General features: G+C 46.9%; 1 protein-coding gene across 1 annotated transcript; it reads left to right on the forward strand.

Moving 5' to 3' along the window:
• The first annotated feature begins 19,496 nt into the window (after positions 1 to 19,496).
• ARF1 (ARF GTPase 1) lies at positions 19,497 to 41,934 on the forward strand. Its single transcript, XM_032803348.2, has 5 exons — positions 19,497 to 19,594; positions 35,652 to 35,836; positions 36,928 to 37,038; positions 37,861 to 37,985; positions 40,438 to 41,934. The coding sequence occupies exons 2-5, from the start codon at positions 35,689 to 35,691 to the stop codon at positions 40,597 to 40,599; spliced, it is 546 nt and encodes a 181-aa protein (XP_032659239.1). The 5' UTR covers positions 19,497 to 19,594; positions 35,652 to 35,688; the 3' UTR covers positions 40,600 to 41,934.
• Positions 41,935 to 70,345: the final 28,411 nt, after the last annotated feature.

Consider the following 70,345-nt stretch of genomic DNA (forward strand, 5'->3'; position numbering starts at 1 on the left):
CTTCCAACCCTGATATTCTAAGATCAAAGGTACTCTGTGCTAGGTGATGTATAGAGAAACATTCAGAGGCGAAATGTCCTGAAGAATTCTCAATCTAAAAAGAATCAAACAAATGAATCCACAAGCTGATTCATCAGGCACCTGATTAAAACATTTACACATACCCCATGATCCAGCAGATCAACAGTTGCCTACAAAGAGGAAACTGAAGCACAGACAGATTAAGAGACTTTCTCAACATCACAGATAGAGGCACTGAACCTGGATACCCTGACTCACACAGCTGTGCATTAACCCCAATGCTCTCCTTCCTCCCAAGGTGTAAAATGTTTAGCAAAGCTGGCACTGCAGAGAAGGAAATCCAAAACGATTATAACTCGGTGATATTCAACCCTGAGGCTTGTCAGTCATTTCTACTTTTCAGAGTCCAGCACGCGGCTCTCTCCTGGGCTTCAATCCAGGCATCCCACATTGTCCCGACCTAGACCCACCTGCTGCCTTAGGAACTGTGGGCCCAATCTGCAGTTGGTGTAAATTAGCCTTACTCCATTGAAGTTAATGGAGCAACATCACCTTCCCCCAGTCGAGGATCTAAACAACCCTTTGCTCAGGCATACTCCATGTTTGTGCTGGTAGCAGACTAACGGAAGTGACACACGTCAAGAGGGCTTCAGGCAGCAGCAAGATAGATAGAGCCAGATCTGCAGAAATGCCAGACATTTCACTGCACCTCAGAGTCAAACCTTGTGTAGCTCTTATTTGCTCCAGGCAGGGTTGCATTCAAAATCTGCTTAATATTGGGGGCCAAAGCCCTCCCATGCTGATGCGATAGCCCACTGATTCTTCAATAGGAGGCTCAGTGTCTATAAAAAAACATGCTCCAGCCCTGCCCTATCTGATGTTTGCAGTGTAGTGGATGCTGCATGGGATTGGTTCAAATTTAACTAGGGATCCACGGCGACCAGTTGTTATTATAGCGTGACAGCTGTTCGATCTCAGTCCAAGTACTTCTTCCAGCTGTCTCTGGGACACAAGACCCCTTCCCACATCTGGCACCCTGGATGGAGGTCTCAGCTTGCCACGGAATGACCAGCTGCAGACACCCCTCTAAAGGTAGTCAGGGTTAAAGCGTGTTGGTGGGGCTTGAAGCCTGAGTAAGGTTGAACTGTTTGCTGCACCTGATTCTGTAGATCAGAAGAGTTGTCTTGTTTCCAGGGCTGTCAGTCCATCATCCTGTATACTCACCACCATTTTTTGTTAAACCCTTCGTGCTTGGTCGATTTTTAAGTCGTGTAAAAACTTGGGTATGATTCATTAAAGCCACTGTCAACAGGTGCTTCAGGTTCACTGTAATTTGCCCTCTGAGTGACAATGGGAAATTATGTTACTGTACCTGCAGAACGTCTGTGGCGTCTCAGTTGTGATTGGCTTGCTTCAAACTGGGCTGTCCCCCTACACAGCTGTGTTAACAGCTGGAATACCTGCCAAGTGCCACCTTTTCAGCAACTAAAACTCATTGCTGCCCCCTGCCAGAGAGAGGTGTAATCAAAATGAAAGCCTCGACGTTACTGAGCCAAAGAGCCATTGTCCAAAGAACTAAAGATTTGGTTTTGCTGTTGCCACTCACAGTTAGTTTCTATATGCTAACTCAGACCACGTATATAAAATTCATTCAGAACATGAGGCGCGTCTCTGGTAAGGATAGCACACTTCAGGGATCAAGGTGGTGGTTTTGTCCTTGACAAATCATTTGAGATTCTGTGGCCTGCGTTGTGCAGGAGGTCAGACTAGACGATCATAACGGTCCCTTCTGACCTTAAAGTCTATGAGTCTATGATTTCCAGGGCTGTTGAGAAATATAGTGGACCCTCGGGAGCAACACCACTAATATTCTTTATCTATTCATTTCTAAAGCCAAGCTTCTCCTTTACTGTCACAGATCCAGTAGGCCCTGACATAAAGGTCTAATATCATAGATGGAGAGGAAGGAGCTGTCTCTGCTTTGGTTCCACTTGGGTCATATTTTGAAGTTTTTCTCTGCAGCCATAACAGGTAGAGACTTATTTTTAAATGAAAACTGAGACTGGAGAGACCTGTGCATGTCACCCCATAGTCAGTCCTTCAGCCCTCCCCTCAGGAGTGCACCCTACACTTTGGGAACGCCCCTTTTACCAGACAGGCTCATGATTGCTCAGCTGTGTGTCACAGGGCCCAGCTTAGCAGGGGAGAGCCTCCCATAGCTCAGGCGGCAGGGGCCTGCGTGTCTTTCTAGCATCTGAAGTTTTATTTGAGTCTTCAGAAATATCGATCGCACCTCTCTTGACCCCCTTATCCTTGATGAAATAGGTCACAGCAATGGGAAAGTACTTTAGATGTCCCTCGTTTGATGCATCAAGAGAGAGAAAAAGGTTTTCCCTCCTATATCTCCAGTGTAACTGATTGTACTGCATACGGGCACAACACGTGTACAATTGCTTCACTTTTTGTTCTTCCACAGTGTAGCTTCTTCGCAACTTTGGAGTCTGGAAAGACCTTTGTACAGAGCTTGTTTCCACAACCCTAAAATAAAAAATAAAAATACTAAATGTTAACAGCATCTATGCTCTGATATTGAAGTATGCTCTCTCTTTTCTAATTTCTACATCCAAGTATATTCAACTTTTGTGCCCCTTACTGGATTACTTTACAATAACCTTTAACAGTAACTTAACTTAGGCTTTGTCTACACGGGAAACAGAATGACACATGCAAACAGATGGACATCATACCTAATGGACTGAAGGTAAAAAATCCATTGCAATCAACATATTACACTAACTATAGTGAGCAATTGTGCCACACACTCTCAGAGAAACTGAGGAACCATCTGATCAGCATCCTGTACAGCAGACAGGAGAAGATCCAGAATGAGCTTTCAAAACTGGAGACTCTCATACTAAACCAACCTTGCACGCAAACTTCCACGTGGCTGGACTTTACAAAAACTAGACAAGCCATCTACAATGCACACTTCTCTATAGAGGAAAAAGGACAGTAAACTATCTAAACTCCTACATGCCACAGAGGGCTACAACAGTAGTACCCTTAACTCATCCAACAATATTGTTAATCTATCCAACCACACACTTAGAATGGTGGAAGAGTCTGTCCTATCTCGGGGACTCTCTTTCTGCCCCACCACCCCCATGCACATGATACAGTTCTGCGGTGATCTGGAAGCCTACTTTCGCTGTCTCTGACTCAAGGAATATTTTCAGCAGCCCACTGAACAGTGCACTGACCCACAGGAACCCTCCTACCGGCACTACAAGAAGCAGCATTCTGCGTGGACTCCTTCTGACGTTCGAAATGACAGACTGGACTTCTATATAGAGTGCTTCCGCAGACGTGCACAGGCTGAAATTGTGAACAAACAGCATCACTTACCTCATAACCACAGCCGTACAGAATGCAAGGCCATCCACAGCCTCAGAAACAACTCTGACATTATAATCAAAGATGGGGCTCACAAAGGAGGTGCTGTCGTCATAATGAACAGGTTGGATTAGGAACAGGAGGCTGCCAGCCAACTCTCCAACACCACATTCTACAGGCCACTATCCTCCAATCCCATTGAGGAGTATCAAAAGAAATGACACCATTTGCTCAAGAAACTGCCTGCTATAGTACATGAACAAATCTGCATGGACACACCTCTAGAGCCCCAACCAGGGATACTCTATCTGCTATCCAAGATCCATAAACTTAGAAACCCTGGATGCCCGGGGGAGGGATAGCTCAGTGGTTTGTCAAATGGCATCCGGACATAGAAGCCAAAAACCAGACTGTCCAGGTAAAACCTGGATGGGTGGCAACCTCATATGGGCTGCTTCCTACCTCCGAGCTCCTTGTACTGCTCCCTTGAGGCCTGTGCTTGACACAGTCTCTCTTCCAGTTCCCAGTCTTCTGGCTTCCCCTCAAGGTCTCCCAGCTCCTTCTTCCCCTGGGGAATACCATTCCCTTAGGGCCGCCTTGCTGTGCCAGAGGGAGCTGACTCACACCCTATGTGAGATTTGCTCTGGAGAGGTCCCTCTTTGTTCCATGGCTAGGTGAAGAAGCACTGGCAGAGCCCTGCTGATTTTGGTAAGGACAAGGGAGGAGAGGGGCAGGAGTTGCTCTCTCTAGCTCTGTGTGTACATCTGTACTGCAATTGGAGGGTTCCTATTACCCTCCACCCGCTGTCCTGATTTTTCACACTTGCTATCTGGTCATCCTAGTCCCCTCCTGTTCAAATTTATGGGCAAACAGATCAGGAGCCCAGCTAAGGTCAGTGGATATGATCCTCTTTATACTGCGGGGGGCAGGAATCAGGTAAGTGAGGTTTGGATAATCCTGGTTGTGCTGAATCTCGCTATTGCCTGGAGGTGAGTAGCCAGAGTGGTCCTCACTATTCTCCAGCGTCCCTTTATATATGGCAGCTTGGCTAATGTCTAAAGCGGTCCCTGAGGGAAGTTTTGTCTCTTCGATTCACACACTGCAAAGGCACTAGTAAGTGCCTCTTTGCCTGCGGCTATATATAACTCAGTCTGACAAGCACTCTGAGGTAGTGCAACCTCATTAGCTGGTTTAGAATTACAGTTTTCACACTTCCCAAGACAGCTTCAGATCTTGGATTCTAAATTCAGCTGGGCAACCTGCAGAATTCTCTGGCACTGAATTGTCCCTGCCTGTTGCTGGCTTTGCCATTAAGAAGCCTACAGTCCATGCTTTCCTACCACTTCATCTGAACTAAGTGAGATGTCACGGTGATGGGCACAACATAGGAAATTAGGCTCAGTGGATCTGCCTTAGACCAACCTCCCCATCACATAGCTTATTAAGGTATTAATACAGCAGGACAGATCCAGGTTCAGTCCATCTTACTAGTAAATTTCCTTTGTCTTGGGAGGTTTATGTCTATTTTCACCACATAACTGGAATCACCAGTAAAGATTTTGTAAGTAAGCAGTGCATGCCTCTGGTCTGGAGTAAAGGGACAAAGGAACAGGAGAAGGTGTAATCATTTCTAGCCCACACAGATTGAATGAGTGCTGCATCTATATGCATATTATCTGCAGGAATGTGTGTGCCTAACTCCCTCCCCAGTAAGTTTTAAATGTTACAGAGCTGAGTCAAAGGGTGATTCATTATATCGCCTCTGTAACCACATCACGGATCCAGGTTAACTGAAATATATTTCGTTGGCATAAATCAAACTGCAACTGCTGATCGGTTTCCCCGGAGATAAGACCGTCATGCGTTGGCTATAAATGTAAATGAATAATTGAAATAACTGGGAGTTTGCCTGAGTGGGGACTAAATAAAACCTGAGGGATCAGATCGTACTCCTGCATGGGCAGAGGGCGGGCCAATTCATGAGTTTCTTGTGCATTCTTCCGCTTGGAGGGATATGAGCACTATGGGAAAGGGAGGCTGGTCCAGTGGTCAGGGCACTCGCCTAGGCAGGGGACGATCTGAGTGCAAGGCCCTGCTCTGACACAGACTTCATGTGTGACCTCTGGAAAGGCATTTAGTCTCTCTGTGCCTCAGTTCCCCATCAGCACAAGGAGGATAACAGCCCCTCATGGGGTGCTGGGATGGGAAACGCCTTAAAGACTGTGAGGTGCTCAGATACAACTGTGAGAGGGGCCATGTATGTAGTAAGGTAGATCGCCACAGGTAATTGATTCTTTAATTCAAGCAAATACTCATAGGGGTTTTGCATTTATTTATTTTGCAGTTTCTGCTCAGCTCTCCCTGCTCCTGAACTCACTCCAATGATGTCAGTGGAAAAACTCCCTTTAAATTCAGTCGATTTGCATGGGGACAACTACAGAGACCCATGATCAGTCTTTACAGGAACACCTTTGACTCAACTGGCTGCAGCCTGAAGCCAGTTTTGGAAGTGGCCATATGAGGCTTTATATTCTTTGCACATTTGTTATGGATCATTTTTTGTTCCACGTCTCAGCGTGTGTTCACCTACAAAGCCTTGAAGGGTGTTCCTGCTGTCCCAGGTTGGTTCTGCATTGAAAAAAACAGTCAAAGTTAAAAAGTGGAAAGAAGGAAAACACAGACTGGCTGATCTCTCCGGATCCACTTCAGAAGTGCTCTCCTGTTCAAAATGCTTCCTCAGCCAATCAGCCTATCCCCCAGATCTTGGCCCAAATACAGCTTGCTTTACTCATCCACACCATCCCGACTGCTCCTGAAAGTGAAATGAGCTAGCTTTGACCCTATCACAGATTTTATCAGGCCAGACGGGACTACTATATGATTATCTAATCTGACCTCCTGCTTCTGGAACAGCCTCCCTGTATCTCTTCCGCCTTCTCAACCTTCCTTCTCCCTTGAAATCTCAGCTAAGCATGTATCTTAGTTCCCTTCCCCCATACTCTTTAACTTCTCTCTCCATCTACTTTTATTTAAGTTTTACTTTAGCAACTGTATCTTCTCACATAGCTCCATGAAGCAGTTAGTGAGATGGTTTACTTGAATGGAGCTAGTCAGTATAAAGCAGTATCCTAGTGGCCTACGAAGAGTTTCCAACAGATTGTATATTTAGCAAAGTAATGTTTCTAGATTCACAGCAGCAGGACTCCCTGAGCTGCAGTCAGTTTTTTTTTCCATCTTGCAGGTGTCCCATTAGAGTATGTGACCTGACATTGATGTTATAATTAGGCAAGGTTGCATTTTTCTCCTTGCATCTGAAACAATCAGCATCATTCTTGCAAGAGGTCAAAGTTCACTTCTAGCCAGTGACGGCTGTGACGTTGATTGGCAGGTCCCAGGCTGACTTCTGTCTTCCCCTCTTACGCAGATTGTCAGGTCTGTGTTTATCAATTAGTAGGTTGCACGGCCTAATGAGGTTCTGATGATGGAAAATAGCCAGAATTTCATTCCCATCTAGGAAAATCAACTGCGATAATAACCCTGATTCCCCTGGCTTTACAACCATTTATATGTCAGTAGCCATGCCACCTCAAACGGCAGTCCAGACAGATCTCTGAAGTTAGGATGTGTCACTATGTAGTGAGATTCCTCTAAGGAAGAAGCCAGGTGCTACAGGAAGCAGCATTGGTGATTCAGTAGGTGGCACTCTTCTCTCTGGTTCTGTACCAACCAGTGCCCTAGTGCAGGATTATAGTGCACTCTGCTGCTGGAGGTGATATCTTTCAGATGAGACTTTAAACACCACAAACTAGGGAAATACAACCTCAGTGGAGCTACTGTAAGGTGGGTGCATAACTGGTTGGAAAACCGTTCCCAGAGAGTAGTTACCAGTGGTTCACAGTCAAGCTGGGAGATATATCAAGTAGGATCCTACAGTTTTGGGTCCAGTTCTATTCAATATCGTCATCAGTTATTTAGATAATGGCATAGACAGTACACTTATAAAATTTGCAGATGAGGGGTTGCAAGTGCTTTGGAGGATAGAGTTAAAATTCAGAATGATCTGGACAAACTAGAGGAATGGTCTGAAGTAAATAGGATGTAGTTCAATAAAGACAAATGCAAAGTACTCCATTTAAAAGGAATACAAAATGGGGAATAGCTGCTTAGGAAGGAGTACTGTGGACAGGGATCTGGGGATAATAGATCACAAGCTAAAAATGAGTCAACAGCGTAATGCTGTTGCAAGAAAAGCAAACATCATTCTGGGATGTATTAGCAGGAGTGTTGTAAGCAAAACACAAGAAGTAATTATTCCGGTCTGCTCTGCACTGGTTAAACCTCAAGTGGAGTATTGTATACAGTTCTGGACGCCACATTTCAGGAAAGAGGTGAACAACTTGGAGAAAGTCTAAAGAAGAACAAAAAAATGACTATAGGTTTAGAAAACATGACTTATGAGGGAAGATTGAAAAAACTGGAGAAGAGAAGACTGTGGGTTTGGCTACACTTGCAGGTGTGCGGTGCTGGGAGTTACAGCTGTCTTCGTACAGCTCTGTAGGGAAAGTGCTGCAGTCTGGCCACACTGACAGTTACCAGCACTGCAGTGTGGCCACATTTGCAGCATTTGCAGCGGTGTTGGGAGTGGTGCATTATGGGCAGCTATCCCAGCGTTCAAGTGACTGCAACGGGCTTTTCAAAAGAGCGGGGTGGGGTGGAGTGTGACAGGGAGCTAGGAGGAGACAGAGATAGTGGATTTTTGGAGCTGACACTGTGTCAGCTCCCTGCCTTGCAAGTTCCGACCCCTTCCCTCACCCCTCTCCCATTCACTAAATGTAAATAGCCTTCTTTGTTTTTTTCCTCACAGACCAGATAAGCAGCTGCTCCGAAACGGACCCTCGCCCCACTGCCCGCCCCGCTGCTTCTCTCCTCAAGCAAACACTAGCTGTGGACATTCCAAAGGAATCCCCCTGCCTGCCTCATTCACTGCAAACAGTAGCTGTGTTTGTTTTTCAGATAAGCAGCTCTGGGAGCCCCAAGTTCAAAACAAAGAGAGTTATCTTTACTTAAAAGCATTATGGGAAGGTTCCAGGGGTCAGTTACAGCATAGTAAGATTAATCACTGTTTACACTGGCACCCCAGCGCTGCAACAGCAGCACTGTTGTCTTTATTCCTCTTGTTGAGGTGGAGTACATGCAGTGCAGTAGCCAGGGAGATACACAGTGCCTTGCCATTGTGGACGGGGAGTAGGTTACAGCGCTGTAAAGTCACCACCAGCACTGTAACTCTCAAGTGTAGCCAAGCCCTCGAGGGAATAAGATAACAGTTTTCAAGTACAAAAACAATCATTACAAGGAGGAGGGAGAAAACTTGTTCTCATTTGCCTCTGAGGATGGAAAAAGAAGTAATGGACTTAAGTTGCAGCAAGGGCAGTTTAGATTGGACATTAGGAAAAACTTCCTATCTATCAGGGTAGTTAAGCACTGGAATAAATTGCCTAGGGAGGTTGTGGAATCTCCATCATTGGAGATTTTTAAAGCCAGTTAGACCAACATCTCTCAAGGATCATGTCTAGATCAGGGATCAGCAACCTTTGGCACGCGGCTTGCCAGGGTAAACACCCTGGCAGGCCGAGCTGGTTTGTTTACCTGCTGTGTCAGCAGGTTCGGCAGATTGTGGCTCCCACTGGCCGCAGTTCGCCATCCCAGGCCAACAGGGGCTGTGGGAAGCAGCGGCCAGCACATCTCTCAGCCCACGCTGCTTCCCAAAGCACCCATTGGCCTGGAGTGGCGAACTGCAGCCAGTGGGGGCCATGATCAGCCGAACCTGTGGACGCAGCAGATAAACAAACCAGCCCGGCCTGCCAGAGTGCTTGCCCTGGAGACCTTCATGCCAAAGGTTGCAGATCCCTGGTCTAGATAGTACTTAGTCCTGCCCTGAGTGCAGATGACTGGACAAGAAGATCTCTTGAGGCCTATGATTCTATAATTGTAGCTACATAGTCATTAAAGATCCTATGGCACTTTGTACACAGCTGCCTACTTAGCATTCAGATACCATATGGATGGGCAATGAGAGAGACATTCTGTAAGGGTGCTGGCTCTGATATCTTCATCAAATTACAAAGTGGGTACCATGGTTCTGCCAGTCTGTATCCTCCATGTTTTCAGTTGGATATAGTGTTCTTTTGCACTTCACAGATATTGCTGCCTTTCCCTGATGAGTCAAGTGCTTCATATGCAGCTTATAATTTACTTTGGGATCTTTTAGGATGAAAACTACTAAATACATGTCAGATCATTATCAGAGGAGTTATACCTGGGGATGCTTTCCTGAGCTTCTGTTGAATGCTGTCAGCTGCTTTAACATTATTTCAGCTTTATATAATCAAAGGTGCACTTGATAAGAAATTTTGTTAAATCAGATGCGATTTCTACCTTGGCAATGCCCCCTTTTGCTTCTAAGGGAGTTAAGTGGGGTGGTCACCCCACTCCTGCCCTGAAGGGCTTAAAACAGCACCATGGGAGAGGGCTGTGGAAAGGGAAGAGCTGGGCTGATTGGGGGAAGAAGCCATAGATGGGACCAGGCCCCAATCAGACCACAGCTGGCTCTATAAGAGGGCTGAGGGCCAGAAACTGACAGACACATTGTCTCTCTAGCTTTCAGAGGGGGGTGGGACCTGGCTGTCTGGGAAGCTGAGGAGGGTACCTAGGGTGGAGCAGGGCTGGGGAAGGGCAGAAGGAGCTGGGGTGCTCCAGCCTAGCTAAGCCCCAGGCTGCAGGCCGAGTTAAGGGCCCACAAGAAGGTATTAGGGCTGCAGAGAGGCAGCCCAGATATAGGCAGAGGCAGCAGGTCTAACCCCCCTTGCCCATGATGAGTGGTTTACAGACTGCAGTCTGCTCCAGGGCGGGGGCGAGATGGTGACTGGCAGTAGCCACTGAGGCAAGGTGGGAATAGGAAGTTGAGGGTTCCCTGGGGAGGGGAGACCCAGAGAGAGGGGGTACTGCAGTGGGCAGAACCCCTGAGCAAAGCGCACCAGGGTCTGGGCGGGACACGGGGGCCAGCAGCAGGCAAGCAACGGGCCTGCAGAGGGCGCTCTGGGCTGGAAAGAGCTAATTCCCAAGCTGACCAGCAGGAGGTGCCGCACCGGTGAGTCCTCACCCTGCCATGGGGAGGCTATTCTTCCCTGCACTCTTCTGAATTCTTGAGGGTTTTTTTTCCCTCCCTCTCCCGAGGACACAGGAACTCGTGGAATTAAAGATAAACCCTACAAAAAGAATAGTTAAAGTGCTCTAGTACATCACTGCCACAGCAACAGCCCAAGATGGCCTGGTCAGTATCTCACAGGTGTGCAGGATGGGCAGTATAATGTTGCAAGGATATGCATCTTTATGCCTTTTCACTGCACAGTTGCAAAATATGTTTCACAAGCAAGTCAAAATAGGGCTCAATGAGAGAGCAAGTGTCAGAGGAGAGCCTTGGGTTCCATTCCAGAATTAGCCATCGACTTCCTGTGTGACTTCGGCCAACTCACCGCCCAGCTTTGTGCCTCAGTTTACCAGTCTGTAAAATGGGTATTATAACCATCACCTATGATACCTTTTAGAAGTGTTGAGGTTTAATTAATATCTACAATGTAATTTGAAATCTTCATATAAAAGTTGCCCTGTAAAATAAATAAACAGCACTGTTTGAATGGCATCTCTTCACCCTCCATTATATATAGACCATCTCTCATGACAATCTCTGCCTGCTGTAATAAAAGTGCTCCCCTGAACTGTTTAGATTAAACTGAGCACCACAAACTGTGAATGAGTAGTTCCGGGTGTCACCAAGCAGAAGTATTTTGTAACTTCAGGAAGAGATAGGTGGGGATACCATATCAATACTAAAGCTGTACAAATTCTCACTTCCATTTCTCATGGAGTTGGCTGAGCTCATAAGTTTCACTCTCCCTTCTAGGTTCAAATCCCCATGTCACTGTGAGAATCAAAACTGAAACATGATCTCAATAGGAATTATTCCCACTTATGCCAAACCTGAATTTGAACTTTGAACCTTTGTTGTGATTCCAGAAACTTGGAGCTCTTGGACTAATAGAAATGATGGGTTTTTTTCAATTTAACTCACATTTCAATTTCCAGCCTTACTGGTAACTAGGGTGACCAGACATCCCGATAAAATCAGGACTATCTCGATATTTAGATGTTTGTCGGGACACAATTTGTCCTGATATTTCATTCCTCTGGCAGCATTCGCCTTTTTTTTTCCCCCCTCCTCCAGCGGACCACTTCCCCGCATGTGTCCCGATATTTTCTCCCTCTCATCTGGTCACCCTACCAGTAACATGCAAAATATATGACTCTTAAACACTGTTTCTCCAAACACAAAGCCATCTGATAGATGACAGACAGTTCTCCCCTCAGAGATTAATTCTAGAAGGCCTATGCCCAAGCCCAGTACAATATTTATACAAACACTCTAACACAGAGAGACAGACAGCTGAAAACCCAGGAGTTTTCGCATTACGTCTCTCATCATTGTGAAACAATCTGTTCATGGCAACAATTGCTTTGTTATTCTGTTTTTTAAGTTTCTCTAAAAGACCTATTTTTGCCATGCTGCCTTTAGTGGATCTGTATTTTTTTTTTAAATCCTTATTTGTTGTTCCCCTTTCCCTAACCTCTATCTGTGTCTTTACACTTTGAGGTCCCCAAGGCAGTGGCTGTCCCTCCTTCAGTGACTGAAAAGTGCTAGTTAAATGTGGGTCCTACTATAAATAAAATTATTACTACTAGATAGTCGTTTACAGCAGTGGTGCCCGATCTTTCTTTTCTCTGAGGGATTGGAGGATGGATCCCTTTTCCTCCCAAGGTCCCCTCTAACCATGTCTCAGTACAATCACTCTCCTTTTTTCTATCAATTTTCTCTTTCCTGTCCTTTTCATTCTCTTTGGCTTTAATCCTGTGTTATTGTGGGAGATGTTTTGTTTTTCGATTGTTGTTTTTCTCTTTTCCTTGATGTGTTGGTGGCAGCAAGGTACTGGATGCATCTGCTCTTGTAGCTTTGAGTGCCCAAGAAGTAGACCTAAGAAGTGGAGTTAGAGCCAGCAGGCAGGGCTGCCTGAGAATATAACCTTGTCCGTGTGAGTTGCTCCCACCACCAATTATACTGAGGGTTACTATCAGAATGCTAAGGGAAGGTGAGTGGTTTTGAAGAAGCCTGCCACTGTTTTAGCAGAGCAGCAAGAGTATGTTTGCAACATGAGGAATGATGGATCCAAGATCACAGAGTTTTCATCACCTCTCCATTCCTATCCTTTGCCTCATGCCCTCCCCATGCCCCCAGGCCTATTTCCCCTTGCATGGCCCAGGCTGGAAAACTAGTAAGCTATTAATTGGTTTCAATGTAAAATAAAACAATATAAAATACTGTTTTAAAAATATCCTTCCTGGATTATTTAATAACATTTTTGGTTGTTAAAGAGAGTCTTAAAAGTCAAATTTTGCTTTCCTCTAGTTCTGCAATTTGAAAACTTGTTTGCACTTCATTCACCACAGCCAGTGAAACTATAGATTGGTCTGTTTCACTTCCTGTTTAATAACACTTTCCAGTGTTGCCAACTCTCAAGTTTTTATGGAGAATCTCATAATCATGAGCCCCAGTTACTGGAGTTATGCGAGTACATCAGAATCTTAGCTTTCATTGGTTAAAAAATAAGGGCTTGGCTACATTGGCACTTTACAGTGCTGCAACTTTCGCGCTCAGGGGTGTGAAAAAACACCTCCCTGAGTGCTGCAAGATGCAGCGCTGTAAAGCGTCAGTGTAATCAGGGCGGCAGCGCTGGAAGCACGGCTCCCAGCGCTGCACGCTACACCCGTAAAGGATGTGGTTTACAAGCAGCGCTGGGAGAGCTCTCTCCCAGTGCTGCTGCTCTGACCACACTCACACTTCAAAGCGCTGCCGCAGCAGCGCTCCCGCAGCACTGCCCCGGCAGCGCTTTGAAATTTCTAGTGTAGCCAAGGCCTAAGTTTCTAGCCCTCACAGTGGCAGAGAAAAGCATAAAAATGTGACCCCTGAGTAACTTAAGGCCACCAAATCAGAAGACAAACAAAAATAAACGCAAAGGGGTTTTTGTAATTTCATGATTTTTAAGCCAATCTCATGAGCTTCATGTCACTGTGAGAAACAAAAATAAAACACAATCTCAACAGGAATTATTCCCACTTATGCCAAACCTGAATTTGAATCACTAACTTTTTGTAACATTTGGAGTTGGCGATACTGCTTTGCACCAGCGCCATATTATCACCTAGGCCAACCAGGCCTAGGCCTAGCCTGGCAAATTTGCTTATGCCCCCTCCCCAACTCCACCCCTTCCCCAAATCCCTGGCCCACTTCCTCCCCCAGGCGTGCCGCGCTTCCCTCCTTCCGCTTCCCTCCCAGGCATGCCATGCGAAAATGCTGGGAGGGAGGGTAGGAGGGAGGGAGAAGCGAGTAGCAGCACTTGGAGGAGGCAGAGCAGAGGTGAGCTGGGGCCTGCAGGCATGGAGAGTAACCGGAGGGGGCTGGGAACCGCTTCCCTCCCCAACTCACCTCCGCTCCACCGCGGCCATCTCCCGAGTGCGCTGCAACTCCCCTTCTCTCCCCACCCTCCCAGGCTTGCCGTGTGAAAGCGCTGGGAGGGAGGGAGAAGCGAGTAGCAGCGCGCTCGGGGGATAGTGATGGTGATCTGGGGCCGGTGGGCATGGGGAGTAACTCTTGGGGGCGGGGACAGGGAACCACTCCCTGCCCCAGCTCACCATCACTCCACCCCCGCCATCCCCTGAGCGCACCACATTCCCCCCTCCTTCCCAGGCTTGCTGCGGGGGAGCAGAGGTGAGCTGGCATGGGGTGCGGGAAGTGGCAATTTTTTGAGGGCCTAGGGGTGCCAGATTTGTTAATCCGCCCCTGCTTTACACGTGTACATAGCACCTTCCATCTCAGGCTCTTAAAGCACTTTAGATATTCGTATCATTTGAGGTGAGACAAGTAAGTATTATTATCCTCCAGATGGGGAAATTGAGGCACAGAACAGTGAAGCAACTTTGCCCCGGGTTCACACACAGACGATGTGGCAAAGATGAGAACAGAACCTAAATCTCGTGGCTTCCAGTCTTCTGCCTTTCTCCATGTGTTTAGTCATCATAATTGGAAGTGTGGTGACAGCTTAGTTAACCCAGGCCTTCTCAAACTTTAACATAGAATGAGTGGACCATATTTTAATAGAGAACTACCTCCCCTCTCACCCCATATCTCCGCTCCCAATGACAACACCATCACATCCTTATAGTAACTCCAGAAAATGTTAATTTAAAAGACTAATATTAGGAAAGGATGTCCCCTTTGCTTTCTCCACCCCTACATGTGGCTCTGCTGCATGGTTCTTTTCCCTCTACACCCCTGCACTTGTTGCTCGGCTTCCTTATACCACTCTCCCCTGCTCCTCAGGATGTTGCATTCTGGTGAGTAGCAGCTCCAGTCCCACTGGTGGTTCCCATGCCTGATGGTGGTCCTATTTTCAATCCTTTTCTGCATCTGCAGCTTCTAGTAGAGGCACCTAGGCTGACTCCTCATTGTTTTTATCTGCTTTTACAAGCCACTTTTGCAATTGGCAAGCCTGGATGCTTGTGGCAGCAGCTGGAAACAAGGAATGCCATCATGTGATTCAATACATGCTGTGATGGGTTGGATCACAGAAACCCCTTTGGGAGCTGCCAACTGATGTGCCAAGACTACTTCTGCCCCTGCTTTCCTGCCCTGGTAGCTTGGGACTTCAGTGCCCTGCCTGGTTTGAGCCAGACCCACTAGCCTGCTGCAAACCCAGACCCAGGTCTGAACCACATCCCTTAACACCTGCAGGCTTAATTGAAAGCAGCTTAAGAAGTGTTTCTGTCTTTAACACTCAGATGCCCAACTCCCAATGGGGTTCAAACCTCAAATAAATCTGTTTTACCCTGTATAGATCTTATACAGGGTAAACTCATAAATTGTTCACCCTCTATAACGCTGATAGAGAGATATGCACAGCTATTTTCCCCCTCCCCCCAGATATTAATACATACTCTGGGTTAATTAATAAGTAAAAAGTGATTTTATTAAATATAGAAAGTAGGATTTAAGTGGTTCCAAGTAGTAACAGACAGAACAAAGTGAATTACCAAGTAAAATAAAATAAAACTTGGAAGTCTAAGCCTAATACAGTAAGAAAACTCAATGTAGATAAAACCTCACCCTCAGAGGTGTTCCAGTAAGCTTCCTTTTACAGACTAGTCTTCTTCTAGTCTGGGTCCAGCAATCACTCACACCTCCTGCAGTTACTGTCCTTTGCTCCAGTTCTTCTCAGGTATCCTTGGGGGTGGTTAGGCTATCTCTTGAGCCAGCTGAAGACAAAATAGAGGGGTCTCCCAGGGGTTTAAATAGACTTTATCTTGTGGGTGGATACCCCTTCCTTCCCTGGTATAGAATTCCAGCTCCAAGATGGAGTTTTGGAGTCACATGGGCAAGTCACATGTCCATGCATGATTCAGAACTTACAGATAGCAGCCATGGTTCACATGCTACCTTGAACATCCTCAAGTAGACTTCTTATGTGGATTGGAGCCTTCCAAGATCCATTGTTCCTTAAGTGTTTCTTGACGGGGCACTTAACTTTCACATTCCTTTCTCAACAAGCTGACCAAGTGCTTTACTAAGGCTACTTAAAAATCAAGCAAGTACACAGCCAATATTCATAACTTTGAATACAAAAATTATATATGTATACAGATAGGATGAATAGACTCAGTAGATCATAACCTTTACAGAGATATGTTACATGGTATATGTAGCATAAAACATATTCCAGTTATGTCATACATACATTCATAAGCATATTTCCATAAAGACTTATAGGGTGGACCCTCTCACATACCAACAGCCAGTGCTCTGTGGACCATTGGCCTAAATATTTCCATTATAATTATCCTTTGTAAGCTATTCAGACATTTCTAAAATGTTCACCTTTCAGTCTGAATTTTTTCAGACCTGGTCTCTGCCTGAAAATGTTTTTGGAGGGTTTTTAAGTTTGAGCAAAACCAGTTCAATGAACACAGCATACTTTTTCCACTTAAGCACAAAAAAAAAAAAACAGCAACATTTTTAATACTGCTCTAGTGCTAAAAAGGGTGAGGGCAAGAAGTTGAAATCTGGCAAGGAAATAGCTCTGAGGAAGGAGAAGTGCTTTGCACTGTCCTGATGAAAATCTGTTTTGATTTCACGAAACTGTGAAAGTTTGAAAACCATGGTCTGTGGATGCACATTCATCTTCTAACAACTTTAATGTCTTTTAGCAACTGCCTCCCAATATTCTACATATGAAAGAGAGGTGCACTGATAAATTGGTATGGCAGTAAAAAACGTGGTGAGCCCTTCCTCATTTAATGCAAGAGTTCAGGTACTAAAGGAAGGTCAAGAACATTAAGCTCTTGGGGATAGGGAAGGTCGTTTTGTACAGTACCTAGAATAATGGTGTCCTGGCCCTTGATCAAGGGCTCCTAGGCACTACAGTAGTATCATATGATACCTTGATAAACTGGGGCGCTAATCAAGGTTTGAATAACAACATAGACCCCATGATGCTCCTAATACACAATGGGAAGCTCAAGCTATTGTGACACATCCCAACGGTACTTTGGGAAAACATCATTGTGCTCCATCATTAGCATCAACAGACAGTAATGTGAAACATCACCGAAGAGACACCAACGCATGAAAATAAAATCATGCCACGCAGGGCCGGTGCAACCCGTTAAGCGACCGAGGCGGTCGCCTAGGGCGCTGACATTTGGGGGGCAGCGACCACAGCAGCCAAACATCTGGCCGCCACGGTCGTCGGTGGTATTTCGGGGTCAGGACCTTCTGCCACATCTGTCGGGGGCACCATTTTGGGGGCAGGACCTTCCGCCGCCTAGGGCACCAAAAAGGCTGCCGGCCCTCCTGGTGCCACGGTGCCACCATACATCACCCCACCACATGAAAAAGTCACTGTGACACATCAAAATATCACAGTGACAGCACACCAAAACATCACATTTGTGCTTCAGTGCACAAATACTTCACATCACCACTGCCAGTGACCAAGTCGTGGGTGGTCTGGCCTAATGGTTGGAGCAACAATCCACCTTGCTAATTAGTGTTGACTCCAGTCGGGGTGGACTGAAAGTCACACAGCTTCTGACTGCGCTCATTAAGTTTCCAAGTGACTGGCTCTGCCACAGGCTGGCCCCTGCGAACCACAAAGCATGGTCTTGTCTTCACGAGGCATGAAGGTCTCCCTGAGATGTGACCATTTCACAAGAAGGGTGTGAGGCATGAATGTCTATATGGTGGCTCAAGTGTGAGAAGATGATACATGGCATGAACTTGTTCGTGGGGCAGTGCAAGGCCTGAATGTGACAGTGCAGCAACATGGGGCTTAAATGTGTCACCATGATGCACAAAGTACATCTGTGTCTTCATGAAGCACGTGCATGTCACCAGCTGTGATGTGTGCTGTGTCACCGCGTGTGTCACCATGAAGCAGGCCATCATCACAAGGTGTGTATGTTTCACCACAAGGCATGATGTGTGCCAATGTCCCCACAGGGCACGTGCTTGTCACCACAAAGCATTAAGTGCCAGTGTCACGACAGAACATGTGTTCCCATGTCTCCATGTGTGCTCTCACCACAAGATGTGTGTGTGTCACAAGCATGCGTCACCACAAGACGTGTGCATGTCCTACAAGGTATGAAGCATGCCCATGTCACACAAGATGTTTGTGTCACAAGGTGTGTGCATGTCACCACGAGGTGTGTGCTATTTCCACGAGGTGTTTGTGTGTCACTGCAAGGCATGAAGCATGCCCGTGAGCACGAGGCATGTGCTGTCACCCCAAGGTGTGTAGCATGCCCAAGTCATGCAACATTTGCTGTCACTATGAGGTGTAAAGCGTGCCTGTCATAAGGCGGGTGCATATCACCATGAAACACGTGTCACCATGAGATGTGAAGCATGCCCATGTCACCAAAAGGCATGTGCTATCAGCAGGAGGTGTGTGCATGTCACGAGGCATGCAGCATGCCCGAGTCACCATATGGCTTGTGTCACCAGGGATGTGCAAGTCACCACAAGCCATGTGTGCATTACCACAAGGGGTGTGCTATCATAAGGCAAGTATGTCACCACAAGCCATGTGCGTGTCACAAGGGGTATGCTATCACCACAAGCCATGTGCGTGTCACCACAAGAGGTGTGCTATCACCACAAGGGGTGTGTCACCACAAGCCATGTGCGTGTCACCACAAGGGGCGTGCTATCACCACAAGGGGTGTGTCACCACAAGCCATGTGCGTGTCACCACAAGGGGTGTACTGTCCAGGGCTGGCTCTAGCCATTTCACTGCCCCAACCACGGCGACACGCCGCGGAGGGAGCTCTGCCGCTCGCCGGTCCCGCAGCTCCGGTGGACCTCCCACAGGCGTCCCTGCGGATGCTCCACCGGAGCCTCGGGAGCAGCGGACCCTCCGCAGGGACGCCTGCGGGAGGTCCAGCAGAGCCACCTGCCGCCCTCCCGCAATCGGCAAGAGCGCCCCCGCGGCGTGCCGCCCAAGCACGCGCTTGGCACGCTGGGGCCTGGGGCCGGCCCTGGTACTATCACCACAAGCCATGTGCGCGTCACCACAAGCAGTGCAAGGTACTCGTGTCACCCCCCAGATGCGAGGCGTACACGTGCCACCGGGACGCACCGGCCCGCTCTGCCCCAGGGCCGCCCAAGCCGCCCCCGCCCGGCGGGCAAAGGTCAAAGCAGCAGCGGGCAAAAGCCCCATCTACTCCCAGGCCCGCCCCTCGGCGCGCGCCTCCCTGAGCTCTCGCTCCGCCCCCTCGGCGCGCGCGACGGGGATACCGCGACCCGCCCCCTAGCGCGCCACCTCGTCGCTCCAGCCTCCTCCCTCTCTGCCTCCCCCGTCTGTTCGCCCCGCCCACCGCTCCCCTCCTGGTTACCCGTCGTGCTCCGCGCAGCCCTGGCACTGACGTGCTGCCCGCAGCCGCCACTTGTGAGCCTGGGCGGGGAGCGCGAGAGAAGCGCAAGGGAGCCGACCCAGAGCCGGGGGCAGCCGCGCGGGTAAGCGGGCACATTCCCCTCGCTCCGCCGGCCCAGCCGCCGCGGACACCCTCCCTTCCCCGCGGCGGCCTGAGCCGTTCGCGCAGGAACCGGGCCCGGGTGGGTGAGCCGCTGGGTGGGGAGCGGCGGGGCCCGGCCTGCTGGGTGTCCCGGACAGCGGGGGCGGCCTGGCGCGTCCCTGTCGAGGGCCCGTGTTGCCAAGCAGGCCGCCCCGCCCTGGGAAGCTGGGACGCTCGGGAGCTGCGAGCGATTCAAACGGTCGCTGCCCGGGTGGTTCCTAGTCCCCCCCCCCCCTCCCGGGCCGGCCTAGGCCCTCTGTCTTTCCCCCAGCCTGGGCCCGGCGTGGGCCCCCTCTCCCCCCCAGCCTGGGCCCGGCCTAGGCACCCGACCTGTGTCCCCCTCGGCCCAGAACCCCCCGCCTTGGCCTGGCCAGCTCTATGGACCTGACTCCCCAATCTTGGCCCTGTCAGGCAGGTCTACAGGTCCGACATCCTCCCCCCCACCCCACCCGCAGTGGGGGAGTTGGGTGAGGGTGGCTGTCAGGTGAGATCTCCCTCTCCGAATAACTCAGAGCTGGCCCAGGGCATATGGATTCTCCTCTTCCTCAGACTCTTGGCTCGCTGTAGGTATTTAAGTCTGTCCAGTCTTGGGAGTGTGATCAGGGATGCGTGCTGAGTACGTGCCTTCATTAAAGGTTTGAGGGTATAATTGCTTAATTCTTGTAGTGCCTGGGTCGGGCTGTGGGATAGGATAAAATGGTGAGGGGTAGAGTTGCTGTCTTTACCCTGGAACAGAATTTCTTCCCAGTCTCAGTTGCTTGGGTGGGTGACCCCGGAGGTCAACCTTCCACCCTACTCAGCATGCGGGGCTTGCTTATAGCAGATTAGCCCCTGTCCTATAAAATCCTATTTGCCTTTATCTGTGTCCCATATATGATACTGCGGGAAGGTAACCTCCTTCCACAATTCAGCTTGCCAGGAGTATAGTGCTCTACATGGAAGAATTCATTGATCATGAGGCATGATTGGTTTTACTCCATTTTACTATCATTAAAACTGTTTTGTCACAAAATCATCCAGTCAAAGTATTTGACTGGCACTTGGCTTACCAAAGCAAATTCCACAGGTTGGCTGAGTGTATGCATAAGTTTTATTTTGACTCCATCAGCTTCATCTATAGCTGAAATGTTAACTATTCAGATAATACTTCGAACTTTGCTGTGCAACCACTGAGCCTCACAATACCTCTTTGAAGAGCATTATTATCCCTGTTGTCCCGATGAGAAATTGAGAGCTTAAAGTTGAGTGATTTGTCCAAGGTCATGTAGCAGAACAATTCTATTACTATTTTTGCCACTCTAATAATCTGGCAGTTTTTTATCCAAATTTGGGTATTCCCTGTCATTTCTAACTCCCTTAAAGGAAGAAATTTTTCTCCAAATATTCTTTAGTTCTTTGTAGCTTTCTGCTCAAAATGGTACCATAATACACAGTGTTAAGCTTGTAGGTATGGAAGGAAAGGGATTTTCTGAAAATGTATTTAGGGGGTTAGTTTGATGCCATTATTTCCTCTACTGGACACCCATAATTGTTGCAAAGCTTGGGAGCTGACTACTTCCCCCAACCCATTATTGTAATGGTAGCCCTGGATGAAAAGGTGAGAAAATTTACCTGACTTGAAGACAGTCGAGCCAGCCAATTTAAGAGTTTCATTTGCCATGCTTACTGACTCTTCTGCTCTGGCAGAGCAGCAGAACCAAGAGATGGTTTAAACAAATGTCTCTTCTACAAACTCAGCAGCTTTGGGTGCTATAGCAATGGACACTAGTTAAAAAACTCATTTTAAACATCAGGTGCAGGGTAGGTTGTGCCCATAAATAGATGGCTTGACTGATCATGGTGTCCACTTATTTGCCATGGGTTCTTAATTCAAGAACCTTGAATCGGATATAGTTGAGAGGAGTAACACACATCAGTCTGTATCAGCAAATCCCTTTGTATAAAGTTATATGAAAGTACTATTTTTTTTGCATTCTTACTGAAAAGGGACTATAAAAGTGGTACATTCTTACTCAATAGAGCTTTTGTGTAGTCTGAGTCATCCTTGCTGAGTGTATTGACAAAATGGAGAGTTGTCTTAGGCTTTGGAGCTAGCAGAGTTAGGAACAGACTGTATCTCTTCCTTTTTGTGACTCATTAGAATTGTTCAGTGTGTGTTACCCCATGTAAAACTGTCTGTGGGAACTAGGGTTGCATGGGTACAACTAAGGGCATCATTACCCCGCAGAACCCTTATTACATACATTCGTGGAAGAAGGAAAGAAACCCATCTTGACAACAAGATTGGTTGAGTTCAGAAGGATGCGAGTTAAGTGAAATGGCTTTTTTCCTATCAAACCTGCTCAGTAGAAAATCACTGAGATGACAATATTTTCATTACAGAGTAGAAGTACACTTTAGTTTCATCATCTGTTACGAAATATTTTATCATGTGTAGATCATTCTCATGAGTATTTCAGTATTCTGGATTCTTTACAATGGGTACATTTGGTCAACATAGCCTATGGCTACGCTACAGCTTAAGTCAACACAAGTTGTGTTGCTCAGGGGCGTGAATTGGCCACCCCCCTGAGCGACACAACTTGTGCCTAGTTAAGCACCAGTGTGGTCAGCACTATGGCAGCAGGAGAGCTCCGGATAACAGTCATTGCCACTCATTGGGGGTGGCTTAATTAAGTGGACGGGAGACTCCGATCTGCTTAGAGCAGTGACATTAGAGAGCTTACAATGACGCAGCTCCACTGGTGCCACTGCGCTGCTGTAAGTGCTCTCATTTAGCCATAGTTGTGTAAAATTGAGATTCCATAAAAAAAAGCAGGTGTCTTTTTTCCCTCCCAGTCTGTTAAGGCCTTGTTAGCATGGAAGCTGTAGAGCTGGTATTACAGCTATCACTATCCCCAGCTATCATGCTCTCCTTTTACTGATGGGCAAAAGTTTTGAATCAGTTTCCTGCTACAACAGCTGTTTTTCTGTATTATTCAGCATTTTTTCTTGCTGCTTGCAGGTATCTAATTTTATTTCTTGTTTCTAATACGTGGAAACGTGTGAATATATGGTATTACTTTTGCTGATGTCTCAGTTCTAATATTCCTCTTCATATGCTGATTATGATCCAAACAATCAGTTGAGCATTGGCTCTTGGATTTGGTCATGTGTCATCCACCAATCTTGTTTCATTTATTCTTTAACTTGACTTTATTCACAGTATCTAGGGTGAATTTAGTCGTAGTGTTGAACTCATATAGTGGGTGGGGTAGTATGTCAGACACATACATCTCTACGCTGAAATAACACGAATTCGGATACAACGCAGTAAAGCAGCACTCCAGAGCGAGGGAGGCGGGGCTGCACGATCCAGTAGATCAAAGCAAGTTCAATATAACACTGTTTCACCTATAACACGGTAAGATTTTTTGGCTCTCGAGGACAGCATTATGTCAAGGTAGAGGTGTAGTAGTTTTAAAGTATATAAGTATTTTGCTATTGTAAGTCTGAGCCACATTCTGTTTAAGTGGAAATCATCAACACTTTCTGCTAGTTAGGCTGAGCATGGTGTTCTTAGGTTTCACCATTTTTAATAGCAGATGTAGCTGTAATCAAATTACTTTAGATGTGACTTGACTGGGTAGCAGACTACACTTAACTCTGACATCATCTTTCAGGCAATTGGGGACAGCCAGAAGGAAAAAATAATAAAGCCTTTTGCTTCTGCCCAGAGATCTTGTGATTGTAGTCAAAATCCTTCCAGTAAAGTGAATTCCTTTACCTTTTTGTAAAGGAAGATACAGACGTTATGATTCAAATGAGTCTCTCTCAACTTAAAAAATGTGGACTGCCAAAAGTTGAGAGAACTCAATGAATTACTATGGAATATGTTAAATTGTTCACCTGTTTTTTTAGATAAACAATATTGGGTGTCTTGTGATATACCAGCTGTTCATTATATTTTAATGTGGTTCAGGGTTTTATTTTTGAAACTTAGAAGTGCATCGCTGCTTCTCGTGCATCAAATTGAACTTGAAAACAAGAACCGCAGACTGATGTGCTTTTGAGTAAAATGTTAAATGGTCCATTTTTTGTTTCCATGCGTTCTAGAACATTGTGCAATCTACTTCTGTTCGCGTTACTGCGGGAATGACTAAATCTTTAGTGCACTAGGGCAATATCTAACTGTTGATGCGCATGTTCCTCCTATTTATTTGTTACAGTAGCACCTACAAGCCCCATTATGCTTAGCACTGTACGCACACACAGTGTGAAGGTGGTCTCTTCCCAGAAGAACTTACAATTTCAGTAGACATAGGTGTATGTAACAAACAGACAGAAGAGATGGAATGGGATTTAGGTGAACTATGTTCTTTAGGAGTCATGTTTCATTCTCCTGCTAAAGCAATTGAGAAGCTGTGGCCAAAGTTGCAAGTAAGATCTACTGTCAATGAAGAACATAATCTTGATTTGAAGAGGTGCTAAGCCGCCTTCAGCCCCTGCAGCAGTTGCATTTATTTGGTCCTGATATTTAGCTGCTCTTGTATGGCAGTTTGGCAGAGAAGTTCACTTCATTTGGAGAAGCATTTGAGAACAGTTGTGGCCCGCAGCATTCCTTTGAAAAGGCTTAGATGCGACTTCTTGTTGAAAATAACTTACTATATGCGTGTTTTCATCCGGCCCATCTGGGGACTGGCATCATCTGCTCTGGATGACTCTTCATCTAGTTTCATTCATAGTGCTCTGTTTGTCAAGTGTTGGAGAATATGGAAGCCACATTTAGATCAATCTTCAGTTACTCTTAGCACGAAGAGAATACATTTTGGTGGCTCTTGTGGTACCATGAAGAAGAATAACGTGAAATGAGCACAGAAGAGAATTCTTAAAGTAAAGACAGAATTCCCTTTACTGCACCATATCTTTATAGACAGCTTTCAATTGGCTTTCCAAAAGGAATGATTTATTTTACATTAGAAACATCAGGAATGTCAGGTCTCTGCTTTCCTTATGTTGGTCAGTAAATAAACAAGATACTGTAACATTTTGCCTGTTTTGTCTTCCTCTTCCAAACTCAGCATCCATTTTCATCCCCTTCAGTTGGAGATAGGGAAAGTGGCAGCTCTGATTATGGCAGCTCTGATTATGGCATTATGTGCAATCAACCATTTAAGATGCACAACAGATCTTGCCAAATATTTCCAAGAAAGCGGTAAGGGAGCTTAATATATTGTAACAGCTTGTTGGTGGAAGGGCAGAGGAGGAGTGGAGAGGTAGTCTTAATACATCATGAGAGTATTAAATGATACCCTCTCTTGCTTTGCAGCTCATCTTTAAATACTTTGTACATGACTCATCTTTAATTCTAAGATTTCATAGAAAGTTAGATTCCTGATGATGATACATACTTAGACTAAAAATTCTGAAAATTAACATTTCTACATCTAAAACAGTTTCTCTCAAATTGGGGTTGCTGCTTGTGTAGGGAAAGCCCCTGGCAGGCTGGTCCAGTTTGTTTACCTGCCCAGTCCGCAGGTCCGGTCGATCACGGCTCACACTGGCAGCAGTTCGCTGCTCCAGGCCAATGGGGGCTGCTGGAAGCATCACGAGGCGAGGGACTTACTGGCCGCCGCATCCAGCAGTCCCCATTAGCCTGCAGCGGCGAACCACAGCCAGTGGGAGCTGCAGTCAGCCAGGGCAGGTAAAGACACCGGCCTGGCCTGCCAGGGGCTTTCCCTACACAAGCAGCAACCCCAGTTTGAGAGACACTGATCTTAATTTTATGCTTAATTTTAGTCTTGTAAATAGTATCTCGAAAGTAGCAATCTTTTTTTCAGTAGAAAAAATTAGAAATCAAAAACTATAATTCCAGCTTCAAAGAATTCTTTGAGTTGGCTACAACTACTTCCTATTTAGCCGTCTTTCATCCTTTGCTTCATAGGTGAAAGGCCAGTAAACTTCTAATAGTTGGGTATAACTGTTGTTGAATAGTCATCTGTGGAGTCAGTTTAGTTACATCCTTGACAGTATTCTGATCAAGAGCTATTTTTAAAATTTGCTGCAATAGAACATTTTAAGTTGCAAGGAAACAGATTCTTCAAGTACAAAAGAAAGCATGCAGATTTGTTTAACTGGCTATATCCATTTCAGGTGTGAAATACTATGCTGCTGGATTACATTGCCACTAAAACTTCTAAGATAGTTTATCCCTATGAAAGTTAGAAATGACCCAACATCTAAACAGTACTTTACAAGTCAAAGGCATAGTGCCAACTTCAAAATTGCTCTTTGTTCTAAATATTTTGTCTACTATTCTTACAAGCCACAGCAAGGAAAACTAAAGAAGTTGAGTGAAACTATTTTTCTCTGATTTTGTTTTTCCTCACTCTGTTCATTTGTTAGCACTTTGTAGAAGTCCATGGAAATACAATTTTTACTTCCTCTTCAATGAGGAAGAGTGCCTTTGATATGCTTTTTTTATGGGGGGGTGGGGAATTGGTTCATAAACATGTCATTCATGCCCATTAAGCATTTAAGTAGCTGGCAAAACATTTGGACCCAAGAAGCAGTTTCTATAATTACATTTTGGTTATATTGACAAGAAAGCTAATATAGGCAGTTGGGGATGGAGAAAAGGACTGCTGTGAAAAATATTTTAAATACATATCTGAAATTACAAGTTTAATATTACATTTCAGACCAGTAGTGCTGTGGCTTCAAAATGGTCAGTTTTTTAATACAAAGAAGGCATTTTGACTAGTTATATTGTAAATAGCATGTTGTGGTGCACAAGAATGTGTATGTACATTAATGATACTCTTTACCAGTTGTAGCTATTGAAAGAAAAAGCTGAAGGAAAAACAGCTGAAACTGCTAGTGCTGGCTAAGGGCTTTGCAAGTCTTCAGAATGCTTTCTTTACAGCTGCTTTCACTTTTTAACAGACATGGAATATCAGGGTTGGAAGGGACCTCAGGAGGTCATGTAGTCCAACCGCCTGCTCAAATCAGGACCAATTCCCAACTAAATCATCCCAGCCAGGTCTTTGTCAACCCTGACCTTAAAAACCTCTAAAGAAGGAGATTCCACCGCCTCCCTAGGTAACCCATTCCAGTGCTTCACCACCCTCCTAGTGAAAAAGTTTTTCCTAATATCCAACCTAAACCTCCCCCACTGCAACTTGAGACCATTACTCCTTGTTCTGTCATCTGGTACCACTGAGAACAGTCTAGATCCATCCTCTTTGGAACCCCCTTTCAGGTAGTTGAAAGCAGCTATCAAATCCCCCCTCATTCTTCTCTTCTGCAGACTAAACAATCCCAGTTCCCTCAGCCTCTCCTCATAAGTCATGTGCTCCAGCCCCCTAATCATTTTTGTTGCCCTCCGCTGGACTCTTTCCAATTTTTCCACATCCTTCTTGTAATGTGGAGCCCAAAACTGGACACAATACTCCAGATGAGGTCTCACCAATGTTGAATAGAGGGGAATGATCATGTCCGTCGATCTGCTGGCAGTGCCCCTACTTATGCAACCCAAAATGCCATTAGCCTTCTTGGCAACAAGGGCACACTCTGGACAAGAAGCTGGATATGAGTCAACTGTAACCTCTATGTCCTTTTTCTGCAGAACTGCTTCCTACCCATTCGGTCCCTAGTCTGTAACAGTGTATGGGATTCTTCCATCTTAAGTGCAGGATTCTGCACTTGTCATTGTTGAACCTCATCAGGTTTCTTTTGGCCCAATCCTCTAATTTGTCTAGGCCCCTCTGTATCCTCTCCCTACCCTCCAATGTATTTACCATTCCTCCCATGACATGCTTGTACTCTGAAGTAAGGAATTAAGCTTTTCTGCGGTCAGTCTTATTTGGTAGCAGTGCCTTTCCATCTTTTCAGTGTTGGATGTCATCAGTAGTAGAAGAGTTTGTGAGCAAGATGCTTATGCTCCTGCCCAGTAGCTTTTCTTGCAATGGTTTGAAACAGTGAACATGTGTAACACCAGTTTAATTGCTGCTGAAGCTTGATGTGAGTGCTGTTATGGAGGAGCACAGATGTAAATATATTTGTATTGCATCAACATTCTACTCCTTAAATGTGAAAATGACAGAAGAATGTTGGATGTACAGGTTTTTTCCCATTCTGTTGCCTTAAAGCATTCTACAATATCTTTTAGTTAAAACAGTGTACAATTACAGGAAATGATGGCTTACATCACAGTTGCTTTTTTCAGTCGATAAAGAAGTTGAATCAGTTGTACATGGCCAAATGGAACTGTGCCATGAAAGACTAAAACAGGAGTGGCCATCCTGTGGCTCTGGAGCCACATTTGACTTGTCAGAAGTTAATATGCAGCTCCTTGTATAGGCACCGACTCCAGGGCTTGTGCTACAGGCACCATCTTTCCAATGTGCCACGGGGTGCTCACTGCTCAACCCTTGGCTCTGCGATAGGCCCTGTCCCCCACTCCACTCCATCCTGCCACCTCCCCTGAGCCTACTGTGCCTTCCCCCTCTCTCCCCCCCGCAGAGCATCCTGCATGCCATGAAAAAGGTGATTGGGAGGGAGGGGGAGGCGCTGATCAGCGCTGCCGATGAGTGGAAGCCTCGGGGATGGGGAGGTACTGACATATTACTGTGGCTATTTGGAAATGTACATTAGTAAATTCTGGCTCCTTCTCAGGCTGGCCACCTCTGGACTAAAAGATTGCGTTCCAGTTTTCAGAGATCTTAAAATCCCAGTTAAAACATCAGTACAAGTATGCACCTTTCTTAGCTGATTTACAGTATAGTTTGAATTAAAATTAGTAGACTGGCTTTATTCAACAACTGTTGGACAGCATGTGAGCAGGAAAAGGAGGAACATACTGAATGTCTGAAGTCATGCAAGTAAAATAAAATGTCGTTAAAACTGGTATGGATGCAGAAGTATAGAACACTACTAAACATGTAAATTTTAGTCACATCTCTTTTAGTTTAGATTGTGTAGTGCTTAAAGCCACTTGTCTGTGGTGCCTTGCCAATTGAGCAAACTTCTAAAATGAATCCTGCATAGTAAAAGGCATTACTATAAGACCATTCACTCTAATTTTAACTTTGCTGTGAGTTTAAGATACATCACTTGCTAGAAATTTACCTGTATTTTGAGATCTTCTACTTCCTGGTATAAATTTGCAGAGTCTTATCCAGAAGTGAGTCTTTGTTCCTCTTATTGCTTACCAGTGACACACAAGGTCTTAACTGAACCGGAATAACAGGTTTCTGCCACTGTGCAAACCTTATGGGAGGTGCTATAGAATGCAATGTCAGAGTAAGGGTGTGCTCTGTAGTGCTCGGGGCTTGTCTACGCTTACAGCCACGCAGCGATGCAGCTGTCACTGTAGCGCTTAGTGAAGGCTCTACCTATGCTGACAGAAAAGCTTCTCCTTTTGACGTAGGCACTCCACATCCCTGAGTGGCAATAGCTAAGTTGGTGGGAGAAGCCCTCCCATTGAGAGTTTTGTCTACCCCAGGGGTTTGGTCAGTATAACTGTTTCGCTCAGGTGTGGATTTTCACCTGAGGGATATAGTTCTCCTGACATACGTTTGTAGTGTAGTCCAGGGCTCAGCCTAATGAGGAGCAGCAAACAGGAGTAAGAGCAGCAAGGGGTGTTTTGGAATATTCAGAGCTGGTGAATGGTACTAGATTGACATCCACGGAGGCTGAAATCGTGTCTACAAAACGCCGTTGGCACATTTAGCAGCAGCTCAATCTGTTCAGCCATGACCTGGAGGGCCCTCCCTTACAGGTGATAAGAACAGAATCTGTTCATTCTCTAGTATCTCTTCTGGGGTTGCCAGGTGGGACTTGCCTATAATACAAAACTGCCTATTGCTGACAGTGGGTGGTGCTGAATATGGTTTGGCTGCATATAAAGGCAAGGATAAACCATGTTAAGGTAGCTTTTCTCATGTAGACAAGCCCCAGCTGAACTACCTGTGCACTGGGAACTAGACTGAGACAACCAAATTAGCTTCATCTGGACTGTCATACAGCCAACAGTGGTAATATTTGGGGTCTCTACTAACTTGAGTTAGAAGAAAAACAAACCGGAGTAGAGGAAGATTCTTTACTTAAGAATAGACCATATATTGGGTAGTTAAGACTCTCACTCTAGTATAGTTTTGCCTTTTCTCAGGTAATACACATAATGGCACATGTCCAGACATCTGGAACAGGCAAGCGAATGAGACAACACTAGTATGTCTACACTGTAAATGTGTGGTGGGCCCATGTCAGCTGACTCTGGCTCATGAAGCTCAGGCTGCAGAGCTGTTTATTTGCAGTATAAACATAAAAAAGGCCCATGAAAAGTAAGGGTCTCTCCATATGGCGTGGAGAATAACTATTCAGAAATTGTCAGTGTTGTTAATTAGGCTGGTCTTCATAAGTAGATGTGCCAGGGGAAAGAACTAGAAGACACTGTTTATATTACAATAGTGCGAGATGCCCCAGTCGTGATTAGTAAGTCCCTGTTATACTTTGCACTATACAGACGTGAAGATACAGAAGGCATGACTGAATACTGTTCTTAATGTAAGAGAATGTGTAAAAATAGCACAAACTAGTCTTAAAAAAAGAGCGAGATTATGGGGTGGTGACAGAATGCAAGTTATACTGATTGATAGAAATGGAAGATGAGTCGCTGGAAGGAGACAGAAAAGGAATTGGAGACTGGAAGAGGGGTAAAATAATAGAAGCTTCCCTCCATCCAGTAGCCATGGTAGGGGGTTAGTTTATCTGACACCTAGCCAGAGGCAAATACAGAAGAGTCCCCAAGCAGGGTCCATGAATAGCACCAGGAATTGCATAATTAATTCAGGTTTGTGGCTGGGTTTCTCACTAGAGCGGTGGTCCCCAACCTTTTTGTGGCCAGTAGCACATTGTTTTCAGAATAATGTGGCGGGCACCAACAATTTTTCAAAACTTATTTTGTATTTGTACATTAAATAATACAAAAAAATCATATTTAATATTACATAATATATGAATCGAGAGAAGCCGAAGAAAAGCTGTGAGGAAAGAGAACACTGGTTCCTGCATCCCCGGAGTACTCTGTCCCCAGCAGGCGCAGGGCCCCAGATTCTCTCCTCTGCTGGACACTAGGCAGGTCCCGCGCTTGCCAGGGACCGAGAACACCGGTGCCTGCAGCCCCGGAATTCTCTGTCCCTGGCAGGCATGGGGCCGCAGCTTTCCTCGCCTCCTGGGCACTAGGCAGGCCCCGCACCTGCCGGGAGCAGAAAACGCTGTGCCTACAGCATTAGTTCTCTGTCCCCAGCAGGCGCAGGGCCGTGGCTTCTTTCCCCTGCTGAGCACTAGGCGAGCGCACACAAATGCCCTGGCGGGTGCCATGGTGCCCACAGGCACCACGTTGGGGACCACTGCACTAGAGCATTGCTACTGGTAAGTCTTGCTTCTGTCAGATGGGTACCTAATAAATATTTCAAGTTCTGACTCTTACAAGGATGGAAACTGTACTACAGCTGTATCGTCTCAAGTATTGGGTACTGTTTGGGTGCTGCTATAGAGAATATTGGACTAGATACAGAACTAGATAACAAGTGTAGTAAAGGATACATTGTATCTGAGAAGAGCTACGCTTATATTCACTAGAAAAGATCCATTAAAATGGAGACATAATGGAAAGTGTAAAAATCTGAAGCTGAATAGAAAGGTGGATGTCATAAAACTAATGAGGAAGATGATAGTTTTAATTTAGGCTTAAATGGGGAGCACAAACTTATCTGCCATGGAAAGGATTCAAGGAAAATCCTCCTGGGCCTCTCTAGTCTGTGGAGGGGAAGTAGCAATGGAATGCAAGTGTAAACATAGAAACTTGTTATTGTAAGACAAGCACAGATTTTATGCCTCTTTTGAGGCATGAGAAGATGTTGGGAATCTCAACTACATGTTAACTTAGTATCAGATTTTAAATGGCTGCTGTCAAGATAGTCATAACCTGAATTGAGTTACATGCCTTTAAATGTGTAAAATGTTTTTTAAAAATTTACTCTTAACTTTTTTACAGGGCTTGTAAAGTAGCCTAATAGTGGTAGTACTCAGACCTCCAACGGGGGTGTGGTTATAAATCTCTATATAAGGAAACAAAGTCCAAATCTCCTTTTTTTTTTTTCCAATCTGGTATAGGGAGCTGCTGTGGAGGCAGCATACTCATGCCCAGTGGAGCACTTCCTGTCATTTACTCCCCTCTCGGCAAATAAGCATTGGCAGTGTCTGCTGCGAAAGGAGGCATCTCCTGTTCTTGTCTGGAAGACTCGTGACAGTCTTTTGAGGAAATAGGGGGTCTAGAAAGAAGGAAATGCATTCCTTTGCACATGAGTCATGTCACAATCTTTCTGTTTGATACAGCATTCGTAAGTTGAGCTACCGTTCTCTCTGATAGCCCAGTGTGTTGGCTCTATAGGAATATGAAAGCAGCATTACGTTTTCTTAAGAGAGAGCATCCCTTTTAACAATGACAGTAAAACAAACTTTAACTGGAAGTAAAACCAACACTAAAGACAGTTTCCATGCCACATCTTTTTAAACTTAAGTGAATTAAATGTTGGTGAAAGATTCCAGAATGACAGCCCTCGAGACTGAAGTCTCCTATTCATAGAATAAGCAAAACATGGACATTGGTGCAACAGAAACATTACACTGTGCCAATCCTAATGTGAAAGAGAGCGGTAACTTCTTGATCATGCTGAGAGTAATAAGGATCCCTTTGACAGAAGGCACTGGCATGTACAGATCTTTCTTGGCCACTACACTGAGTCATATTTAGTCTAAATTCAAATATTTATATATTGGCTTCAGTAATATTCAGTAATTCCACAATTATTTTTAAAAGTTTGGTTAAATATATAGATTAGAACTTTATTTTTAAGAACATAATTGCTGAGAACCTTCAGTGAGTTTTGCAGGGAAACTATACTATTAACACTGCTGAACAACTCAAGGTAGATTCTAATCTCTCTGCATTACTCATTGCTAAGTATTTTGGGGGTGGGGAAGTGTAGTAACTGGCATGTTTTAGTCATCAAAAGGAAGATGTGTTCTGGGACATGGACTGTCTTAAAAATTTCTTAAATTCAAGGGGCAATCATAAGTCTCGCTTGCCTACTGCACATGTGCACTAAACTTTCAGATGACTGATTCATTGGTAATGTGTTAACAAAGTACACATCATATTATATAAAGAATTTGGCTTATTGTAGTAAACAGAAATCCTCTAAAAATCATGCAGTTTCTGACTATATATTCCTGCTTTTTTGTTCTAAAATTTAATTTACGTTTCTTAACTTTTCCATTAGTGATGGTCATCTCTGCATATATCAGTGTACATTTGAGACCTCAGTTTCTAGGCAAAACAGTAACAAAGTGAATTGTCCCACCAATTCAATGTAATGCAGTGTCACCATCTACTGGTTAAGGAACGTAAAAACATTAAGCTTTTGTTTTTAAATGCCTTTAAGTTCTTACCCCTTCTCTCTGGTCAAATTTGTCTTGGATGTAGCTTTCAGTTGAACGCTAACATAAAGTGATATTTGTTAAAAAGAATTTTTTATTGCCATAAACAGCAATAATCCCTATCCTTCGAATGACATGGTAATATCTTTTATTGAACCAGCTTCTGTTGGTGAGAGACAGAGTTGCTCCAATAAAAGATATTACTTCAGCCTCCTTGTTTTGCCAATATCCTGGGACCTGCACAGCTACAACACGGCATATCCTTAGAATGTAATACTAAATTTGCTGATGGCAACATAATGTACCTTTAACAGAAATGTAGCTGTGTGTCAGATACAAAGGTGAACTGCAAAGGTTTTGCTGAAAATGTAACTCTGTGGGTCAAGACTTAAAAGTAAAAAAGCAGGTATCTGTTAAAAATTAGTCTTGTATTTTAACTAGTTTCCTCAAATCCTAAAGAATCAAATTCTGAGCTATTTTTTGGTCTTCCACTTTCATCCCAACCTCAGTGCTCACTCATATATAGAAAGGATTAGACTAGAGTGATTGAGGAGGTGGTGGTGGTGGTGTCCTTTTGACTGATACTTTTGCATACCCAATCTCAACCAACAGTCAATGATATCTCATAGAAAGTTTCAATAAAACCAGTTGATCCACTTTTGAGAAGAATGTCTCAAAGATGCGGGTTTGGTGTTTAACAAAGGCTCAGCCAATATGATCACGCTGCAAATTGTCTTCCTCTTATAAATCAATCCACCAGTGAGGAGGGAAGAAACTGTTAAAGACCAGGGAAACATAGTGGGCTGTGTCATGCGATTTCTCTATTCCCTCTTTTTTGTTTAATGAACAGGGTAATGTTAAAGTGTGTTTTTAAAAAAAAAAAGGCTCAGGTCTTATCTTCTAGCCAGCTTAGAGTGAATGGTATATTTATCATTTTGAGGTAATATATGTGCTATGAGTAACCCACACAAAGTGTTGGGGCAAGATGAAGTAGTAAGTGTGGTGTTCATGTTGATATATCATAGGTACACTTCAGTGTTTTCTTTCACTAAAAATTAATGATTAGCTTTCCAATGACTTTTCAGCATTGGAAAAGGATGGTGATGCTGAATATGTCAGTAATTGAAAGACATTGTGTAAGCACACTAACAAAAGATTCAGGAGTACTTATGGTAGCTATCTTATAATTAGGACTACCTTTTCCCCCGTTTGTCAAAGTGCTTGAATTTTCCATATTGAGGCAAAACAATTTAAAAAACCCACTAATCTGTATCTAGTGCATTTTAAAATCCTGAAATATACCGTAAGCTCCTTACAGCTTTCTTAGAATGTGTTCAGCTGCTAGTCTATAGCTTTTCTTAGCCCATGTTACTATGAAGAATGTTGTCAGTAGTTATACATGCAGTAACTTGTACATAAGACCAGATGGGATTCACCCAAGAGTTCTGAAGAAACTCAAATATGAAACTGCAGAACTACTAATTGTGGTATTTAACCTGTTGTGTAAATCAGCCTCTGTACCAGATGACTGGATGATAGCTAACATAATGCAAATTTTTAAGAGGCTCCAGAGACAATCCTGGCAATTACAAAGTGGTAAGCATAACTTCAGTACCAGTCAAACTGGTTGAAAACAGAGTAAAGAACAAAATTGTCAGACACAAAAATGGACTCAGTATGCTGGAGAAGAGTCAGTGTGGCTTGTGTAAAGGAAAATTCTCTCACCAATCTGTTAGAATTCTTTGAGGGTGTTAGAATGGAAAAAGTACGGAGAAGGGCAACACACATGATTTGCTTGTATGTGAGGAGAGGTTAAAAAGATGGACTGTTTATCTTAGAAAAGAGAACTGGGGGGGTTATGATAGAGCAGAGGTTCTCAAACTGGGGGTCACGAGGTTATTCCATGGGGGGGTCGCAAATTGTCAGCCTCCACCCCAAATCCTGCTTTTCCTTCAGCATTTATAATGGTGTTAAATATATAAAAATGTGTTTAATTTATAAGAGGAGGGTTGCACTCAGAGGCTTGCTATGTGAAAGAGGTCACCAGTATAAAAGTTTGAGAACCACTGTGAAAGAGGTTTATACAATCGCAAATGGAGGAGAGAAAGTGAATTAGGAAGTGTTAGTTACCTTTTCACAGAACACACGAATCAAGGATCACCCAATGAAACAAATATGCAGCAGATTAAAAAAAAAAAACTTAAGGCAGTACTTCTTCACACACATTTTTGGCCTTCACAACATCCCCAGGCAATGAGTTCCATACGTTAACTATGAAGTAACTGGGTTCTGAAAAGAATTGAATAAGTTTATGGAGGATTGGTCCATCAGTGGCTACTAGCGAAGATTGTTAGGGATGCAACCCTAACCCAACCCGATTACTGCCCTGTTCTGTTCATTCCCTCTGAAGCATCTGGCACCTGCCACTGTTAGAAGAGCCAAATGGATCATTGGTCTGACCCAGTATAACCATTATGTTCTTCTTTTAATTGTCTTGAATTTCTTCTCTCTAGATTTCATTGGCCAGTGAGGGAACACCTTATTTCAAGCATGGGAAATATTTTTGCTAACCTCTTCAAAGGCCTTTTTGGCAAAAAAGAAATGCGTATTCTTATGGTTGGTCTGGATGCTGCAGGAAAGACCACTATTTTGTACAAACTTAAACTTGGTGAAATAGTAACTACTATCCCTACTATAGGTAAGATATTTACACTTTGCTTGCTTTTTTTAAACTTTTTGAGGTTCTGGTCCCTGTGACACATTGTTCACATCCATGTCTTTAGTTAGTCACATGCTTTGCTGGTTTCATGGCTCAGTTGCAATGCTGCATCCTGACTTGGCTCTAGTGACAGTTTGCCTCTGATGGGTTGGGATGGAAGCAGTACCTCTTTAAGCCTAAGAGGAGAAGAGAACATATGACCAATGTTCCTTCTAATTTTTTATATCACTGTGCACAATAAATTTTGTTACGTGCACCAATATGAGGTGATGTGTGGCGGTGGAAGGGCTGAGGGGTTCAGAGTATGGGGGAGGCAGAGGGTTGGGATGCAGGGGGGCAGGGACGAGGGGATGAGGGGGCTGGGGTAGAGGGGTGGGGAGTGGGGGCTCTGGTTGGGGATGAGGGTTGGGGGTGCAGGCTGCTCCGGGGCTGTGGTGATGCGGGGGGAAGGACTCCTGGCCCTGTCTCACTGCAGTGAGCCAGGGGAGAGGCACCTTTGGTTGCACACCTGCATGGCCCTTGATAGCCTGCTGTGCAGCTGTGTGGCTGCGCTGCTCATAGAGAACTTAGCATATGACTGCTTTTAACTTCATTCCTTCTGGCCAAGGTGTGGAGCAGCTCTTGATAGGTGGGGAAGTCTGTCTAACTTTTCTTTGCTAAGGGTACCATGAACATGAAGTATTTCAGGGGTTAGGGGTGGAAAAACAGAGTGGCTCTTCTGGGGAGATGGAATGGTCAGAGGTTAGAATCAAATCAATAAAATCTGAAGATAAGGTACTAAGGAATATATTTAAAAGTCCTTTTAGTTCCTCTTACAGTTCCAGCTGCAGAAGTTTTAGTTGAGGAGCCAGTCATAGACACTCATTACTGTATATTTTTAAGGGACTTCAGAAGGTAAGAGAAATGGGTCTTAACCATATTGAAGTCTTGAGAGGAAAAGTGTGAAATTACAGCATCTAAATTCAACTTCAAATACTTGTCTTTTATGATTAACTTCTGAGCATGAATTGGAGACCATAGTGTGTATTTTCCTGCTTGATCAATGTTTTTTGTCACCATTTCTATTTCAGGTTTCAATGTAGAAACAGTAGAATACAAGAACATTAGCTTCACAGTGTGGGATGTAGGTGGTCAGGATAAGATCAGACCTCTCTGGCGCCATTATTTCCAGAATACACAAGGTGGGTCCTCAGTTAAATGACTGTCTGTGTTAAAGAAATTTGAGCATATGTTAAACTTTTTTCCTGAATTGCTTGCTACATGAAAACATAAGCCAAAGCATCAAACTGTCCATTCAAGGGTTTGGTAAGTGGGTACCAATCAAATCTTCAGTGTGTTTGTTTCAATTCCCAAATTAGATTAATGTAGATGCAAAAATGACAACAGTTGTTGCTCCTTTAAAACACTTGAAAATCAGCTCTGCTGCTTACCTGTCAAAACCAGAGTTCCAAATTGTTTCCTCTGCAAGAGTTGAAAATCTGCTTTCAAACTAATGGAGAGAATATAGGAAAATAGGCTCCTTTTTAAGTACTTGTCATTTACTACAGAGCTAACATAGAACCATGAGTCAGGGACATCAGATAACTAGAGGAATTGATGTTAAAACACGTCAAATAAGTCTTGTAGCAACTCTCCTGCCCTATACCAATTCTTTTTTAAGAGAACTTACACTATTTGAAAATATTTTTGTAGTTTTAGTATATAATTTGAAATTTGTTCTTGGCCCAAAATTGGGAGGAAATCTATGCATAGTCAGCATTTGTTTGGATTTGTCATTATCTCAAACAAAAGATATTGTAGTAGCTAGAGATGATACATGGAGTGGTACGTATTGATAAGCTGTTTGCTTATCTTCTGTTAAAACTTCAAAATACTACAGCTTTAGCCTTGATTGTTCGCCTACCCCTACCCTGTGCCCACCAGAAAAAGCGGGGATTTTTTTTAAAGGAGAATTTCTTGTGTGAAGCTAATTTTTTTTGGTAATGATTGTTTTTGTTTTATAGGTTTGATTTTTGTGGTTGACAGTAATGACAGAGAACGAGTGAATGAGGCCAGAGAAGAGCTTATGAGAATGTTGGCTGAAGATGAGCTGAGAGATGCTGTCTTATTAGTGTTTGCTAACAAACAGGTATGCGTTAGCAAGTGATCTTAAAGGCTTCTATTAAAAAAAAAAAAAAATCTGAAGTCATGAAATAGTTGTGCAAAAATGTTTAGTACACTGCAATATGCAGTGTCATGAGCATAATTCCTAATTCTGAACCTTAGAGTCCAAAAGTGGGGCTGCATGAAACCTCCAAGCTTAAGTACCAGCTTGGATCTGATAGCGCTGCCACCAGCCAAAATTCCAGCGTGTTTGGCTCACTCTGGTCTCCCAAAACCTTCCCTGGGGACCCCAAGACTCAGATGTCCTAAGTTCTTACCACAAAGGGATAACCCCTCCTCCTTCGTCTTCTCTTACTCCTCCCCAGGCTTCCCCTCCGTGGGTTATCCTGGAAGATTACTGTACTTAAACTCCTTGAATTACAAAACAGAGAGGGCAATCTACCTTCCCCCCTCCTTCTTTTTCCCCCTCCCAGTCTTTCCCTGAGAGAGACCGTAATCCTGGCACAGGGATTTCTGTCCCCTAGAGCCTCACTTAGAAAAGAAAATCCAACAGGTTTTAAAAAGAAAAGCTTTATATAAAAAGAAAGAAGAGACACAAAAATGGTCTCTGTATCAAGATTACAATATACAGGGTCAATTGCTTAAAAATGTTGAGTACACTGCAAAATGGCAGTCTTTAACATTCCTTAGTGACAGGCTGAAAGGGTACTCAGTAGAATGCCATATTGACTGATCTGTAGCTCCATTGGCTACAGCAAAATTTTAAGTGTTTTTTCTCTGAAAACTGACTCCACTGAAGTGAAATCATAGGTCTTTATTTTTGTCTCACTAATTTCCATATCAGATTCTCAGCTTGCTACTAAAGAATGCTGCCAACTTGAATTTAAGTTAGTTTAAAAGTATTATCTGCTATTGCATCTGTCTGGGTTTCCCCAGGCAGTCAGGAAACTAACTATAAATAAACACTGCCAAAGCATACAATAAACTGGAGATAGTTTATCTAATGCATCAGTTATGACAGTGGTCCCCAACCTTTTCAGGGTGGCAGGCGCCAGATGACGAGGACTGTGGCCGGCGACCAAGCATCTGCCGAAATGCCACCAAGAAGCGGCAATGTCAAGAGGCCTCGCTGCTGAAATCCTGCCGAAAATCAGCGGCATTTCGGCAGTGACGCTGCTTTTCAGCAGCATTTTGGCAGCAACACCTCTTGATGCTGCTGCTTTTTGGTGGCATTTCAGCAGATGCTTATCCACCGGCCAGTATGCGGGCGCACATAGGTGCCTGGCAGGTGTCATGGCACCCTTGGGCACTGCATTGGGGACCCCCAAGTTATGGTAAATTTAGGTGTCTCTTGTAATAGGTACAAAAATTGTCAGTTGACTGCCTTTGTGGTATCCCTTTACAAAAAAAATTTTTTTTTTTAATGGCAAGCTCTGCAAACTCCCCATAAACTCAGTCTAGCTGGGTTTTCTGTCTCATGCATCACCACCAGTAGTGCTTGGCTTGGTCCAGATTAGGTCCTCCTTAAAACTCGTGTAACTGTATTGCAGATTTGAACACATGCAACTAATTAACTTTTCTGTGTATAAGAATAGAATTCAGCTGACTCAGCTTTATTGGCTACAGCTATTAAAAGCAACAAGTCGTCATTGTTAAAACTGAAGGTAGGCAGGGAGCAGAGCTGTTAAGAGTGCTATTTTGTGTACCTGCTCTTCAGAACGGCACTTCAAGTTTTTTCAGAAAAATCTCACTTCCTCAACTTTGAAGAGAACCTTCTGAATAAATGGGAGCTGACATTGTGAGGACTCCCAGGTAACCTGAAACAATAATCCTAAAGTGCGAACTACTTCTCAGTGCATCTTAATTCTGAATCTTAGTTTAAATGACATTAACCACTTCGCTGCTGATCTCTTGGCAGAAGCATCCAGCAATTATAGAATTGTAGACCTCTTGAATAGCGTTCCACCACTTCTTTTAATTTGATCCCTGACTGTAAGATTCCCTTTTTTAGAAAGCACATTACCAAAGTTAAAAGATTAAACAGAAAGCCATTACTTTAAATTGATAGCTGAGAGAAAGCAGAATCTTAACCTGAGAGCGGAGATTTTCAAAGGTGTAATTTAAATTCTTGAAAATTGCTAAATTAAAATTTAACTGCTAATTTAACTAAAAAGGTAAATCTTTAGATATCCTTGCTTTTCCATTTAATAGAATGAATTCTGCATTTCAGTTCTCCATTATCAGCTTCCTTTTTCTTCAGGGGCAGTTTCATTCATAGGATGAAATAAATCCTTTTTTTCTGAAAACTCACATTTAGTCAGGATAGTTACATACTGAGGTGTTATGCAAATACTTCTGGTGTTCATTTAAGGAGGTAGTTATTCTTGGTTTCGTACCTTCTCATATGTGAACACTTCAACTGGAATGTGTAAAGGATTTCTAAGTGGAAAATGACTTCCTTGTTTTCCCTCATTCAGGACCTCCCTAATGCAATGAATGCAGCAGAAATTACAGACAAACTTGGACTCCATTCTCTTCGTCACAGGAACTGGTATATCCAGGCAACCTGTGCCACTAGTGGAGATGGGCTCTATGAAGGACTGGACTGGTTGTCCAATCAGCTCCGAAACCAGAAATGAAACCATAAAACTTCCTCTTCCCTCTTTTTCCACCCCTCCCTTTTATTTCCTCCTCTTCGCCCTTCGCTTTACTCTAATGTGGCAAACTGTGCTACTTTGTGGTATTGAGTGCCGGAAGCTGTTTTCATTACTTTTGTCACAGTATGTATTGCACCATGCTGTAAATGTGGCAAGTACAAGCCTGAAAACAGTTAGGTTTCTTATTTAATGTAAATAGTTTTTGTTTCCAATGAGGCAGTTTCTGGCACTCCTATGCAATATTACTCAGCTTTTTTATTGTAAAGAATCAACTCGCTGTTTAGTACTGGGAAGGGATTTAAGTGGATTAACATATGGGTTGCCAGTAGTCAATGTGCAATAGAGCTGAAAATTGTCCCTGTTGGATTGTGAGATCTGTGGTGAGATCCATTTTGGTGGTTGGTTTTTAACCTGAACTCTATTTTTTAAGTAGCTACAGAAAAGTAAAACACTTGAACACATAAGTAGTATGTTGGACATAATTTCTGTGATTCCAGTTTGAATACCAGTGATTTTTTAATTCTTTTGATATGGCAAAGCAGAAATGAAAGCAAGCTTCATCTGATTAAAATACAGATCCATGTAACTGCGAGATCTCTGGATCTTTCTGTAGTTCATAGCATGTGTGTTCAAAGGTTTGTTTGAACTGGTTTAAAGCAGTTTGCAAATTTATTCATACAACTTAAACCACTGTATTTTGCTTCAGATAAGGTTGATATTGTGATCTTCTATCAGACTTCAATAATTTCTGGGAGGTTCACATTTTTAACCTGTTAACATTCTATGTGAAGTGTTTTGTACTTTTCTTGTGTGTAAACCACTCCAGAAGGCAAAACCTTTCCACAGAAGGCACAGCCTACATCAGTCCTAAGCTCTATAGTCAGAAAGTACTGTACGAAAATAAGAAATACTATGAAAAACTCACCAAACATCTAGGTATAGTGTCTAGAAAAAAGCATGAGAGTCTGGAGAGTCATTCCATTCTAGAAGTATTCAATCCCATTTTGGAACAATCCCATATCTGTATATGTGTGAAAACCCTGGGCATCCCTCATACTGCAAGGTTCAGATTTGCCATCAGAAAAAGATCTCTTTACTTTTTTCTTTTGTATTTTGATAAACACTGAAGAAGCTGGAGCTGTTGAAAACATTAAACTTGAGGAACTATGAGAACTGGTTTGTTTAGTGTTGCGGAAACCTGTATGCTTTCAATACACAATTAGTAATCAAACTGTTTTGTATACTTGTTTCAGTTTTCATTTTGACAAACGAGCACTGTAATTAAAGCTATTAGAATAAAGTCTCTTAACTATTTCATGTTTTTGTCTTGCTGTTTGTTTGATCACCTCAGAATCATAAAGAAATTTGTCAATAAAATGTTTCCTGAAACTTGCACTAGTATAATTCATAGATCACAATGATCTCTTCCAGCCTTGGAATCACCTTATCTTGCCTCCTGTATAACGGAGGCCATAAAACCCCCCAAAATAATTCCTAGAGCAGATCTACTAGAAAAACATCTACTCTTGATTTAAAGATTCAGTGATTTGTGGCATGCTGAGTTGCATCACTGCCTGACCTGTACTATGGGCCACATTTCTACCTGAGCAGTAAGGAATCCTCTTAGAGAGGTGTTGGGCCTTAAATTTGCTGAAATCCATTGGGGGTTGCTCACTGGATTTTAATCTACCCCTTGTCATACTTCTAAGCAGTAACTTAATGTGGGATCTCAAAATAAGCCTCTTAGTTGAACAAGGTGGTTAATAAAATTTCAGCATCCCAACAGTGTCTGCTTCTGAAGGTTGGTTGTTAAGGAGTTCTGGGTGAAGTCAACCTGTCAACTGAACGTTATAGCATAGCTGCGTTTCTGGGGGACTGCAGTGAACCTGGCTGTGGGCTGGAGCAAAACCATATCAAGAAATACTGCAGTACATTGCCTTAAGATAGTAGACACAGCAGATGCGTAGCAGGCAAAACAATGCCTCTGAGGTGCTGATTTCAGATTAGTTCCTGTGGGCACTGAGGTCTTCTGCACTGCAGTTGCTTCCATCTTCAACAGAGAGGGAAGGGAAGTTTGATCTTGAGAAAAATCCAGTGAGCTGAGGGGATTCAGAACAAGGGAAGAGACTAGTACTCAGCCTGGGGGCTGGAACGATTTCTAAATAGGGGCAGTATTCTGATCTGGGTGGGGTTGGCTGGCTTGGCCAAGTGGAGTGCGAGAATTGATTGTGGATGGACTGGTAGGTGAGGTGGTTGGGCTGGGGGAAGACAGGAGGAGGAAATGGGTGCATAAGCATTGGATTCGAGGGCATTCAGAAATGGTCTGTGAGCAGGAGAATCAGGCCCATTCTTTAAATGGCTGTTAATATCCCCCTTATCCCTTAACTCTAATCCAAACTCCACTTTCAGATCTGACTTCACTTCTGCAGCAACAAAACAATCCTGCCCCGGCAGGGTGTCAGTTTGATGGCCTAAGACTCTTCCTTTTGCCATTGTGAAGTGTGATCAGCAAAGAATGCTGGGAAAAGGGCAAAATGAGTGCCATCTGGCATGGCTGCCTGTTCAGCCATAGCTGATGCAAGCAAGTTCTTGCTCTGCTTGTGAGTGCTCTGTGGGAGATACTGGGGCCTAAGCTGGATTCGTTTTGTTTTGTTGTGAGGGGGTGTTTTACCCCTGCAATTGCCTGGAAAGGATTCATGCAGAGAGAGCAGGGAGCTAATTAACCCCACAGGCCACAGCTGAGGGGGATCAGCTGCTAAACACTGTCCTGACAGTGAGAGTGCCCAGCTCAGGAGGAAGGAGCTGGACTGGATTAATAAAGACAGGAAATTGGCAGCAGAAGGGGGCTGCTGGGAAAGTGCCGTCACTCCCTGGGAAGAGAGGTGTGTTTGGGCTGGCAAACCAGGAAGGTAGGATGAGGCTCAGGGAAAAGCAGGTCTAGAAGGAAACAGGCCTTGACTGGTGATTAGAGGGCCCCTGAGCTGGAACCCAGAGTGAAGAGTGGGCCCAAGTTAGGGAGCAGCATGGCGAGGCAGTTACTGGGATGAATGCCTAGGAGTGCTGGTGAGGAAAGGCTTGCCACTCCCTGAAGAGGAAACCATCTGGTGACCCAGCTGGAGAGCCAAGTTACAAAGAAGCAGCAGCTCAGGGAGCAAGAGGACTGTGGACCGAGAGAGAAGTGGAGAATGCTGACTTGTGAGCTATTCCCCCCTAGTGACCAAGAGGAGGCGCCACCCTAGGAGTGAGTTGGGCCACCCCATCACATTCATCAACAAAACTGTCCTATTCTTGTTGCAGGATCTTTATCACCGAGGTGCCCTCAGACAGAGCCCAGCTTGCTTTTCAGGGCTGGTGTTGAACTGGTTGTGCTTGTAATCAAAAAAATTATCTGAGGTACAAACTACCCGAAAGAGTTTAAATGTGAAACCCGGCTATGGCCTTTCTTCACTAGAGAGAGTACTTGTTGCAAAACAATTAAGTGCGTCTATCCTCCCTGAACCTTGCCACAAGGTTTGCCCTGCAGCTACACTAGGGCTGACTGGGTATCGGTCAGCAGTAGCCAGTGAGCCTCCTTTACTTGCTGAGTCTCCTTTAACGCTTCACACAGGTCTCTCCTTTCCTGCAGGCTTGGTGGGAGTTTCTTGTTTTTTCTTTTCCTTTTGGGCAGAAGTATGGAAGCCAAGGGAATTGCTGCATCCCTCTAAGTGAGATGAGTAAGGGGGAATATGATAAAGGTCTATACAGTCATGAATGGGGGGGGGGGGGAAGTGAATAAGGAAATGCTGCTACCCCTTCCCATAAGACATGAAACAGGAGTCTCCCAATGAAATTAATAGGCAGCAGGTTTTAAAAAAAACCTAAGGAAAAAACTTCTTCACACAAGCCACAGGCAACGCATGGAAGTCATGGTGAAGACCACAAGTATACTTGGGTTCAAAAAAGAATTAAGCTCATGGAGGTTTGGTCCATCAGTGGCTATTAGCCCAGATTGTCAGGGGCACAACCTCATGCTCAGGGTATTCCTAAACCTCTGACTGCCGAAAGCTGGGGCTGAATGACATGGGATGGATGACTCAATAAATTGCCCTGTTCTGTTCATTCCCTCTGAAGCATCTGGCACCAGCCCCTGTCAGAAAACAGGTTACTGGGTAGATGGACCATTGATCTGACCTAATATAGCCCTAAAGCTCCAGTTGTGACTCATTGGCTAAGGCTGCAATTTCTGCCCCTACTTCCCTTCCACTCCCTCACTCTAAGCATATGCTGCTTCTCCCCTGCATTATTATTCCAGCTTGTGGGACTCCAGACAGCTGAACACTGGCAATTTGCTGATTACTACACTCTGCACTTGTCTAGATGCACTTAGCCTGTGACAAGCTGGGGTGTAAATCTCTCTTGCACCAACCAGCTGCGTAGGAAGCGTCCGTGTGGATGCTGCTGCTGCCTGCTTAGGGTTCCTGGCATTTCCTCTTCCCATTTCAAAGTGGGGCAGATCAAAGCATACAAGGGGACTTCTAGCACCTATTAGTAGTGTTCCGAGGGAGGTGGTGCATGGCAGACTAGCACATTGTAGGCTTGCACCCCCGCCTGCCACAGGCCAGCTGTCTGTCCCTCTGAAGCAAGTACCTCATCTGTGAGGGTACTGGCTGTGGGTGCTCGACTAGAGAGGCAGCCGGGCTGGCAGTTCAGCTGTGGCTTGCTGGCTGAAGACCTGTAGAGCAGTGGGGGCTGTCCCCAGCCATGAGGACAAAGACCTGATGGGTGGGTGCCAAGTGCACAGTGAGAGACCACTGGATTCTAAACATCCTGAGACGGCAGGAGGGACGCAGCTGGGAAGTGGGACAGGAGGGGGTGCCAGGCTGCGGGAGGGTCACAGTGGTGGCTTCAGGCTGGCTCCTTTGTACATTGAGGCTCCAGGCCTTGCATGCTAGGGAGTGCGCCACATGCCCGGTGAGCAGGAGCACAAGGCTTAAGGCTGGCCAGCCCATTGTTCCCACTCCCTCTGAATACCTAAGTAACGTGGTCCCTTACTGGAGGAGGAGGATGATCCCTCCTGCTGCAATGGGGTGTGGACCTGAGGCCAATTACATCCTAAACCTTCCCTGGCCAGTGGTGCCCTCTGCTGAGGACAGGATGTGTGTGGGGTCTGGGGTCTGTACTGAGGGAGTTAATCCCATTCTGTTCCTTAGCTCTTCTAGTGCCATAAGCCAGACAGTGTCGCCAAGGGGGCTGAAAATCCAGAGGCTGCCTCAGACCCCAGAAGGGGAAGAAATTTGCTGTCTTTGCAGGCCTTTCCCCTGCCAAACTTGTGCGAGAGCACCGGGCAGTGCACGGCCCTATTTCTCCCAGGCACCTGGGATCCCACCTGTCCGTAACCCTGCGCCTGGGGGGAGATCATAGGGAGTAACTCCGCATCAATACAAGGGAACCTCAGTTGGGTTAAGGTGCTGCTATTTGGGCTCAGACTGGGTGGGATTCGCCCCCCAGCACGAGGCCTCCCCCCCCCCCCAGCCCTGGCATGCTGCAGACCTGGTCGTCACACCAGCTAGCGCAGGTGAGGAAGGGCAGTCCAGGGGGTGGGGTGGGCTTGTGCATTTGTGCAGAGCAAATCCCTTGTGTAGCCAGCGAGGAGGGGCTGGGGGCATGTGGAAGAGGGCAACCCCCCATCCTAGCCGTGGGTTGGGGAAGGAGTCGATACTTCTCCATCTGCATTCAGCCCAAATTCATTCCGGCCATCCATCCTCCCTATCCAATATAATCCACCCCCCTGCCCACCTATATGGCCCTCATCCCCACAGCCTCTGCCAACTCCAGAGCTACGCAAATGGAGGCAATGTCACTCACCCCACAGCAGAGCACCTGTTCGCTTCCCCGTGCTCTGGTGACCCCTGCACATTGACACGCAGCGGGGGCTGAAAACGGAGAACCTGCTGCTGGGCTGACGGACTGCTGCGTGTCAGGATGCTCTGCCCCTTCCCTTCTCTTGTCGTGCGGGAAGTCCCAAGCATCGATCAAACCACCAGTTTAATAGGACTCATAGAACCAAAGAGGCAAAGGCTGTAATGGGACACTGGACCTTAGGATCCCACACACGGTTTGGGATGCACTTGAAAGGGAAAAAGCAAATTACGTAGTCAGGGGATATTTCACAGCTGTTCAGAGTATTCCTGAATGTTCTCTAGGGTGTATTAGGGGTGGGGTGTGGGAAGGGAGCCAGATAATCTCGCCACGGCCTCAAAGCCAGAGCAGAGCAGCCCAGCTGGATTTCAAAAGGGCAGGGCTGTGCTTGGAGAGGACTAAGGGAACGGCTTAGGGCACGTAAGCGGATTGTGGAAACTGCAATCAAGCAGGCGGGGTGTTCTCCAAGCACGGGGGTGGGGAGAGGCAACTCGGTAAACTGATAGAGTGAAATGAGCAACCTGCAAACAGGGGAAGGTTGGGAACCAAGGGGCCTGGACTGCAAACTTTCTGGAATGTTCTGTCCCTGTTGGAGTGCAGAAACTGAGGGCTGCGGAGGGTTTAGCTAGAGCAGGGGTGGGCACACTTTTTGGCCCGAGGGCCACATTGGAGTTGCAAAACTGTATGGAGGGCCGGGAGTGTGTGCCAATCACTAGCCGACAGGACCTCTGTTCAGTCTGATCCAGTGACCAACACTAGAAGCAGCGTGGTCGTGCCAGGGAAAACGGTGGCATTTTTTCCTAGCTGTGGCTACAACAAAGTGAGTGACACAATATGTCCCCTGGGAAGAGCTTGCTCCCCTTTTGCTCTTGGGACGCAGCATGACTGAGTGAGTAGCACACCTGACAGGGACTCAGGCTCTGCCACTCTGCCACTGGCCTGCTGGGTGACCTTGGGCAAGTCACTGCCTCCTGCTGTGTGCCTCGGTTTCCCCATATGTAAAATGGGGATGCTGATCCTGTCGTCCTTTTGCAAAGCACTTTGGAATGTAGGGATTAAAGTGGTGAGAGCTAGGTATTATTAGCAAGCGCTATAGAAAGAGGGTTCAGTAAAGAGGCAAGAGGCCTAGAAAGGAGGACAGAGCAGGACAGCTAGATTCTCCCATGGGAGTTGGGCACCTAACTTCCTTCGACTCCTTTCAAAATTCCCAGGCCAGAATCCAGCTGTGCTGCTGTGGGGGAGTCACTCCATCTGTCTGGGTCGTGGTAAATGCTCCCTTGGTGGAGCAGGCTATCAACCACAGCTGAGTTTGCTTCTGCCAGCTTTGCTCTGAGCTTCATGTTTATCGAGTCCTTGGAGAGCCCGGGACAACAGGCAATGGAGACGAGGAGCAGCATGAATTATTCCCAGTGTCAGCTAAAAGGGATTGAGGGGCAGATCCTCTCCCGGTATAAATTGTGAGAGCTCTATTGAGTCCAATGAAACGATGATGTTTCACACCAGTCTGGGATCAGCCCCGTTGCCTGCAGTGGAGCTGGGACATTTTAAACCAGCTGGGGACTTGTCCCTGGGCACAATGGAGCTGGGCCATTTAACTCCAGCTGAGGAGCTTTCCCGTCGAGTATAAGGAAAGTTCGCAGCAGACACACAAACGACCAGCTCGACTAGGATGGCACAAGGCAAGGATTGTTGCAGCCGGTCTGTGGAAATGATGCCGAAGGCCAAGGCCAGCTTGTGGGAGTTACACAAAACATGATCCTGTAATGGAAAGCGGGCAGCAGAGTGGGAGGCCGTGCCAATGCCTCGTATTGTGTAGCTGTTTACAAGGTGCAGCCAGGAGCTCGTCAAGGCTGAGACATAGACACAACCCAGCCCTGAGCAATATGCCCCTCCGCTCTCCCCTCCCCCCTGGTACAATCACTGGGACACATGGGGCTCAGCGCCTCTGAGGACTTGGGCCCAGATGCTCATGTACATGTTTGGTTTCAGTGGAAGTTGGGAGCCTAAATCCTTCTGGGGATCTGGCTTTAGCACTTTGTTCCTGAGTCGGCCTGTGATCACCAGGTGCCTGGCGTGTTGTGTGCGTCTGGGAGCTGCAGACTCGGCTCACAGAAGAGGTTTCTCATTTCTTTTTCTGGTCTTTAACCTCTCACACAGTGCAGAGCTGCAGGGATGCTTGGAAAGGAACGAACCACCGAGCTCTGTTATTCTTTATCCAGGCACTTCCCTAGCTCTCGGCGCTGCAATTCTGCAGCACCTTAGGCACATGGCTGTGATGGCAGGTGCTCTGCAAGCACCGTGTATGTCCCACATTTTGAAAAACCAGTTGCTGAATCAGTCTGTTCATAGCAGATGATCTGAACAGCCCTGACTGCTTACAAGGCCATGGCCAGATGACTCAGCAGGAATCACAGGTAAGTGGAGTCAGCATGGGTTTTTCCTTAGCCCCAGAAATCAAACCGCATTAACACAAGCAAAATCCCTGGCCTGGGGCTCACCTCATTCCTGGGAGTGGGGCTGTGGGTCCCTGTTTTCCCAAAGGCAGCCTCAGCCCTCTGTCTCGCACAAGCAACTCATTATAGCCCTTCCCCTGAACATCTGTGCAAGGGGAAGTTGAGGTGAGGTGAACCTCTTGTGCACCAGGGAATGAGCAGCAGTGCCTACATGCACGGGCCCATCCAGCCTTAAACGCCCGGCATGGACAAGGGAAAGACGTGCCTGACGCCGTACTCTACTGCTTCCTAAAATCAGGCTCTGGCGGACACACGAGGGAGAGTGAGCCCCATAGCCAGGGACTTGCTACTGAAAAAACTGCCCTGGGCCTCCCAGGATACGCCGCTAGGACCTAGCAGTACCTCTGCTGATCTCTGCCCAGGCACCTGCTCACGGCATCAGTGGGAACTCTACGCACGTCTCGTCTCTGCCAAAATGGCCACCCAGCCACCAGCTGCTGGATGCAGCCCTACATGGCTCTGCAGAGCACTGCAGGGCCTGGCCCTGCTGCTTGCCTCTTCCCGCACACGGAAGGTCCTGTTGACTCAATGGGGCCAGTCCCATGAGGCAGATGAGCAGATTTGGGGCCTGAGGGCTCAGCAGCATTTTTTCATGCATCTCAGAAATGACTTCGGGTCACATGGCTCTTGCTGACAAACACGCTCAGGGAGGCCTCTCCACACGCTCCCAGTTTGCTGAAGGCCAATACCTGGAAATCAGGAGGGCAGGAGAAACACATAGTTTAACTGTCTCTCTCAGTGACTGGCCCTCAGCCTTGGGATAATTCACTCAGGGACCTCTCTTGCTCTTCCCTCCGCTGCCACAAACCGGTGGGTGATCTCCAGGTGAACTCACTGGCTAAGACCCAGCACAGCAGCATCAAATGTCGGCTTTGGGCGTCCCGGGGATCGTTCCCAGACCGGTGAAGTCTAGCTAGGTGCCTCAGCACAGCAGCCGTGCGTTCCACCCGAAAGGCTGGTTTAAGCCGCCGAGTGGATGCAAATCAAACATTTGCCATCACGTGCACAAGGAGGAACGGGAACATTTCTCAAGACGTTATTCCAAGGGTGTTGCAATGGCGATAAATGAGAATGATCTGGGCACCTGTGGGGGTGGGGAAAACTAATATCTTCCTTTAAGAGGCGAGGCGATGTCCTATAAGGTTTTTGCACAGTGTGCATATATGCTCAGTGTGTCATTCCTCTGGCTAATGAGTGGCCTTCTAGGGGTTAACAACCTCCTACTGCTAACGGGGCTACTCCTTTTGCTCATGCAGTAAAGCCCCAGTGCTACAAATTGTGGATTTAAATCCTGCTGGCAAGTCCTAGGGCAAGGGGGAGTCATTATACCTGCCTATCAGTATTATTACAAAACACCCTTCGGTTTACAGTAACAGAGTGACTGGAGCAGTTATTTAAAAGGATATTGTCTTTTAATCAGCATTTTTACGTGCCCAACTGTGTAGTATCTGGGCATCAACAATAGTGTTGGGGCACTGGGCCAAATCTTGAGGTCTTTACGCCATGATTTCAACTGGCGTTTTGACGGACTCTTGATTACTAAGTATTAAACTGACTAAAGATTTCAGGAGTCTGCCTTGCAGTTTAACAGCATTGTGTCTTCCCCAGGGCTGTCAGAAGAAACACTCCACGCGAATGAAAAATTCCAGAGCTGGCTTACCGAGAGCACTTTTGATTATTCTGCGACTGAATTCCTTTTCTGCTACAGCTGCCGTTTGTTTGTCTATTGCCTTCACTTCGCTCAGCCTGGCTGGTCTAGTTTCTTTTTGATTTCTATTTGTAGTCAGTTTCTCTTGTGCATTCTCACACACTACTAAGCGAATGCTGTTGTGTTAGGATTTCCAAGACAGCAGGGGAAGGTTTGACTCTTCAGTCTGTGCCACTCACCAAAACAAAAAACAAAAAACCAGACAGACCTGGTTTTGTTAAAATGTTAAGAAAATCCTGACATTTCCATGTAGATTGTCCATTAGGTTCCATAAAATGGTTTTTAAAATATTCCATTTTGGCACAGTCCCTTTAAATTGGAAATGGATCGAGCTTGTATTTGATATGGACAATGGCATTAGGCTATGCAGAGCCAGATTCTGAGCTGTGGCCAAAGAGAAATTTGTGCAGCTCAGTGGAATAGGTAGTGGCTTTAAGCTGCTTCTGTGCTCCCCTGGTCTGGACTGATCTGAGTTAGGTCGTTCCCAAGCACAAATTAGAGTAGCCTCAGGGCTGCTCTAAATTGCACCAGTTGCTATTGACAGTTGGGGATCTTTGAGACATGGGGATATCCCAGCCATGCTTCCTTTTTCCCCAGCCACTGTCCCTGTATGGCTGCAGTGGAGGGTATCAGAGCAGCTACACTGGCTTTGTGTCCCTAGAGGATCGCCTTACACGTGAGTGATCCTGATGTGGCTGGTTACCCGCTCCAGGGCAGCTTTGTGACAACGAAGCAGTGCAAAGCTCCCTAAACATGGCCCTGGCTCTAGCCTACAGGCCCTTGTCCAATAGTATTTGCCAAGTACTATTCAGCAAAACACTCAAGCACTTCCCTATCCAGCAAAGCCCACTGATTTATGTGCTGAATTAGGCTTAAAGTGAAGCGTGTGCTTAAGTGCTTTCCCAAATCAATGACAACGGGCTTTATTTTCACTTTGTGACACATGGACAAACCACTCCCATGGGTTAGGAACATGACTGTCATTTAAAAACATTCAAGGAATCGCTCCAGCAAACAAACAGCAGCCTAAGGCATATAAACATGCAGGCTTTCAAGCTAGTTACACAAGTATCCTGGGCCCAGATCCTCCATGGGAGTGTGATGGAATCCACTGGTGGCCGCTCCTCCAGGCCATCCTAGGGATTAGTTCTGCCAGGCATTCCACCCTCCTCTGGTGGCGTCTTCACCCGTCCTGTCTCACCCTGCAGCCCTTCTCGCTCCAGGAACTGCAGCCTCCTCTTCGTGACTCAGCCCTCCGGCTAGGTCTCCATATGGATTCCCCTTCCGGAGGTAGCAAAGTTCGTCTTGACCACTGGGCTCAGGCAGCCTTCCTGCTCATTGCCTCACAATGCCACTTCAGCAGCAGCTGGTAGGGGGACCCAGGCTTGCCCTCCACTCCGGTTCTAGCTCAGGGGCCCTCTAGTCAGCAGCCAAGGCCTGCACTGTCCTACCTTGCTGCTTTCCCCTGAGCCTTCTCCTACTTTTCTTGGTTCGCCAACCTCCCTCCTCTAGTGGAGCAAGTGCAGCCTACTTCCGGGCAGCTTCCTTCGGTTGCCTGTTCCTCCTCAGCTGGGCTTCATTCTTCGGCGGCAGGTCCTTCCCTCCGAGAGGGACCAAGGGACCTGCCGCTGAATTGCCGCTGAAGACCTGGACATGCCGCCCGTTTCCGTTGGCTGCCCCAAGCAGCTGCTTGCTGCGCTGGTGCCTGGAGCCGGGCCTGCCCCTGGCTTTTCCTCCAGCTGCAGCCTAGGCAGTTAATAGGCCTACCTGGCCACCTTAACCCCTTCCTGTCCTGTGTGAGGTGGACACCCCGTAGCAGGAGTGAAATGCCTAAATACCTTCGAGGCGCTGGGTCCTAGTTGCCTTATCCATGGACTACGGGTATTCGACCCAGTCACGCAGGCAAGTTTTGAAGCTTTGTGACTCTGAAAAGGCAGAAATTCTGTCTAGTAATTGCCAGACACTCACCATTGGCCTCAGCCCAGTATTCGCCCAGCAAGACACAAAACACACTCCCTGTTTTAAGAAGAGAAAATATCATCATTATCTTGAAGCTTAAAAGAAATACCAATGGCCGTGTTAAGGAGGACTGTGTTTCTATTCCTTCAGTGCTGTGATCCGTTGGGTTTTCAGTACCCAGCTCTGTTGCGTACAAGGGAGCTGACTTGCCAAATACCTTTCCCTTCAATAGTGCCACTGCCCTGCTGACTTCCTGCTTTGCAGCTGGAGCAGTGCTGTGTGTTCAGAGGTACTTATAGCAGTGAGCAGTGCAGGGCAGAAGCGGGCAGCAGGTGGGGTAGAAAAGTTCCTGTTTGCCCCAGAGAAAGTGAGAGCTGGTGAACGGGGCAGAGTCCTCTGATGAATCTATTTTGGATAGCTCTATGCAGCTCTGCATTGCTGTATGTGGTACTCAGGCACTCCAGTGATTGCAGCTGTGTTCCAAACAGATTGAGCCTGAGAAAAAAGTGAAGTGAAATATTAGCAAGTGGGCTACCTGGGTTTTATGCCCATCTCTGCCATTTATTTTCTGTGTAGCCGTGGTCAAGCCACGTAATCGTTCTGTGCCTCAGTTTCCCCCTCTGTTAAATGGGGTATGGATGCTGCTGTGGAAAAGTCACGTGGGACACATTGCACAGGGGAGCGGTGCAGAAGTGACCTCGGGTTTCTACTTTTCAAAAGGACCTTTTTTAGCTATGGCACACCCAGCGAGGCAAATTCAGCCCTGGAATGAAGTCAGCCCAAACCAGGGCTGGATTTGAGCAGCGCAAGCGTCTTCACCTAACAGAACCAAAACCAAATCACTCCCTAGCGACCAGCCCTTTGGGTTGAGGTCCACGAAGTTGCAGCAAATGGATCCCGAGGCCGAGGCAGGTAGAAAGGTAGAAAGACCAAAAATCTCAGCTAAACTCCCCCCCAGCTGGCCCCTTCTTTGCCTGACACAGCAAGAGAGTTCCCCCTCCTGGCCTCCCAAGTCACTTGCAACAGTTGCTGCCTCTTTCAAGGTGCTGTCAGTTGTAACAGCAGCTAGAAGGTCACTCTCTTTATGTCACTTGGCTGAGCAAAGATTTGAGTCTGAGTCCCGCTCTCCTAAGGGCTGTCCAGGCCAAGCAAGAGTCCCAGTGCTTCTCCCTTGCTCTCCATGACATTTCTACACATACTGTTTCTATTCTCGAAAGAGCAAAAGACATAACAGTCCCCTTGAAGGGGTCTGGGGAGTCGGGGAGGTGAATCATTGTTGCAGTAGTTGGAACTGCCCGAAGAGTAAATGAGCTGCATGTTATAGTATCCCGAAGAGATGGGCAGAAGGTAGAGAGACCAGCTGGCCAGGTGTTATCCGAAGTGTCCCAATATTAGGGGCTTTGTCTTAGACTCCATCCTCCCTCCCCTGGGGAAAAAAAGTGCTGATTTTTCACCCTTGCTATCTGGTCTGCCTAGCAGAAGGGCTCTTATAAACACGGCCAGTGCTTTGGAAATGTGACTCATTCAGCCTATCGTGGAGAGGTATTTCAATTGTAGAAAACCTTTCAAGAGGCAGAAGGACAAGGGATGACACTGTGGTATGAAGCGCTGGCTTCCTTAGAAGGCCAATGACAGCTACAGCTCTGCTGGGCTCTCCCCCTGGGCCCCCGATCACTGGGGAATGGGAGGGGATCCAGACCTCACTGATTTAAATGGCATTTTACAGTGCTCAGGATCAGGCTCCTAACTTGGCCTGATCCAATTCCCATCTAAGTCAATAGGTGTAATTCCCACTGATTCCAGTGGAGCTGGATCAAGCCCTAAACCACCTGAAGTCCGAGTCTGTTGCATCTTGGGGCTTTGCGTGGACTGGAGGCTGCATATCCTGTTCCCTTGGTTCATTGTAGGCCTGCCCCACCCCTGGGTCTAGATTCCAGCCCCCCTCTCTTTAAATCACCAACCGCAGTTTGCATCAGGGCCCACTGGCATTTTGCAGGCAGGCCTTTTTGGAGCTGAGGATCATTTGTCAACGGTGCCCTGGCTTCCCCTTCTCATGTCAGCCAGACGGTAAGTTCAGAGTTTCTCCTTTATTCCAGACAGCCAATAATTATCTCCATTTCCTTTTTCTCTTTATCAAAAGAGGCCATTCTTCAGCCAAAAGGGATTACCTGAAACTGTACATCATCCACTGACATCATGCACAGTGGGGGAAATCTACCCCTCCGGACAAACAGCCATCATCACAAGGCTTAGGCACGCGGCAAGTCCCCCTCCAGCCCATAGTGGTGCATAGCCCCCTGCCCAGAGGTGAGTCTCACCCAGTATGTGTGAAGGCTCCCACACAGCCGGCATCCAGGGGCCAGGCTGGGGAGCTCTCCTTGCAAAAGAGCTTCTCCTGGGTGTGCCGCATGCATTCCAGCCACATTGAAATACTGTGATTCATTTAGCAACCGTGCCGATTCCTGTTCCCTCACCTCAAAATAGGGGCCTAAAAATAGATCCTCTTTATACGGCTGGAGGAGAAGTGAGTTGGAAAAGCCCGACATAAAGTGGCCTTTTATTGTTGTGCTGTTGGAACGGCGCAGCCCAGGGACGATACAGTCAGTGTCACTCCTGTGCTGGAAATGAACGGGGTCTGCGAACTGTGTTTCTCCTTGTAAATTAATGAAACTACAGGGTACCAGGAAACCAAATAATCATCCATCCAAAGTACACTGTTGTGGAATGGCTTGGCTGTATGGGCACTACTGTCCTCTACTGGATAGACTCAGAACTGCTCAACTGTGTGGCACAATCTCTTCATGACAAGCAGCGGATGGGGATTCTCCTTTAGCTCATGTAGTAAAAGCCTGTGATGTTGGAGCTGGGCTCTAGGAAGACTGTGTGTGGAGGGCATCAGTGTGGACAGCTCAACAAAAGCCTCTCTTCTGTCTGCAGCAGCAGTGGAAATAAAGGAATCCAAATGTAGGCTGCGTAAAGAATGAGACAGATAATAACACTGTAACGGCAGGCTATAAAGCAATGAGCTATGCTAGCCTGCAGTGTGTTCAGTTCTGGTCACTGTGTCTCAGGAAGGGTAGAGGAGAAATCCAGGGGTTTCAGAGCTGGGAAATGAAAATGACTAGAGGTCTGGGTAAATTTCCATAGGCATGAAGAGAGGCTGAAAAGATTGGGGGCTGTTTAATTCTGAGGCAAGATGGATAATGAGGCTTGATGATAAAGGTTTACAAAGTAAGGAATGGCACAGAGAAGGCAAATCAGATGCTGCTAATAACCCCCCCTACTATCAGTTACGAACAAGGGAACATTCAGAACAATTGGAAGGCAGCTTATTTCAAATAATAAGGGAAAATTCATTTTTTCCTCAAGGCACGATGAGCCTGTGGAACTCATTCCTGCTGGATATCAAGTCTGAAAGCTCAGCAGGATTGAGCTTTTTTATGAATAATATGAACATTCAGAGGAGTTTTTCACAGGAAGTTTGGCTGCGCTATAAACCTTCCTGCTTCAGGGCATAAACCACACTCTAAATATTGGAGGTCAGGAAGTAACACCCCCTTAGGGCAGTTTATTCCTGAAGGCTTTTCTGCACCTTCCTTTGAAGCAGCGGGTGCTGGCTATTGTTGGAGATAGGGTGGGATGGAGCCCAGGTCTGATCTGCTATGACAGTTCTGTTCCTAGGGAGATTTTTTTCCTAGTTCCAGGGCCAGAGACCTCTGTTTGAGCTGACAGCTCTGGGTTCTAATCCTGGTGTAACTGGCTACTGTTCTGCAACACAGGGGTTTGTTTCACAGTGCAGCCGGGGAAAGGCGGGGTGGGAGGCGTCTGGTGTATGCAAAGGTTAGGGCACCGGTGAATCACTGCTGGGAAGGCCTTTGTCTTAGGAGGATCCTGTCAGGGTTGTTTCCTGACCTTTGAGACGTGGAACATACCTGTGCCTGATTTATACCATTAACGGAGATTTCCAAGGCTAATGAAGTCATCTCCACTTCCTCTCGCCTCTCGATTGAGACCAACGCTCCTGCTTAGACCTGTCTCCACAACAGTAATTAAAGGCTTTATTGAGCTGAGGGAGGGAGGGAACCACGGTTCATCCTCAGGGTGTTTCCTGAGTGAAAGGGACAAGGCGGGGGGGTCAGCTGGATTAGCAGGGACCCACTGGGAAATCCGAAGAATCGGGCCCTTTCAAAGAGATTTCCCTTTCCCAGAGGCTCCTAGGCATTGCTGCAGCACTAATTAATAGTAACAATCATTTTGATTAATTATTATATCTGTCTGAGGAACACCTTGAGCCCACCCCAGCCCCTTTTAGATTTCAGCTGTCCTTCCCCCTGCTGACAGGCCAGCAGAGAGCACATGAGTAGGGCCGTTCGTTATTAGTTTTTCTTTTCTTTAATTTCCCCCGGGAATTTATCAGTGTTTATTACAACAAAAACAGGTGAAAATAAGTGCAAAACAGTATTTACACTTTTCCTGGGTAAATATCGGGTTTACTTTGGTAGACGGAAAGACGGGGGGGTCAGGGGGCGAAGTATTCACTAGATTCATGCTTTGAATCCTGTTCGTCCATGTGGTTTGCTGCGGCACTAAAATGGAGCTCAAAACACAATGCCACCTCTGAAAACAAGAAAACAAGGTATCGCTAATCCCCCAAATCAAACTTTTCATCTGAATAAACAGGTCACTGTTGTAGATTTGGAACTATTAGCCTACAAATATTTACATTTAATCACTGGGACTCACCGTTTACAGTGCACACACTCAGCTTCAGCCTTTCTCCTGGTTTTGTTTCGTTAAAACTTTCAAATACTTCCTTGTGTTCTGAACCATAGTCTAATACAGATTGTCGTTTTCTTCCCATTTTAGGGCTTCAGATCTTTAAACCCTTATCTATCTGCCAACAGCTTGAAATATGTATGTGAGATTCATCAGTAGGTTCAGATGGGCACGCGCTTCAGAGCTTGTGTGCGTGTCTGTTTATTGTGTGTATCTTCTAGCTTAATGCATGGCCTTACTTCAACAGGCAGCCTTGCATATACACGCAGACTAATACATTATCGTAGTACATAGATCTCATGCAACATATTGCATTTTCCTAATAAAACAACTTACTGTTTGTATATTTGAATGATACAAAAGTAGGGTGAAAATCAGAAAAAAATGAATAATACTTTTTGTAAAACCCACACATTTTTCGGTAAAAATCAGTTTAATGTGGAAATGAAGGGGCTTGCACATGAAGCAGGTGTCCCAATCAAGCCAGGCCATCATTCTAGCTCACCACATTGGCAAGGTCAGGCTTGATAAAGCCCTGGCTGTGATGATTTAGTTGACAATTGGTCCTGCTTTGAGCAGGGGGTTGGACTAGATGACCTCCTGAGGTCCCTTCCAACCCTGATATTCTATGATTCTAAGGGTCCCCATAGGAACACTTGGTCCTAGTAGGGAAGCCTCCAGCCATGGGGCTCTCTGCATTGATAGACTCCTCAGCTCTGGGGCGCCTCACACTGGCATGATTCAGTCGCAGGATTCCTCACACAGGACCTGGAAATGAAGTGCTTCTGGCATCTGAGGTCATCTTCTGGGTGCTGATGGGCCAAGACCACTGCTAACCAGTACTGTCTCATTGTTTCCTCCTACTGCCCTGTTGGTCTGGATCCATCTGTTGTCTCTTGTCAGAGATTTAGATTATAAACTCTTTGGAGCCTGTCTGTTTGTTCTGTTTGTACAGCACCTGGCGCAAAGGGCTCCCAGATCTTATGATAATACAAATCATCATCCTCTAAAGTGGCTGCTGGGACTACAGTCCCAGGGGCTGAACAGTCATAGTGTCGGATAAATGTCTGGCAATTCAGGAGCCCGATTCAGCCTGGGTTATTCTGATTTTGTGCCGGCATAGCCCCATTGATTTCAATAAACTTATACCAGTGTCAATCTGCAGCAACACAAGGAATACTTGCTCTGGAATTGCTGCCAGGCAGGTCAGCCTGAAGCCCTTCAGGTTCTGGTTTGGGTTCTAGCTGACTGGCGAACCCTAAATGCATCATGATGTCATCTAACAGATGTCAGGCAAGGGACCATGGTCCACAGGGGACAGCCTGGCCCTGAGCAGCTGCCAGCATTGGCACTGATGTAGCTATCCTGGGGCAAACCACGCCTGTGGACAGGTTGCACTGGTGTAAAGTGAACCTTGCACCAATGTAATTTACTCCAGTCATTTACAGGAATGAGCTGGGCCACCATGAGCCCCATCTTGCACCCATGCAGCACGTCTGCTTTCCGGGGTGACCGCTGTGCAGCTGAGTCAGTGCAAACTTCCCCACGGGCATTGGACCTTGCATGTCCAAACTGCCCACTGGCAGCCCCAGAGTCCTGGAACAACCAACTCTGACCCTGTGCTGTAGTCAGCCTGGCAACGCCCCAGAACTAGGGGTGGACAGTGGTAGAATTTGAGGCACCCAGTTCGGAGAGTGCATTGGCAAATGTATACTCGTGGGCCTGATTCTCCTTTGCCCTGTACCTTGGGCCAGTACCCAGTGGCTGTGAAACACTCCCAGATCTGAAGGGTAGCAGGCTGCACTAGCTTTGTGCACTGTACACGACAACACAAGTGGCAGGGCTGCTCCGGATCAGCCCCTCTGGGTTTCCTTTTGCTATAGCTGGATAGCAAAGATGCCGGACTGGCTGTAGCTGTCAGATTTCAAAGCCACTTTTTTACGGTGCTGAAATTTCACAGTGGCTTTCCTACTACTCCTGGCCCAAGCTTTTTGGCCCAGGCCGAGAACCTAGTGGATCATAAAGCTTCATTTCCCATAGTTAAGCACCAGTTAACACATACGTGACAGGACCCTCACTGCTCCGCACTTTATTATGTGTGTGGGTTGGGGTGGGGACACGCAATTCCTCTTTTATTCAGTCGTTACTTTAGCTTCAAGGGGATATTATTTTCCTCCCCCACTTCCTTTCTCACTTGCAGCATGAAATCAAGATTAAAAACACGACCCAGGGCCTACAGAGAAGGGGCACTCGCCTAAAAAACACCCCTACACTTTTATAGCCCTTCAAGTGTCCATCATAAAGCAATTGTGGGCTCTAAAAACAGCTCCCCTTGTAAAATAGCAGCATCCCACCCAGACCTGTCATTTCACTCCAGCAGCAAAGAACCACCTGGCCTCAGCCACTGGAAATAGGTAGCAATCACTGGGATAAAAATGGGTTTATTCCTCCCTGTAAACCCATCTTGTCATTTTCAGCGGGGAGTGAAATTGATCCGTGATTTTCCTAATTAACCAGACGTGTCAACTCTCCCTCAGCGGCGAGACCCATTCCTCCACTTTTCTTACTGTCATGACACTTCCTCCTTCTTGCCCATCATTTGAAAAGAGCTCAAACTGAGCTGAAAGAGGACCCAGACAGGACCAAAGGGCTAGATCCATCCAGTCTGATATTTACTTCTGACTTCAAGGGAAACAGGATCAGGCCCTTGCTAAGCAGAAAGAGGGAAGGTGACTGCAGGGTGAATCAACGTGCAGGGGCCATCGGGCTGCTGCAGTGGCAGAGACAATGATTAGCATCTGGCAAAGGGGCAGGTGTTGCGTACTGCCAGGCAGAGGCTCTGAGGCTGGGTTCAGAGATTGCCGCCTGTAGCAGAGACATATTTGAGACAGATAGGAGAACAGACAGAGGTAGATGAGATGAGCATGGATGTAGACAGAGCAGCATACTAGGAATGGACAGAGATGCTAGCTGAGCGGGTCAAGGATGAAACAAACAATGAAGGCCAGGTCCTGGCTCCTCAAAGGTATTTTGAAATCAGTGGGAATTAGGCACCAGAATACCTTTGAGAATCTGGGCCTGAACTCCTCTCTAACGTTGCCAGGCGATGACTGAGCCAAGCTGGCCAGGCAGCAGCCTCTTGCATTGACAGCTGCCTGTGCTGGCTTGCTCTCTGGAGAAACAAAGGCCGCCAAGCTCTGGGGCTGTCGCTCCAGCACCTTCCACCAGCCTGACCATCGCTCCGAATTTCTGAGACGTGGAAAAAGTAAAATGACTGAGGGAAAACTCTGGAGCCAGAGCGCTATGGTCACCGTGGAGATTGCTGAATCAGTTCAGATTGAACGGCTCCATGGAAACCACTGGGCTCGCTCTAGGGGTTCTGTGGCTTTTCTCTCATCACAGGTACCATCAGCGGCAGCGTGTGATCAAAGTATCTCTTGGTAGCACAACGGCTCATCCAAGGAGAGGGGAGGAAATCTAAGGCTTTGTTCCTCTTTAGTCAGATACCTATAACTACAGCTGCTTGTCAAAGCCAGTACAATTACAAAGCCAGGACTTACCTAGCTTCCTCTCAGGGAGTGAGCCAGTGCCGGCATGGCGAGAGCTTCTCCTCTCAGGGATTGCCTGTGGAGATTCCACCTGCCAGATCATTTCCTGAGGGGAATTAGAGAGCTTTGTGTCTGTTTCTGCTACCACACCTCATGCTTGAGGTAGTGGTTTTTGGCACTAGCAAAGCACAGGAGCCCATACAGGGAAACACATCAAGTGAAATAAACAAGAGATCAAGAATCTGGCTAGATAGCTATCTGAAAGGTGCTCACAAGCCATGTCATAAGCACCTCCCAGTCCCTCATGTATTTATCCTGCCAACACTCCTGTGAGGTAGGCAGTGCTGTTACCCTCATGTCACTGATGGGAAACTGAGGCACAGAGAGACTAAGGGTTAGATCCACAAAGAGATTTAGGCACCTAACGGCCACATTAGGTGACCAAGTTCAGCATTTAGATTCTCAAAATCACCCTGTATGTGCTGAGGTGCCTACGTTTCTGACAGTAAAGTCACCTAACAAACAGAATGTTGGGAATCATTAGGAAAGGGATAGATAAGACAGAAAATACCATATTGCCGCGCTATAAATCCATGGTACCCCCACATCTTGAATCCTGTGTGCAGATGTGGTCACCCCATCTCAAAAAAGATATATTGGAATTGGAAAAAGTTCAGAAAAGGGCAACATAAAGGATTAGGGGTATGGAACAGCTGCTGTATGAGGAGCGATTAGTAAGATTTGGACTTTTCAGCTTGGAAAAGGAACAACTAAAGGGGGATATGATAGAGGTCTACAAAATCATTACTGGTGTGGAGAAGGTAAATAAGTAAGTGTTATTTACTCCTTCTCATAACATGAGAACTTGGGGCCATCAAATGAAATTAATAGGCAGCAGGCTTAAAACAAACAAAAGGAAGTATTTCTTCACACAACGCACAGTCAACCTATGGAACTCCTTGCCAGAGGATATTCTGAAGATTAAGCCTATAAAAGGGTTAAAAAAAGAACTAGATACATTCATGGAGGATAGGTCCATCAATGGCTATTAGCCAGGATGGGCATGGATGGTGTCCCTAGCCTCTGTTTGCCAGAAGCTGTGAATGGGCGACAGGGAATGGATCACTTGATGATTCCCTGTTCTGTTCATTCCCTCTGGGGCACCTGGCATTGGCCACTGTTGGAAGACAGGATACTGGGCTAGATGGACTTTTGGTCTGACCCAGTATGGCTGGTCTTATGATCTTACGTTCTAATATTTGGCCAGTGGGCATGGGCAAAACTGGCCACAGCCTGACACACTGAGCAGTTCAATGTGAGCCTCAGACTAGGGTGTTTGGGAGGAAATAGAGTCTTTGGGTTAAATTCAGATCTAATATAAACAGGCCCGACTCCATTTCAGTCAGGGAGTCCAGACACTTCCACCTGTCTGCATCAAGTCCCTTGTTTTTAAAAGTCTATCTGCTCCTGGTGCGTGTTTGCCACCTGAAGTTATTGTCCTTAGTGACAACATATATGGTTACTGTAAAAATGATAGTGATGTCCCCTTAATCAGTTAAGAGGATGCATAAACAGATAGCTAGAGCAGCATAGCAAACTAGGCAACAGGAGACCTGGGTTTGAATCCTGGCTCTGCCACAGACTTACTGCATGGCCTCGGGTAAATTACTTCACCTTGCTGCCTTATTTCCCTCATCTGTAACTGGGAATGGCATGGCAGAAGTACTAAATGATGCTATTACACATGGTCTTAAAGTCCTTAGTGCACAGACAAGTTTTCAGTCCATTGAAGGAACACTGTGTTGTTTTGTTATGAAGTAGACCTTTGAGAGAAGCTCTGCTTTATTCTCTACAATTGGTGACAATTTGGGGCCAGAGTAGCTTCCTGGGGCACTGATGTGCATGGGCTGAGATTTCTGGTGGAAGGGATTTCCTGCATGCAGTCTGTGACAGTCTCTGTGCCAGGACTGGTGTATATATGTACCTAAAATAAGTTAAACTTAGCATATACTCAAACACCATGTCACTGATTTTTCCTCCCCTAGGAAGCTGATCTGAAAAACCCCAGAATTCTGCTGCCGCTCAACAGATGGGTGCCGCTGGTCTTAGCAATGGGATGCTGTGGTCGGACAAAGCGGCAAGCAGGAATAATGAGTGCCACTTCCCAAGGGCTTAGTGAGGCTTAACTCATTTTTGGGAAGTCCTGGGAAAGCCTCCCACGGAAGGCACTGAAACGAGGCCAAATACTGCTACTAAGACAAAGAACAGATGATAAACCAGCACGATCATCTCTAAATGTAGGGCCAGTAACTTAGCTAGTGGAAATCGGCTTCACTCCAACCCAGATCCTCAGCTGGTGGAAAGCAGCACAGCTCCATTCTAGCCAATGGGCCTGGATTTTTAACTGGGGTAGAGCACCATAGTTTTACTCAGGGCAATGGGGCCAGATTCTCAGCTGGTATAAACCAGCACAGCTCCATTCAGACCAATGGGGTCAGATCCTCAGCTGGTATAAATCAGCATTGCTCCATGTGCTGCAATGTAGCCTTAATGATTTCAATCGTTACAGCATTTTACATCAGCTGATGGTTTTCCCCCAGATCACCTGGTTTCCTGTTGGAAGCTCTCTGGCTAATGCCCCTCATTGCTGGATTCTCTGAGCACCTGGTGGGGTTCAGGCTATTGCCCCCTATGTGGGGGACAGTGAAGTTTTTCTCTTTTACGTGACAATGCGTTTTTTATGCCTTGAGTCCTAGTTCCTGCCCCCATTAACCAAGGCCCCATCTTCACACAGGTGTCACCACGCAGATGGGCCGTACAATGCTTTACACCAGCGTAGTTCGAGCTATGCAGTGTTGGGAGGGTGGCCAGGCGGGTTGCGCTGGGGCTGGACCTAAGGCAGAACATGGGTGTAAGTGGTTCGGGAGTGAAACTGGCACCCATCTGGCATTCAGTGGGCCGGATTCCCTCCTCCAGGCTAGCGCAGCATGGCACACCATGAGGGGAAGTTGGTTTTAAGTCACCTTCACGGTCTTTAGATTCTGGGGCCAGCTGGGGATCAGTCTGAGGCCTGTCCTGATCACAGCTGTCTGTTTTGACAGCTGGAGATCGCTAGCGCACGGACACAGCCTGGCCATGCCTCTTTTACCCTGGGAATGTCGCCTGTGCTCAGGGCCTGGAAGACGTGACTTAGAAGCTGCTATGTGGCTTTAGACCACCCAGGGATTCCCCTTCTGCCAAGGGAAGCCCCAGCCAGCCAATGATGCTGGATTTCTGTCTGCTCTGTGCCACCAGAGCGGGGCCCAGTTGCTGAACCCAAGAGTGCTGCGCCCCCAGGGCCGATGAGGGGGGTGCAGAGCCGGTACAAATTACCAGGGCCTGGTGGTCCAGAAGGAGAGGGCCAAGGGTCCGGCTTCCCCAGCTTTGTCGGCCCTGTTTAGCCAATCTGTCCTTGCTGCGGGGGCCCAAAAAAAAATTTTCACTGGGGCCCGAACCCGCTCTCAGCGGCTCTGCGTCCACCCCCAGGGACAGATACATAACACTCCACCCTGAGAGTGTAAAATAAACAAATGGGTCCTGTCTCCATCTTACACTCCCAGTGCTGGCCACGCCACCGACTTGGCTTCCCTGGCACCGGTGTCTCTGTGAGACAAGAGAGGACACCTGGCATGACAGCGGTGTAGCCGAGCAGGGGATTGGCTCCCACTGACTTCAACAGCAAGCCTTGCTTGCTACAGACTTGACTTAGGCTCATGGCATCAAATATGCCTCAATTTCTAGATGTCTGTTCCTTATTGTGTTTAAATTCTGTTTTAAAACGGATTTGTCCCATGGGACAGAGACACCGGGGACTGGAACAGGGCTCCCCATTGCTGTAATGCTTCTCCACCAGCCCCGTGGAGCAAACACTGAATTTGGGGGTCAGGAGATGGGGGTCTAATCACAGCTGAGCTGCTGGCCAGCTGTGCGCCTTTGGGCAAGTCACTTCTTTGCCTCTGTTCCCCATTTTGGGGATGATGATAACGACCATCCCTTGCGAAGCACAGTGAGATCCACAGATGGTGAACGCTATAAAGGAGCTAAATGTTGAACTTTCAGCACCGTTAGCAAGCCCCATGTGACAGTGCTGCTTGGGCACTTTGTATAGGAACTGAGGAGTCGACCCCTTGCCGGTGTCCAGACAAAGGAGCTTGGCAGGCCACAAAAGAGGTGACTAGAGACACTTTGTATAGTGCTGATTCCACATCACACCTGCTCGCAGACCAGTGCTTTAATAGACAGGTCCCTCCTAGCCATAAGTAATGGAGTACCTGATCACCTAATTCAGAGGTGGGCAAACTACAGCCCCAGGGCCTCATCTGGCCCTCCAGATGTTTTAACCTGGCCATCGAGCTCCTGCTAGGGAGTGGGGTCAGGGGCTTGCCCCACTCCACACTGCTCCAGGAAGCAGCAGCATGCCTCCCTCCAGCTCCTATGCACAAGGGCAGCCAAGGAACTCCACACACTGCCCAAAGCAGTGCCCCTGCCAGGAATTGTGGCCAATAGGAGCTGTGGGGTGGTGCCTGCAGATGGGGCAGTGCCTGCAGACAGGGCAGCGCACAGAGCCAGAGAGGGGAGATGCTGCTGCTTCTGGGAGGTGCTTGAGGTAAACACTGCCCAGAGCCTGCACCCCTGACCCCCTCCCATAGCCCTGATCCCCCTTCCACCTGCTGAACCCCTCAGTCCCAGCCTGGAGCACCCTCCTGAATTGCCAATCCCTCATCCCCAGCCCCACCCCAGAGCCCACACCCCCCAGCCGGAGCTCTCACCTCCCCCTCTGCATCCCAACCCTCTGCCTCAGTCTGGAGCCCTTTCCCACATCCTGAATGCCTCATTTCTGGCCCCACCCCAGAGCCTGCACCCCCAGCCAGAGCCCTCACCCCATCCCGCACCCCAGCCACCAATTTCATGAGCATTCATGCTCCGCCATACAATTTCCACACCCAGATGTGGCTTTCGGTCCAAAAAGTTTGCCCATCTCTGGCCTAATTGCTTTGATCAAAGTCAATCAGTTCTGCACAGCTGATTGCCCATTACAGCACCTAACCATTTTTTAAATTGCCCTTTGTCCTAAGTCTTCCCCTGAATGAAAGTGCCAGGAAAGATACTCTGGGCCAGAACCTCAGCTGGTATAAATTGGCATCCTCCCAGCTGCATCTGGCTTCAGTGGAGCTCTGCTGAAAGACACCATCTGAGAGATTTAGGGTGACCAGACAGGAAATGTGAAAAATCAGGACAGGAAATGAAAGTTAATAGGAGCCTGTATAAGAAAAAGACCCCAAAAGACTCCAGAATTGGGACTGTCCCTATAAAATCGGGACATCTGGTCATCCTGGAGAGAGACAGCCCAAGTCTCACCACGGAGGGTGCCCCCCAGCGGATTCCGATGAACACCGAAGGCAGAGAAGTTGACGGGCACCCCCTTTCACAGAACAGGCCCTGCCTCCTGCCATCACAGAACGATGGCGTGGGACTCCCAGCGCCCACGAGAAAGCTGTTTCTAGGGTAAGCTGGTCCAACAGGCAGGATAAGACCCAACGGCCGGAAGCTGAAGCCAGACAAATTCAAACCTAGAGGTGAGTGCATTTCAGATGCCTTCTAGTTTGCTTAGGAGAGCAAAATGCTCTGAAGTCGGGCACTCAGGCACTAACAAGTAATACAACACAGTCTGTCTCTGCCAGGCGACCTGCACAGCTGTTCAGGCCATTGGCTCCCCACTGCTATTTCACCAACGTGTGAGCTGTTTCCCTCATCCCTGTGCATATCCCAGCAGGGCCTAGGGGCCCCAGGCTCAGCGTAGAGCCTGGCTCTGCTAGGAGCTGTACAGAAACGGAGCAAGAGAGAGCCCCTGCGCCATGACTTAACAGTCTGAATAGACAAGGCAGACGGTGCAAGAGGGGGATTGTGATGCGGGAGCCACGGTTGCCAGTGGGGTGCAGGGTTAATGAATCCTGTGCCCTGGGAAACCCCGCAGAGCTGGAGACAGAGACACACACATACACACCCCGCTGGCGTTCACAGGCTGCTTTGCTTATGGTCTCAGCCGAGAGCCCAATGCTTGAATAAGCCACATGGCCCCCTGCAGGGTTCATGCCTACCTGAGTGGAGGCAAGTCCCCCTTGTTACCCAGCCCTTTTCCGAGGCCACTGATGAAGTGTGGAGCAGCCAGGTCCTGCATTCCCCGGAGGGACCAGCGGCTGGTATCAGGCTCCCCCTGCTCTGGACAACTGCCTTTGCCAGCTGGGACGGGCTCCCACGCAAAGCCCCTTCCATGCTGGGAGGAGGCCTATTAATCAGATGGAAAACACTGGAGCCAGACTGGTGGGGCCCAGCATGGCCTTTCCTCCCCCTCCCCTTCACAGCCAACAATGGGATTCATTTGCAACCCCTCCTCCCCCAACTCCTCAGCAGCCCCCGCCCTGCTCCCCATCGCCCTGAAGAGGGGGTCTCCTTCTTTAATTGGCCTCCCCTTATTCTTACAGCAACAGGCGCCTCCCCTGCCCCCTCCCTCCCCCCCGGTCTCAAACTGACTGGATTGCATGACGAGTCTGGAGGCCGAGGGGGAATCGGAGGGGGGTGGGGGAGACAGCTTTATCCCACAAGTCATCTAGTCCCGCCAAACTCAAACGCTCCATGGTGTACTGGGAGTGAGCCAGCCCAACGTGTGGACAGGTCATACTCAATGGTTAGGAAAGGTTAAAAGCTTAGAGGGGTGGCATGGTTCCTCTCTACCAGCGGGAAATGCACCCTCTTCCCCGGATTAGCGCCTGACTCTGCTAACATCGACTGGAGGGCTTGCTATGGTGCCAGCCGCCAGGACTGCTCAGTGCTGTGGCAGTTCCCCAGAGCACTTGCACTGGTGGGGTTCACCGCAGCTTTCAGAGAGAGCAAGATTAAAGCAGGGGGAAGACAGTGCCTGTGCTAAGATCCCTGCCTGGCCTCTCTGAAGCAGGGTTTAATATGTAATGATGGCATCCAGCTCTTAGATCTCAATGTGCTTTACAAAGGAGGTCAGTGCCATTATCTCCATTTCACGGATGAGGAAACTGAGGCACAGAGCTATGACATGACTTGCCTGAGGTCACCCAGCAGAGCAGTAGCCAAGCTAGGAATAGAACCGAGGTCTTCCAAGTCCCCCACTAGTGAGCTATGCCCTAGACCGCTCTCGGGTTGCATTCAGGGCCAAAAGGAAAGCGCCAGCCCCACATTTAACTGAGAAATTGTAGACGCTAGAGAGACAGTAGAGTTACTAGAAGCCCCAGGAGTCCACACAGGATTGGGCCTGCCTGTATAAAGCAGGGCTTGGGCCTATGGCTAGCACTAAGCAGCCCAGCCTGGGGACTCCACTCCCGATAGGGGAGACTATTGCGCAGTGTCTTCTCTAGAGCTCTTCACCAACATCCAGCCCCAATTCCCCATGGCTTTGGCAACCCGGCAAGACTAAACGTCAACAGTCCTCAGCATCCACCATGCTCCAGGGCCTAAGCTTTTCATTGGCTGAGCGAGAGCTGCACCAAAAACACTCTACACCTACCTATCCTCCCGCCTCGGGCCTGTATCTCCCTGGGTGACCAGAACTAGCAGGGCTCTCTCCCACGAGCTCTCTTCTGCCCCTGCTGTGAAGAGAGGACTGCTGTAGGTGGCAGGTTGGACAGGCCGTGGAGACACCACACACGCAACCCAGCCTGCAGGCCCCTATCGCAGCTACAAACAAGGGTCTTGTGGGTTAACTGCGTTTCACAACCAGGGGAAAGCCTCAGGCAATTCAGGGCTTCAGCCAGCTTAGGAAAGTTACAAAATCATTTAAGGGCCCCCGGTGAGTAACATGCACAGCATTGACCAGAATGCCAAAGCCTCCTGCCTCTCTATACCATCTTCTAACCATTATCCTTAGTTACACGTAGTAGGGTAGCACCCAGCAAGATCCAGGCCCCATTGTGCTAGGCGCTGTATGTATCTGTTTTTAAGAGACAGTCCCTGCCCCAAAGAACTTCCAGTCTGCATAAACACAACACACAAAGGGTGGAAAGGAGCCTCTAGAGGTGAAGGTCTAGATTCTCAATGGTATTCAGGCATCTAACTCCCCTTGACTCCAGTGAGAGTTAAGCACCTAAATACTTTTGAGGATCTGGGCTGACGTGACTTGCCTAAGTTCACACAGTTGATAAGCGGCAGAGCCCAGCTGTTCTGAGATTAACCCAGTGCCATTCACTGGCCCATTCTGCCTCTCAGTAGTTGTGGCACTGGCAAGGCGTGTCTCTTCTCCTAATACTTAATTTTTATTTCCCCTTCTACTGATTTCTGCCAATTCCAGTGCTGACTGAAGGGGAATGAAAGGCCAGCTGGCGAGGACTACACCTGGCTGCTGTCTACTAGGTTAGCACTGACCAGGGTGGAATGAGATTAATGGACGCAGTCCAGTTCTAAGTATAATTGCATGTTTACTTGCAGCACATCATTCAGCCAGTAGGTGTCTGTGCACATTATAAGGTTCATGACCTTATAGGTGAGACCCCTGGTAAACAGAAGAGACCATGCACAGACACAAGCTTTGCAGAAGCCTGGCTGTAGTTGTAATTGTTTCTCTGACAAGAACATGTGATTCCATACACCACAGCACCCAGTGAACAAGATGACTTGGTAACACTGTATGAAGGGCTCCACTCTGTGTTGTGCAGGAGGTTTGACTAAATGATCATTGTGGTCCCATCTGGCCATAAACTCAATGGGGAAAAACCACCAGCCCCACTGGTCCCTTCCAGCCTTGCAATCTATGAACTGTGACTAGCTGGCCCTGCCTTGACCAGCTGGGCAAAGACGCTCCAGCCCCGGAATACTCCTTCTCCCCCTAGAAAGCAACCCTTTGCATGCCTGCTACCCCATCCTGTGCCTGGGCAGTGGATAAAAAGAGAGGACTCTGCTTTCCAGGGGCTGTCCACACAGCCTCCTTTCCCTAGCACTGACTTCACTCGAAGAAACCCTGTGTGGAATAATGCAAGGACAGGATGCTCCAATGAGCAATAGGCTCCCAGGCAAATTACCGCCCAGTTTTCTAAACCATGCTGAGTGAGGCAAAAAGCAGATAGATGGTCGGCGAGGTCTAAAGATAGAGACAAACACAGCTGGAAAGGCCCCTGCCCTGGTGATCAGGCAGCTGAAGCTCTGGCTTGTTTCAAAGGCCAGGTGTCATCTCAGCTGCCTTTCACATCCCTGCTTCACTTGGGCCTGAGCCAGTTCACTGCCTCAGCTTAGCGCTTCCACAGCTGTGTTTGATCCTGCAGCTCCCC

The sequence above is a fragment of the Chelonoidis abingdonii genome, chromosome 2 (assembly GCF_003597395.2).
Source record: "Chelonoidis abingdonii isolate Lonesome George chromosome 2, CheloAbing_2.0, whole genome shotgun sequence".
Lineage (NCBI taxonomy): Eukaryota > Metazoa > Chordata > Testudines > Testudinidae > Chelonoidis > Chelonoidis abingdonii.

What these genes read in the sequence shown, in the direction of transcription:
- ARF1 (XM_032803348.2), top strand. Translation starts at nt 35,689, where the DNA reads ATGGGAAATATTTTTGCTAACCTCTTCAAAGGCCTTTTTGGCAAAAAA. An exon ending in AACTACTATCCCTACTATAG is followed by an intron (nt 35,837 to 36,927) that starts GTAAGATATTTA and finishes TTTCTATTTCAG; the next exon opens with GTTTCAATGTAGAAACAGTA. An exon ending in TTATTTCCAGAATACACAAG is followed by an intron (nt 37,039 to 37,860) that starts GTGGGTCCTCAG and finishes TTTGTTTTATAG; the next exon opens with GTTTGATTTTTGTGGTTGAC.